Genomic DNA, 60948 nt, shown 5'->3' with positions numbered 1-60948 from the left:
TTTTGCTAATTATACCAATAAGGTCTTTTAAAGAAAAAGAGAATATCAAATTATGCACTGCATTCGGTTGTCCTATCTCTTTAATCTCCTTTAATATGGAACAGTTTCTCCATCTTTCTTTTATTACATGAGCAATTATTTTGTCATATATCTCTCAAATTGCACGTGCCCCGTGTTCCCTCCTCATAAGGGAAAAGGAGTAATTTTACAGTAGAGACACGTGGCAGACACCACTGGAGCCAAGCAATCAGCATTAATAGCACCAACCATGACAGAGGCTGACATCATTTGCCTCCTGATAGGATGCAATGAGAACACATAATTTCTGTGCTATTCCTACCCAAAATTCATAACATGAATCTAATTTTGTTCTTTTATGTCTAGTAATATGCCCAAAACATTCAAGCAAAATGTCTCTCCTTGCATTCTACCCTTGTCTATCTGTCATAATTGCAGAATGAACCATGTATCATCAGATCACAAGGACTGAGTTCTACCACCTCTATTTTTTTTTTTTTTTTTTTTTTTTTTTTTTTTGCGGTACGCGGGCCTCTCACTGCCGTGGCCTCTCCCGCTGCGGAGCACAGGCTCCGGACGCGCAGGCTCAGCGGCCATGGCTCACGGGCCCAGCCGCTCCGCGGCACGTGGGATCTTCCCGGACCGGGGCACGAACCCGTGTCCCCTGCATCGGCAGGCGGACTCTCAACCACTGCACCACCAGGGAAGCCCCTACCACCTTATTTACTTCATGATTTACTTCATGAGCAAGAAAAGGGTGAGTGCTACAAAGACAACTCCAAGAATATTTTTTTCATTTGTAATCACATCTGGGTGTCAAGGCTCCCATCATTTCCTCTACCCTTTGTATCTAACCAATTATGTTCTCACTATTTCTCTGTATATAAATATGTACACCCATAATCTGGAAAGTTGAAGTGAAAATTTAGTTCCTATCCAATGTCCCAGAATTTGGAGAAAAAAAAAAAGATTGCTTATTATGTTATTTTTTATCTGATTCCTTGAAGCTGGTGTAGACTTTTTCACTTGAATTAAAAGGCCCAAAATATTTTTAAAATATTTGTTAAAGTAAATTTTCTTTCTCTTTTCCCATGAATGCTCCAAGTATAATATTGCTATTATTTGCATAGAAATTGAAAGCTATATTTTTCCCATTGTCTAATAGCAAACTATGCCAAAGTTCAAATTTTCAGAGCCATATGAAGTTTCATTCCTTATGAAACCCAAGCTACATGCTAATGAAAAGAAATATTTTCTTTATCAGCATTTGCTATTTATCTTCCTTCACCATATTTCATTCATTTTATTTATTTCATTTCGTATCAGGGATTAATCTGAAATGTCTGATTTTAATTACAAATCCCCTTTATACAAAACTTTCAAATATGATTTTTTTTTTGGCCACGCCATGTGGTATGTGGGATCTTAATTCCCCAATCAGGAATCGAACCTGTGCTCCCTGCAGTGGAAGCGTGGAGTCTTAACCACTGGACTGCCTAAATATGATTTTTAATATAATTTATTCCTAACCTGAGATCTTGTGGATAGGGAATGTCAAAGGCTTATAACAACTTTCTTTTAAAGATTTCAAAAGTAATGATCCAGGGAATAGGCACGTGAGAACTGCAGGGAAAAAAATCAAAGAGGTAAAAGCAAACATAAATCAGTAAGTAAAAGTAGAGCCCGATTTGCTTTCCAAAAGAATGGTCTACTCCCTAATGATACAAGTCGCTGCATGGGCCCAAGGGTGTCCCTGAACCTTGCCATTCCTCCTGATTTCCTTACATAACAAAAAAGATAACCAGGCCTCTGTTGCATTAGTTCAACTAGAGGTAGCTCCCCCCCCAAAATTATAGTAAATTAGTAGACTATATTTTTTAACCAAAACCATTCTTTTTAAACATAGTTTTAATAAACCACATAATGAAATTTCACACCTAGGTTTTAGGATTTTGTTACAATGTCTCTAAAATAATTTTAAAGTAATTAAGTAGTGTTATGAAACCAAAGGTGGTATTATTGCTGCTTTTTAAAAATCAACTCATATATATAAGGTTTGAATGAGTTACACCCCTGAACAAAAATATTTGACCACATCAGTAAGCCAATTATCCACCATCCTATGCACATTTCTGGTCAACCGGGAAAATAGATATATATTTTTTTCTTTTTTCCTGCCACTGAGTGAGATCGTTAGCTGGATGAAGAAACAAACTACTGAATGCACTTTGGAGGCATGGACATGCATTTCTGCATCCAGGAAGAGCGCAGTCCCCCTGCTGGAGCCCCACCCAGCTCTGGCTGCCTCTGGCTTACACACGAAGTCTTCATTCAGGTCCCAAATTCATGAGTGTCGAGTTGAATTAGTCATCTTGAATCATTTCCTTAGCTTTAGAGCTCCACCTTCAGATATAACCATGGGAAAAGATCAATCAAGGGCACGTTCCAGTATCATTCACAGGATTTCTCAGTTGCCATTGGGAGGGGGTGTCTTTATATTTTCACAATGCCTGGTACACATTCCTCCTGCGCCTCTCTTTGTGTTTTTCCTTCTCTGCTGCTTCCCTTAAGTTGTTTTTTGTTCATGTTTGTTTGTTTGTTTGGTTTTTTGCTTCCCTTAAGTTTTAGCTGCACATCTACATTCTCCTAGAAATTCTTTATGAATACAATCATGTTCTGACTAGTACTAGCTTTCCCTCCTACCCGTTTCCCTGGGTCAGGCATTTACATATATAAGAGGGTTTCAGTCTCGTATGCATTGCTTCTCTAATTAAATACATATTCCCAAAGGACAAAGGAATCCTACTTCTATTTCTTCTCATTTCCAGATCATCCAGCGGCTAGTGCAGTACATGGGATAACACCTAGACACTTAGGGATAACACCTAGACACTTAGAGCTCTGACACAGAGAAATGCACAGTTCATTCATGTATTTGATTTTCATTGTTGAGCTCATTCTTCTGTGGTTAAGTTACACTGATACGGAAGTCAGACACATTTGAAAACTGCATTAAATGAAGAGAAACACTCAATTAGTATTTTCATCAGTTACTGTGAGTTATAAAAGCTCATGAACTACAGTCATGGCAAAACTGTAATCTGGTTCTATCAACTGCAGTACTTCATTATTCTTATATTTCTCTCCACAGAAGAAAGAGCAAATATTGTATCCATCATCACAAAGCTTTTAAGAGAGTGTGCCAATGTTAACGTGTGTGTTAGGGGACGTGCTTGTGTCTTTAGATGCTTTTAATCAGTAGACCCGTGGAATTAAAGAGAAAGATGCTTAAAAAGTCATTTGCACGTGAGAGTTAGTAATGAACTACAGAAGCAAATTAGGTGAAGGTGAAAAACTAAGAATTAGAAGGTGGAAGAACCGGGGTTTTGTCCCAGCCAGCACTTGTGATCTCAGGCGAGGCATTTCATCTTCCTGAGCCCTAACTTGCTCCTCTGTAAAATGAAGGGCCTGGCATAATGATTCCTTATGTTCCTTCCAGCTCCAATACTGGCCTCCCAAAGTCCTCACACAGAACAGTTAGAACTAACTGTTCAACCTAGGGCTGCTTCCTTAGAGCTGGCTGGATTTAGTTGAATTGAAATTTACATGGAATAATACATATTTTCAATTTATATTAAAAATATAAACTGTATCACTCTAAAACTACACTATAGAATATTTTTCTTTCAAATCCTGTAGGAAAAAAAAAAAGAGATTGACAGTACTAAGGCTTCTTTCTTTTATGTGCCCTAGACTTGTTTGAGGATTATGATTTAAAATCTCTTAGAAAATTACAAAGTTATTCCAAAATGTCCCATCTTAGTGGTTGGACCAGCAAACCCTAGACTACTGTTTCTCAACCTCAGCACTTTTGACCTTTTGATGATTCTTTGCTGTGGAAGGTGTCCTATGCATCGTTTAACGTTTAGCAGCATTCCTGGTTTCTACTCACTGGATGCCAGTATCACCCCCTACACGCCCAATCGTGACAATTAAAAAATGTTTCCAGACATTTCCAAATGTCTTTGGGGCATTAAGATCATCTCCACATTGAGGACCACTTCCTAGACAGAAAGTCAACAGCCCACCCCTGGCTCTATCTGTTTACCTCCCTTTCTGTCCATTTTCTAACTTTCTTTCCCTATTCATCTTTGTTCCCTTTCCTCCATTTGATTTCTTTTTTTCTCTTCCTTTTATTCTTCTCTGTTTCTTTTTTCTGTCTCTACTGCATCTGATTTAGCTTTTCCATTGTCCAAACCACTGGCACTAGGAGGTCAGAGAGAAGCTGACTCTGGACCTTGCTGAGCACCCATAGAATGGCTATAAGGCTAAGGGGACAGCGTTGAAGTCAAGGGTGGGCTCACATCCTTTTTCTGCAACATTTACTCATTCTGTGACAATTTGGCAAAGTTGCTTAATCTCTCTGGGCCTTGGTTTCCTCATCTGAAATGCCTTTTTCATAGACCTTGTGAAGATTAAATTAAGTGAGCTAAACTATTTAATGTCCTTAGCTTAGGGCATGAAACATGGGGAGGTCTCAATAGGCAGCAGCTATTACTTAATAACATTATGTTACTAGAAATGAGGAAGCTATACCTCAGTCACAGTGAAGAGATTTTAAGAATATAAGAGCTCACAATAGAAATTAAAGCATTATCACTATATATATATACCATATATAGTATATACTACAGTATATATGTATATACCATATATAGTATATACTACAGTGTATATATATATATATATATATATATATGTATATATATATATGTTGATGCAAAAAAAACCTTTTCAGTTAAAAGTTGAATAAGTTCCAGTGATCTAATGTATGGTGAAATTATAGTTGCATTATGATTGTATTATATTATTATATTATATTATATTATATAATAGACTTGAAAGTTGCTATGAGTAGAGCTTTAATGTTCCCACCATAACAACAACAAAATGATAATTACATTAAATGAAGGGTGTAACTAACCTTATTGTGGTAAACATTCCACAATATACATATATGTGTATCGAATTCACATTGTTTGCCTTAAAATTATACATTGTCATATGTCCATTGTATGTTGATAAAGCTGGAAAAAAATCAGTAAAGTTTTAACTTAGAAATAAAAAAAAATTAAAGCATTATTATTGTTAGTTGTCAAAACAGGTACAATCTAATTAGCCGAAGAAAATAAATGTAGAATAAAGGGCCAAGTTAGTGATGGTCATCCTTTCAGTCTTTCTGCCGAGTTACATTAAAAAATTGCTAATTCCATCCAAGTGTCTGAAATGTGACCGTTTCACGGGAACAACTGCATTTATTCTTGAATGTAAGTCAGTGGTACTAGAAAATATATTAATATAATAATCATTCCAAAAGTAATTGCTCCCTTCTTCTATTGAAGAAAGAAATGTTAGCTGGAAACAATAATTAAACTCACTAAATAATGTTTGGGGAAAATTTTTGAAACACCCTGATTTCCAAAGGCTTGAGCTGATATGCTGCTTCCCTTCAGGTTGAATGTGATTTGGAAGGCCTCTTTTTGTAGCCAAAGTCATTTTTGTTGTTGTTGGAATCACTTGGGTAATAGGTCACTTTGCAGCCAACATTATAACATGCTTTAAAGTTGTATTCCTCATTTTCTAGTACTGTCGCCATACTAGAACTGAAATGAAAAGTATTTGCAAAAATAACATCAAGCCCACTGATTTAAAAAAAAGAGCCATTGTCCCAAGAAACCAAGTTAAGAATGATCTAAGGTCAGGCTTGCATTCAAGATCTGTGAAAATCAGAAAAGCTGGTTAAAGCTGTTAAGTCCTGGAACAGATCATTTTTAGCATCTCCAATAACTGACTAGTTGCTGCGTTACTGCCGGAGCCAGCTCTCTCCTTGATCTGTCATTCAACAGGCAGGCACAGTGAGTCACAGAATCCTGATCTTGGATTCTGAGACCCAGGGAGGTCGAAAGACCAGATAGTAAGTACACTGGTGTCAAGGCCAGGAGTAGCCTCCTCTTTGGTTCACTGTCCAATGCTGTTTTCTTTCCTTGGACCAAGGGTGATAAGAGATGTGGCCCTGAAGGTAGGCTTCCACTAGTGAGTGTGTAAATCAAGATCTGGGGATGCTCAGGGTGAGACTTTATGAGACACAATCACCAGTGGCAGAATAGGGAACAGTTTCTCCTACTAAGAAATGAAAACTGGGATCGTAGAGCCTGATGAAGAACAAATAGACCCTCCCCCCTACACATACACACACACATGCATTTCATTTACTAATCACTAATCATGACTTCTATTTGAAATAAAACAAAACTCCTAGGCAAAAAAGGAAAATTTGTCTGAACTCGGGCATTTAAACTCTAGATAGAAAGTGATAAGTTACTTAAGGCTTTACATTAGAATATAAAATACCATTTAATGTAGTTTCATAGTCAAAATCACAAACTCTTCTCATCCTATAATATTTCACCTCCTTTGATAAGACAGTAAAATCTTTCCAAGCGATTTCCTTCTCTGATTTGCCTTTATATCTGCATAATGTGCTGCAAAAAAAAAAAAAAAAAAAAAAATAGGCCCTTGGTAAATATTTATTGAAATAATGGGCCCCATAAAAGCATCAGCTTCAGAAGTTGCAAATACGACCTAATGCCAATTTCCATTTCAATTCCCTGGAAGCTTACAGAGAGTTTTCATGCCAAAAACTCCAGTATTTCATCTATTGACCAAAATTGTGAAGGAAACTGGTGAGAGAGAGAGATGATTAAAAACTGACTGTCCATGCTTAGTTGGGTCTTAAAATATTTTTTCACTCTTTGTTTAGGTTGTGATGGTGGAGTTAATAAAAATATTTTACAATACAACAGGAAAAGAACACACTTCATAATTTCTTTAGAAAAAATAGTGAAAGCAATTAAGGAAAGATTTAGAAAGAATGACTTTTCTATTATTGTGTGCTCATTAAATTGTCTAAAGATTTTGTTGTTGTTGTCATTGTTTAAAATCATTTATAGGGGCTTCCCTGGTGGCGCAGTGGTTGAGAGTCCGCCTGCCGATGCAGGGGACACGGGTTCGTGCCCCGGTCCGGGAAGATCCCACATGCCGCGGAGCGGCTGGGCCCGTGAGCCATGGCCGCTGAGCCTGCGCGTCCGGAGCCTGTGCTCCACAACGGGAGAGGCCACAACAGTGAGAGGCCCGCGTACCGCAAAAAAAAAAAAAGTATTTATATATACCTTTCTGTGAGTTAAATTGACACAGTATTACTGTAGTATGGGGAACAGAAAGATTTGATTACACAAAAGAATCCAGAAATAAACGTTACTGTTTATTGTTTAAAGCAACAAAGCTCTAATAGCTTAAAGAGTTTTGAAACTGGCTCCAAACTGGTTTGGAGTGTGATCATTGGATAAATCCTCTGCAAAGGGTTTATTACTTTTCTGGAGCAAACAAACGTCCCTCAAAAATGATGACAAATGAAAGCCTAAGTGCCCTTCATCCATAACCTAAATAAATAAATTTCCTTTTTTAATTCTATAAAGTTACCTACAGAAATCCAATTAAATATAGAAAAAAAGCGATAATGACAGAAGCAAAACAATCAGAGACTGACAGACCAATAAGGCTACTGAGTATAATTACTGTGATGTTATTTCTACTAATAAAAATCAGATAACATGGGCAGTACATGGAAACATGGGCTCAGTAAATGTGTGTAATTCCCCAGTCAGATAATACTTATACAGATGCAGAAATAATGGCATCTTCCACATATTCCTCTCAATGCCAGTCCTTTACAATTAGTAACCTGCTAAAGTTGCAACAGAATGTCAAGCTAAGCTCATGGAGTAGAATCCCAATACCTTGGCCTCATTAAGGACCTCCCGCCCAGCGCTATACAGGCTGTGTTACACCACCCCTGACAGAGGTCGCCCAGGCTCTGCTTGTATTTTGCAGGGATGGTCAGTTCACAATCAAAGCTGCCTTTCCCAGCACTTTAAATTTTTAGGAAAAAATTTTTCTCACATTGAGTTTAATCGGCCTCCTGGTAACATCTCTGTACTGATCTTTATCCTGTATCTTTACAGGAAAAGAGCGTTATTTCACCTAAAATGTTTTGAGCACATCTGGGCTAGCCACTTTGCTATATGCTGGCAATGTAAAATTAAATCGACAAATGCCAACTTCTCCCCCAGTCTATACCTTCTTCCCCAAAACCAGTCCCAAATATTAGAAGACAGGGTTCACATCCCTAAGTTTTCTCTATTCTAGGATGACTATCCCAGTCTCCTCAACTCCTTCTCCCTTGACATGGTGTCCAGGATTTTCTTTAATCTGGTTGCTTTCTTTTAGGGTTATTTGTATTTATCAATGAGGTCTTAAGCAGGTCACCCCTGAAATTTACTAATGTAACCTGGGATTTCCCTCACTCTCTGGGTTTGTCAGTCTCAGTAAGTTGTTGGGTATGATGCTGATGTGATCATTGTGTTCCAGAAACCACAAGGACCTTCTGCAGGGGAAAACTGTACATATTTTCTTTTTTGCTGCTCTGCGCGGTTTGCAGGATCTTAGTTCCACCACCAGAAACTGAACTCGTGCCCTCGGCAGTGAAAGCACAGAGTCCTAACTACTGGACCGTACATATGTTCGGGAATTCCCAAACTGTACATATGTTCACCTCTATCAGTCTCTGATCTTCCCCTTCACACAATGTTTTTGCTACTTTTATCTTTGTTAAGTTATACCTTTGGGGATTTGTTCCAGAGTATTAGCCTGTTAAAACATTTTTGAATCCTCCTCCTGTAATCCAAGGAACTAACTCTTCTCCCCAATGTTTAGCACCTGAAAAATAATGGACACATATTCTAATTCTTCTTCTGAGTCACCATTTTTCTTTAATATTAGAAAGAGTAAGACTAAGAATGAGCCCCATAGCAAGGTATTGAAACAATTGCCTCAAATTGGTTTCCATTCATCAGTCAACCTCTTTGGGAGAGAATTATTCAAATAGCTGCCAATCTGTGGTTGTAACAGTAACTACAACATACTGACTGCTTTCCTTATGCTGGAGGTCATAAGCATTTCTTATGTATTATCTCATTTAATCATCATGAACAGGCCCATGCAATGATTATTGCTATGCACATGTTTCATATAATGAATGTGTCTCTTATATGGAAATATATTTCAAGTGTTTCTTTCTTTTTTTTTTTTAATTTTAATTTTTTGGCTGCATGGCATGCAGGATCTTCGTTCCCAGACCAGGGATTGAACCCACACCCCTTGCAGTGGAAACGTTGAGTCTTAACCACTGGACGGCAAGGGAAGTCCCTCAAGTGTCTCATACAGGAAAATTATGGGTCAGGGAGGTTAAGTAATTTTTTAATATCCAAGAGAGTAAGGAGTGGATCTGCAATCACTCATGTCTGTCCCACTCCAAAGCCCATGTCCTGAGTCAGAAGGCAGGCCGTCTCCACATACCATGGCATCACTCAGCTCAGACTGGGGAGCCAATGAGAAAGTTTTGAAATGCCTCCATGAGCTCCAGATACATTATGGGCCTGATACTCAGTCTAGTAAATCTATAGCAAAGGACATGAGGAAACATGGAATGATCTCTTCTTCCTGAAGCCACACTGGTGCCTTGGGATATCCCCTCTTTCCCTCCCAGACTGCATGACTAACCACTTTGACAACCTAAACTATCATTTTTCTGAGGAAACAATAGCGTAATTCCCCACCTGTAACTTCTAGAGCCCCTCTTCTTCCCTCTTTCTGAAAAATGAAGTTTTTTTCCAGCCTCAGCTATTAGACATTGCTTCCCTTTTGCATGTGTTATCAAAGGTTACTGATCATAATTTCAAGATCAAAACATCAAACTCTTGACTATATTAAGATGTCACTCATCTAGACTTGACGCTTCATCTCTTTCAAAGCGTTAGTTAGGTACTAACTATTAAAATGATAGCCTCTTCCCTCAAGCTGTATTCTTTTTTTTTTTTACATCCTTATTGGAGTATAACTGCTTTACAATGGTGTGTTAGTTTCTGCTGTATAACAAAGTGAATCAGCTGTACATATACATATATCCCCATATCCCCTCCCTCTTGCATCTCCCTCCCACCCTTCCTATCCCACCCCTCTAGGTCAAAAAGCACCGAGCTGATCTCCCTGTGCTATGCAGCTGCTTCCCACTAGCTATCTATTTTACATTTGGTAGTGTATATATGTCCATGCCACTCTCTCACTTCCTCCCAGCTTACCCTTCCCCCACAGCCCATGTCCTCAAGTCCATTCACTACATCTGCGTCTTTATTCCTGTCCTGCCCCTAGGTTCATTAGAACCTTTTTTTTTTTCTTTTTTAGATTCCATCTATGTGTGTTAGCATACAGTATTTGTTTTTCTCTTTCTGACTTACTTCACTCTGTATGAAGTAATGTCCATCCACCTCACCACGAATAACTCAATTTTGTTTCTTTTTATGGCCGAGTTATATTCCATTGTATATATGTGCCACATCTTCTTTATCCATTCATCTGTCTATGGACACTTGGGTTGCTTCCATGTTCTGGTTATTGTAAATAGTGCCGCAATGAACATTTTGGTACATGACTCTTTTTGAATTATAGTTTTCTCAGGGTATATGCCCAGTAGTGGGATTGCTGGGTTGTATGGTAGTTCTATTTTTAGTTTTTTAATATATTCTCCATACTGTTCTCCATAATGGCTGTATCAATTTACATTCCCACCAACAGTGCAAGAGAGTTCCCTTTTCTCCACACCCTCTCCAGCATTTATTGTTTCTAGATTTTTTGATGATGGCCATTCTGACTGGTGTGAGATGATATCTCATCGTAGTTTTGATTTGCATTTCTCTAATGATTAGTGATGTTGAGCATCCTTTCATGTGTTTGTTTGCAGTCTGTATATCTTCTTCGGAGAAATGTCTATTTAGGTCTTCTGCCCATTTTTGGATTGGGTTGTTTGGTTTTTTGACATTGGGCTGCATGAGCTGCTCAAGCTGTATTCTTATCCTTCCTTTGTTTTCTTCTAAGATGATATTCCTAAAAATGTGTGTGTGTGTGTGTGTGTGTGCGCGTGTGATTAGTATTTATCAAAAGATCAGGGTCAGTTCTCTTAAACTCTATCCTAGAGGGTCCCAGAGAGCTGAGATTTTGCTGCAACATGTTCAGACAGAAATACTTCCATTTTAAACTTTTCATTCATTACTATTTGCTGCTTTTAAAGCTCATTAAGTCTATTTCTAAGAAAAAAAAGCTTATATATCATCCAGTAAATTCGCCTCATTTTATAGATGAGAAAACTGAGACATGGAAAGGTCAAAGGACTTGCCCAAGATAACATAGCTGGTAAGTGAAAGAATCTTCTTATGTTAAAGAAATAAAGAGAGTCATAGAATACACATCATTCTCTATTTTTCTCAAAATGCATGAATGTGAGTTTTAGGAAGTAGTTCCAAAGTCATGCTAATTTCTCCTAAATGTTCCTTGTGCTTAAGAGACATTTCAGCTCTGATGTTATGCATCGTTATGTGTTTATTCATGCTTTAAAGGTTAGATTTCTGCCCTACATCTTTCCATGTCTTTATTTGCAAATTTTTCCTCTCCGATGTGTATTGGTCTATTGGTTGCATTTTGAAACCAAATTGTTTAGTGTTCTCACCCTTTGAGATTGCCCCTTCTTAAGTCAATAATATGGAAAATATCCAGAATGTTGGAAATACCTGTCCTCCTGCATCGGTCACCCCAGGGAAAATGAGCACCTCTCACATTGTGTATGTGAAGTATCCATTGGTATTGGAAACAATTGTTCTCTGGCTGTTTGCACCATTTACTCCAAGCCCACCCCCCGCCCCCCACCCCCATCTTCCATTCCTTAACCTCTTTATCTCCAGGAGATAGAAATTTGAAAACTGTCCCTTTGGCAACTTCACAGCCCCACAAGTAAACAGAAAAGCCTGAGGACTTCAGAACATCTAAAATATGCAATAAAATTACTTCTCTTCCTCAAAGTTCAAGACCAAGTAGAAGTTTCCATAGTCACACTGCTTTTCATTCTCACAAGGGATTTCACTTTAAAAATTCACAACTGTGCCCTTGATTAAATATTGTGGTTAAAGTAAGAAATGCTATTTCCTTTTCAATGTTTGCCTCAATCTGTAAGATCACGAAGAGTCGTTCTGGAGATCATTCTACCCCCGTTTAATTTTTTTAAAACCCCCTTATGCAAACATTAGTCCCTCTTATTTTGTTGTCTCATACCCAGATCGCTGACACCTATGTGGTAGCAAAGCCCTATAAATCTAAGGGCAGGGGTTCGAATTGTAGTTTCACACATTCAACAGTAATTTTTCCAAATTGATGTTAAAAATACATAATCAAGATTCCCCCAAAATATGATCATGAGGAAGCTTCCAGATAGAAACACGGTAGAAAACTAGAGTTAGACTACCACAATGAAACGTGCTCCTGTCACAACTTAATCGACTTGGTGGACGATCGTGCTTCGTGAGGAGTAAGAGGTGGAGGTAGTATCTTGGTATGTCACAAGTCACTGCTCTCTCGTCTCTCTTCCTTTGCCTGTTTATGAATCCAGGACAAAAATAACTCTGGAAAAAAGTAATTGTCCAAAAATACTGTCTTCTTCATTTCGGAAGGAGGAAGGAAATAAGGAAGGGAGGGGTAGAGGGAGGAAGGAAAGAAGAAAGAAAGACAGTATCACAGCGCCGTGGGCAAACTGCTGAGCCTGTACAGAGTCGGGAGATCTAGGCTGGGGTTCCCACAGACACTTTCTAAACAGGAAATTATGCACGTCCCTAGCTGATGGAAGCCTTCACTTTCTTGACACGCAGCTCGTGTCTTGAGTTGATGAGGGGAAATTAAATTGTTTTACAAAGTGACAGTATGGAATAGATTCCTTTCATACTGTGTTGTTGTAACAAATTCTCACCTACATTCCCATCGTATAGCTCAGTACCCTGGCTATTAAATAGCTTACACGACCGCCCATAATGAGAGGGGTCGGGGTCCCGACTGTGACAATAATCCTAAGTCTTGGTGTTTACCATTTTATTATTTGTGTGTCTTAGGAAGACGGAAAAGGGAAATCCAGGCGGACCGTGTATTGTGTAAGAGAAAAGGCAGTCCATCAGGCAGCCGCAGAGGGAGAGAGCTCATGAAGCCTTAACTCACAGGTGCCAAGGTAAGGAATAGGGGGAGGAAGGAAGGAAGTCTGAGAACTTTAGACAATTCTTAATTAGATTTTTTAGAAGAAAGAAGAAGTGGGACAAGAGAGTGCTAACAGCTGACCTTGATTTAATATAATGATATTTCTCGGTGAAATTAAAAAAAAAAAAAAAGTTAGAAACTTACTCGGAAAACCGCCAGCAGAGGGCTCCAAGCTAGGTGCATTCACCTCCATTAGTGGCTCCTACATTTATCGGAAAATAGTCCCTCTATCCGAGGCTGAGAAAAGGGGGGTATTACTAACGCGCCTGTCTACTATTATAAATATAAGTGAAATAAATATAAGTGAGAGGGGAAAATACGAATATAACTACTTGGGATGTCTCCAGTACGCTTCTATTTAGGCAAGCCTGTGTCACCCCTGAAAAAACAAAAACAAAACAAAAAAATGGGCATAGGACAAGACGAAGTGGAAAATGAAATGATGATGAAAATACATATTTTGCTCGTTTATCTTCCCTTCAAAATCAGAGGGGTTTTTGCCTTTGCTTTTATTTTGTTTTGCATTTATTGAGTCCTTGCGGAAATCTTTCCTTACCTCACGTTGTTTGGAAGGTTAAAGCGAAATGCAACAGAAAGTTAAGAGCGAGAGAAGCTGGCTCAAGTTAGGAAATTTTTCTTAGTAAAGAATGAGATTTTATTTGTACATTTTTTGAGGCACTTGAACTTTATAGATGCTTAAACACTTATTTCTAAAATTAGTAGATATGATAAAAATTGAGCTTTTAAAATGCTCTTAAGCAATAAAAGGTTTTCAAGAACTGGAAGAAATCGCTGGAGAAGAAAAAAAAAATCGAGCGGCCGTGCAGGATTTGCTTACACAAAATCCCGACAGAGGGCGCTGTTGCCCGTTCAATGACTTACGGAAGGTTCCCTAAGAAAAATTTCCCTTGCCATTTCTAGGATTTTTTGAACAAGGCCCACGTTGAAAAATTGACTCGGACTTTAATTGTACTTATGTATTTCTTTGAGTAGCTCTTTATATGTGTGTATATTTTTAAATGTATGCTTCATTCTTAATAAACCAGATTTCAGTTTTTCTGAAGAGTTTACATAAATGTTAACCAAATATTTCCAGACGTTTCTAATTTTAAAAATATCTATTTCACCATAAAATAAAATTACATATGAAAATTTGAAATTATATCTATGTGTATATGGCTATATAAATAGTTACACTAAAAACATATATTTTTAAGTAGTTTTTTTAATATAAAAGTATCCCTCTGAGGTTTTCTTTTAGTTTCAAGTTTTAGAGTTTATTTATTATAGACTAAGCAATGATATACCAAAAAGAGATGAAAAAGGTGTTAAAAGCATTCAGAGGAAAAAAAATTAAGATTTTTTCCAAGCGCTTTTTATTTGGGTTGGAATGATCTTTAGGTAAAAAAGATAAAGGAGTTATTGGCTTGAAAAGGAAAAGACAGTTATTCCCATTAATAAATTTCTGTCTAGAGAATCTGAGTTTCCAAGTCTATAATATTTATCTTGCAAAATATTGATCTGGGACTGATTTTAGTTCTGGAAAGGGAGGGTAAAAGCCGTTTCAAATCCCACCACACAACAAAATTAGGAAGAATGCCTCCCCATGTCCAGACTAGCTCTGGGAGCAAAGAAGGAAATCTTCGCTCAAGCTCCTAGTGGAAAATCTGTACAGATTTTGTATACTTGAAGCTGTTAATGTTTAACGTAGAGGAAAGGAGAAACGAAGGAAAAAGGAAGGAAGGAAGGGAGTCAGGGAGGGAGGGAGGGAGGAAGGAAAACGGGATGGAGGAAAAAGGAAGGAGGGAAAGGGAGGGAGGGAAAGGCAAAACATAAAAATTAAACAGGAAATGAAGAAAGGGTTTATTTCTGAAGTTCCTTCTGAAGCATCTTCTTCGAGTTCCTTTCATTTGGCTTATCTTTGAAAAAATTAAATTAAAAATCTGCAGAATTTTTCATTCTGCACGATATGAAACATCTCCCTGGTTTTTATCGAATCGATATCCACCGTGGTTGGCCGGAGCCCTCTCTTCTGAGCGCACAGCAGCGCTCAGCAGTCCTGAGATTTACAGACAATCGCCCTTTGCAGATTCACTCTTATCAGGTTTAATAACTTCCACCCCAAATTGCCCTGGTCCCTCCTCATTCCCTCCTGTCATTTATTTTCTGCCCCAGGGGCAGAGAGCCTTCACTGGACTTCCCTTCTGGCTGTGGGAATCCTTCCGCACCCTGGAAGGAAGTAGAAAAAAGGGGGGGTGGGAAAAGGGGCCAGTGAGGCAAGTATTCACTTTATGATGAAATTCGGAAACGCTGTGCCTTAAAGGGTGCCCATTTTCGAAGTTTGGTTAACTTTGTTCTTGTTGATGTTTATGTTTTCCTTTTCTTGGGGGGATAAAAAAGCTATACAAATCACCTTACCAAGAAAAAATACACTCAAAACAAACAAAACCCCACACACCCTATAGTATTTTTCAATATCTCCTTGAAAAACATTCTGCTTAAACCTTCCAGAGGTTCAGGTGACCATTTCTTGACTCTCCATGATTAAAATCACTTAAAAGTTATAGACAGCAGATGCAGATATAAAATGTCCCATGTCTCTGCAAAGAAGGCTTGAAATTAATATTGTGTTATTGTGCACGTATGTTGCTCCCTACATCTGAAAAAAGAAAGAAAAGAAAAAAACCTTCATAAAATGGAGACTTCAGCCAAGAAAAGAATGGCACATGAAATCCACTGAAAATACAGACAAACAACCCTTAAACGATAAGCAGTACAGACTGAGGTGCTTCATACAGTATTTAAGGTTTCAAATTTGTTGGGCAGAATGACCGGAAAATATGAGAAATGGTCACTGTGGTGAGCCGGGTTTTTTGTTCTACAGTGACTAAGGTACAGTGAAAAAAAAGAAAAAGTTGTGTAGCCATCAACACAGAGAGATCACCCTTAAAATCCCCAAATCCAGCTTTCAAAACCCTCCTGCTGAACAAACAAGAAGAGGAGCTTTTGTGTTTAAAAATCTCAGTAATGGTCCCCTTTAAAAATCTACATAGAAAATGGGGGACTGTTGGCACCCTGGTTTCTCCTTATGAACTGTAAAGACTTTAGTCAGTGGCTACAATGATTCATCATTTTCAATATAGAGGTTTTTAAATGTCTATATTTGTATTAATCACACTGACCGACTCTCTCTCCTTTAAATGCATGTTCAGAGTCTGTAGGCTCTGTGTGACCCAGGGGTGCTTATATAACTAAATGTGGGTGTCTGGGTATAAATACGTCTTTATGATTTTTATAATATATATGTCTGTGGGTTGCATCTAACTCCTGTGTGTGTAATAATGTTTTTCTCTCAGCTGAGGCTTACTTCTCCAGCCTATTGTTTGAGACAACAGATATAAGTTGCGATGGGAGAGGAGCGTCGGATTTGGTGTGTATCCCCCATTTCCAATTATAGATGGATCATTACAGACAGCGGAGTCCTGAGAAGCCAGACATCTGCTCCTCACATGAATGCACTCACCTCCTAGAGACCCGGCTGCCATCATGCTCTGGAAGCTCGTGGAGAATGTCAAGTACGAAGATATCTATGAGGTGAGCCGACACCCCCGGTTGCATCTTAGAGCTTTGCAGATAGAGAATTTGAGCTTCTTGACACCCCCAACTCATCTATATTTTTAAGCTATTTGCTCGTAGGTTTCCGGTCGGTTTTCTCAGCTTTCTCCAACTTTTGGAAAAGCTGGCTTGGGGAAACTTCGCTATTCTGAAAAAGGACTTTAAAGATGGAAATCTGACTACTTTAACTTAGCGGATTTCTCTTTTTTTTGTTATTTTATTTTTCTTTCTTCGTCGCCCCCCCCCCTTTAGGATCTGATGGGGAACAGTGGTGCTAGTGAATGTGGGCAGAGAAAATAGAGACTGATAAAGGCAGAGGCTCTCCACGTTTTGAGTGTGGGAGAGAATTAGGTTTTCAAGACTACTTCGTAACAGATTCGAGCTTTTAATTTTTATTTTCAATAACATTTTTGAAATCGATAACCAACGGATCCCAGTAGAGGACGAAAATATAGAAGGAGGGAGGTCGACGGATAGACGGACAGATGGATAGATGGATGCAGAGACAGCACAAGCCAAGGAGCCGTAGCCGACAATTTTTTAATTTTCTTTTTTTCTCGTGTTTTGCTTCTTTGAGAGTCGGGGCGTCCAAACCACCCCATGTCTTGGCATTTTTAACGAAAATTTCTGCCCGGGTTGAGTGCGCACCATTCTTTACCGCTGAGGCCAGGGAGACTCGGGTGGAGATGCTGCCCGAAGCCAGGCGGGAGCCTGCCTCCCCGCGGGCGGGGCGCCCCGGCCGTGCGCTCGGGTCTCGGGCGCCGACGGAGCGGCGGGGCGGCGGGGCTGCGCGTGGGCCGGGCTGCCGGGCGGAGAGGGGACGGCGGCCCAGGACCGCGGAACTTCGCTCCGAGCTCACCAGCCTGGGAGTCCCCGAATTAGGCGTGAGGGGAAGCGGGGAAGCGAAGATTCCGAGGAGACGTCGAGGGAGGGAAGCGGGAAAGAAAAACTTGGCGGAAGGCGAAGAGAAAGGGGCAGAGGAGTAAGGGACGGGGAAGGTAGAAGCTGGCGAGCGGGCAGTAGTCGGAGGTCGGAAGGAGGGGAAGTCGGAGAGGGGAGGGAGGACGAGAAGCCAAGTCTCGGGCGATCGGCGCGGGAAGCGCTCGGTCGGACGAGGCGGTCGCGATGGGACGCAAAGAGGATGCCCAGCCCGCGGGGGGCACGCCATCCCGCCGGCTCCGGGAGGACTCCTGAAAGCCGGGCGGGGAGTCGCCTTGCGGACGCTAGAAACGGGCTCCTCCCGACGCCGCCGGCCCAGCCCCGCGACCCAGACTGCGGCTCCGCGGAGCCCGCGCGCGCCCCGCCGCTGCCCGGTTGCGTTTCGCAAGCAGCGCCCGGCGCCCGCGCCTGGAGCCTCCCAGCTCTGCCCAGCCCCGAATCCTGATTTTGGGGGGTGTGTGCGTGTGCGTGTGCGTGTGTGTGTGTGTGGGAGAGAGAGAGACACACAGAGAGAGAGAGAGAGAGAGAGAGAGAGAGAGAGAGAGGAGATTCGTCTTTCTGCGGAATGATGATTGGGGCTTTCCTTTCCTCTTTGTGGTTGTGTATTGACTGTAACGAAGAGCCGCGCCTCCGCCTGGTGGGGTTTGTTTCTGTTCAGCCTCCTCTTCCTTCTTTAACAGGCGGGATAATGCTCTAGTCGAAGGAGCTCGAACTGTCCTAAAGAATGTGAGCGCCCGAAGTGGGCTTGGCACGGGCGGGGAAGGGGCCACGGTGTAAATAGCTCAGGGTATACAGAGAGGGACTTCACTGGGTTCCGAAAAGTAAGCAGGATAAAACTCGTTCTAAGAGTCTGGAAGGTAGACTGGCTAAATGGGAAAGGAGGGAGGGAGAGAAGAAAGCAGGGAGGGAGGGAGGGAGGAAGAGGGAGGGGTGGAGTGGAAGAGGGAAAGAGGGCAGAATAAAGGGGGAGGGAGAGAGAAGAGTCACACACACACACACACACACACAGAGAGAGAGAGAGAGAGAGAGAGAGAGAGAGAGAGAGAGAGAAAATACTGCAGGTATTCCTATCTGCCTAATTTTTCTGCTCAAAAAATATAGGAGAACCCGCAGCCCGGTGGAAGGAGCCTATTTAAGTCGGGAGAAAGGTTGAACTTTAACAGAAATGGCAGTTAGGCCAGTTGAACGGGTTCCTGAAACATCCAAAAAGGTTTTCTGTTGCCCCTGGCTTTGCCTGGAAAGGATAAGTTTAGTGTACTTGAAGATTGATTGCATATATTTTAAATTGAAGTAAAAAAAAATCACAGACTGCAGGAGCACTAAAGAGGGAAAGGCTGCACGAGGGATGGAAAGCCCCCATCTCGCCCCTATCCTTTAATAAATAAGCATAATCTCCAGTATGCGTGAAAGTCTGCAAACGTCACTGTAAACAACCGGGCCCACCGGTTTACTTTGCTCTCCCCTCCAAAGGAGGAGGCAACGCCTTTTTATTTTGTTTTTTAATCTGCACAGGAAGCACCTAGGGCGATCCATTCTTCCCAGTAGGAAAGTCCCTCTCCAGGAACCAGGACACCTACGTTCTGCACAAGCCCCCAGCGATGCTCTCTCCCTCACCGCCTGGTCCAGGGGAGCAGGGGCTGCTTTACGCGCGTCCCCGGCTCAGTTAATTGAAGTTCTGCCTCTTTCCTGCTAAACTTTTTCCCCGGTCTGCCTTCGCCAGCCCCCTCGTCTGATTACATCTAGTAATTCTCCACTGAATGAACGTCATTTACAATAGTAGGGAGCTCTGCGCCCGCTGCTGCTTCACGCTCCATTTGTCCTCCATTCTCCCTTTAAAGTACTCGTGTAATATTAATAGTCATGAATATCAATTATTATGAGGAGGTGTAGGCAAGCGGAGGGAGGAAGGGGCGGCCGAGCAGTCTGAGCCCAGCTTCGGGCGGAAGAGGACTGCTTCTGGAGCCCCGCAGAACCGCAGAAGAAAAAAGCCAAAAAAACAGCAAGAGACCGATGAACAGCTCTGTGTGTGTGTGACAGGCGACGCCAATCTCGTTTGGTGGGGGGGGTAAATTTTTTTTTTTTTTTTTGATGGCTTGTCCTGGAAACACCTCAAGCTCGGCTCCTGTGTCCAGCTCGTTTCTCTGCTGGACTCCTTGATTTTTTTTTAAATCATTGTTTGATTTTGAGCAGTAACCAGGCTTTTTTTTCCAGATGTTAGTGCACACCTATTCGTCCATGGTGAGTCCGGATTCACGTTGTACCAGAATTGCATGCTCCCTCCTCTTACTGTCTCTCTGTCTCTGTCTCTTGTGTGTGCGTCTCACTCTCTCGTCTCTGTCTTCCTTCGAGCGCCTTTGGCTTGGTAATTTAGCACCATAATTGGACGAGGCTGCAGCTGCTTCTCTGCATTGTGTGTTCGTCTGAGCTCCATGAGTCAACTGGGGAGAGGGGGGAGGCCGAACAGAAAAACTTTTTGCCATTGCAGTTTGGAAATTTAGGTTATTATTTCTCCAAAAAGAACCATGGGGACTTTACCATGGCATTTCCACAGAGGAGAGGGAGAAACTCTCTCTCTCACACACACACACACACACACACACACACACACACACCTCCCCCCTCCCTTTTCACTGAGTTTAACACTCCACTTAAGACCAGCGCTAAGTTGTCTGGGCCTTTATTTGTTCTTTCCCCCCCCCTCCCAATCCCAGGTCCTTCATCTTCACTCCCTGGAGTAGGACAGCAATAGATATATTTAGAAAAGCAACCTTAGAAAAACTCCTGTGAACCACAGTTCAACTTTAACAGGGACTCAGGATATGATTTTGAATGAGATCCATTTCAATCAAACACTACATAAATTATTTAATTCCTCTTGGGGAGGGAGGGGGGACTGGAAACTCAGATCAGGCAGATTCCTGGGTCTCCTGGAACGATCAAGTCGTGTGGGGAGCTCCTGGTCAGCCGGCTGGGTTAGGAAGAGTAACAGCAAAGCCAATAGTATGAAGTTTTATTTGTCATGCTTTGGGCCTCTGGAAGAGTTAGGAAAAAATAGTTTAAAACACCCAGAAAAGCAAATACCCTATGTCAGACTCCTGTATTTTTCATTAGGGAATTGAGACTCTCCCCCCATACACACTGTTACTTTACCCTCACCCCTTTTGCCGGCTTTGCACCCCAACAGAGGGCTTAGATGTTGGTTAAGTGGGTGATTCTCCCCCTTTTCCCCCAAAGCCTCGCATTTGGAATTGCTGAAATCATGTACCCTCTGAGTCAGCTTGGGAGTCTGTTTCAGACTCTTGCGTCCCCTGTCTCGGGAAGAAGAAGATGCCGTAGGTGGGCTTCTCCATTTGTCGATTGTATTTTTTCCTCCCCTTCTCTCTCTCTCTCTTTCTCCTCTCCGCTCCCAGGACCGGCACGATGGCGTCCCGAGTCACAGCTCACGGCTCTCCCAGCTGGGCTCGGTGTCCCAAGGACCTTACTCCAGCGCTCCGCCGCTGTCCCACACGCCGTCGTCAGATTTCCAGCCACCCTACTTCCCGCCCCCCTACCAGCCGCTCCCCTACCACCAGAGCCAGGACCCCTACTCCCACGTCAACGACCCCTACTCCCTGAACCCCCTGCACCAGCCCCAGCAGCACCCCTGGGGGCAACGACAGCGGCAAGAAGTGGGTTCAGAAGCCGGCTCTCTCCTGCCCCAGCCTCGGGCCGCCCTGCCCCAGCTCTCGGGCCTCGACCCCCGGAGGGACTACCACTCGGTCCGCCGGCCGGACGTGCTCCTGCACTCAGCACACCACGGCCTGGACGCGGGCATGGGTGACAGCCTCTCGCTGCATGGTCTCGGCCACCCTGGGATGGAAGATGTCCAGGTAACGGCACACAAACAAACACACAGTAAACAAATAACAAATGCCCCGGGTGGGGGGGGACAGGCGGGGAGGGACAGCTGTGTCTCCTTTGGGGGAGGTAGTTTTCATCTTTAGAACAGCACCAGCTGGACACCACGTACATAACTGTGTGTATACGTGTATGGCTCTCTAGTGGCGATTTCTGGAGGTCTGATGATGAAAGCCAGAAGCACTAGAAATGAAAGAATGAAGAAGAAAAATATATGTGTGTTTGGCTAGTTTAGGATCATCAGAATCAAGGCTAGATGTTTTTGTCTTGCCTTAGCTGTGTGACTCCTTCTTGTTCTCTTGCGCTTCGTGCGAGCAAGCTGGGTGCCCTCCCCAACCCACCCGCTCTGCATGCCCAGTAGTGGGCCTGGGCCCCTGACAGGGCAGGTGGAGTCCTGACTGCCTGAAGCTACAGCATGGAGGTGCAGGGACCTCTATAGAGGTTCTTGCTGGATTTGCAAAGACTTTGTTAAGTGTGACAATGCACAGTGGAAGAAAAACGTGTGCTATTTTGTCCAAGCCAGGTCTTACTTTGAATGTCCCATAAGCTGTTGAACCCTTTTCCAAGATAACTGAGTTCCAGGGTCGTTATCTGAGAAATTGAAGATCTGTGAGGAGAGACCCAGAAAGTCATAATTCTGTTTGGGAATTCATGAGGACACATATGATTTTGGAGATTCTTTTCCCCCTATGGACCATTAAACGACTGTGGAGCAATGTTCTCCACATCCCTCTCCAGTCCTCCTTTCCACTAATACCCTCTCCCCAGTGTCACCACCCCAGTTGAAGAGACATCATATGTTTGTTTCTTAAAAGGCTCCAAACACTCCCCCACCCACTCACTATCCCATCTTCAATCTACACAATGGAGCCTGATTTGGTGGAGAATACTTGGTTAAACTAAACAAAGAAACATCAAAGAAATGATTTCTAAGATCTCTCTGGGTGATTCTGAGCAGGTCTCCTTTTCCTCCCTAATTTAAATAGTCTCCAGAAAAGATAAATATGGTAGAAAGGTATTCAATGGATCCTTCGGTCTCATTGGCATGGTTGTATATATTATGCATCATTATGGACATACCTCTGAAGAAAAGGAAAACAATATGGGAAAGGGAAAGGGTGCATGAGTCCTTCCTCTTTACCTTGCTGAAGAAAATGTATTTTGAACAGTTAAAATGTGGGGACAGAATTAAATGCTGTCTGTGTGTAGTCTATGATGGCTTACTGCTTTAAAGGAAATTCAGTTATTTAATATTTCCAAAAATGACAGAATCACCTGAGTTGTGGCTGGATTTACCCATAGTCATAAGAATGGTAGTTTTGTTGATTTAGCCGAGCTTAACTGTCCCTGTCTGGAGATAATGCTCATTTCAGAATATCATATGAGAAAGGAAATATTTAATCGTGTTTTTTTTTAATGCATTGGGGTAATATATGTCTGGGGGGAAAAGTTTTTAAATTAACCTTTCTGGGTACGGTTCAAAGTGCTAGATAATGAAAGTGGATCAACTCATCAGCATTGCTGTTGGCAATGCTGCACTGGCCGTGTCACCACACTCGGCAGGCCTAGTGGTTTAGGCGACGGAACCCAAGGATTGCGCCCAAAGAGGGAACAGATTTCTTTGGTTTTAGTTTTTTGTTTTTTGAAAGAGAGAATTGTGAGAGGTTTGGAGTGTTCGGTCAAATGCAAGGGACCAGAGAAAAACAGGGCCAGGTCGGTGTGCATTTGGGAGAGCACCCTTGTCCGAGTTGTGGCCGGAGCTTAGATCCGGGAGGTGGACAGAGCCCAGAGCAGAGACGGCGCAGGCCCAGGGCCCTCGCTGCTCCCCGCCCACCCCACCTCTCCCCGTTCCTCCCCAGATGCATCCCAGCAGGTCGCCTGGCGAGGTGGGGAGGCCCGCGGGACTTTCTCGGGTCGACCCTCACTGCAAGGGGTCGCGGGGGATACACTCTGCGCCCGTCCCAGGAGGGGAACTACAGGGGCTGGGGCGATCTCTGTCTCCGCCGTGATGACAGGCGTCCTGAGGCCGGGGTGTGGTTGACGTGACACGGGGCAGGTGACAAAGAAAGACAGGGGAAGAGATGGACCTAGGACCAGACCCTCGAATCCAGAGGCTCTGCCTCCTCCGTCCAGTCCCGGAGGATCCACTTCTGACTTAGGAATCTGGAACGCGGTGGGGGACGGCGGCTGAAGTTGCAGGAGCTGATGGCGGTTTCGGCGTTTCGCGTTTCCTGCAGCTACGGGACGCGTGGGCTGCGCCCCACCTGTCTGTAAAAGGGACCAGGGGTGCCTCAGCCTGGACCCCAGTCACTCGTTCCATCTCAAGGGCCTGTTGTGTGTGCTGGATCCTCCTCCCCCATCCAGCCGCGGATCAGGCAGATCCCAGGGCGCCGCCAGGCCGGGGGCCCTCACACCCAGCGGTGCTCACCTGGCCTACGGCTGGGGGGAGATGTTGTGTGACCCAGACACACGCGCGGGGCCACCGCCCCGACCGTGAGAGAAGCAAATGAGGAGAGCTAATTAACCAAATGCTTCTAATAATTTTTTAAATGAAACTATAAAACCCTGTCAATTTCTATTTCAATTTACTCACAGGGGCTATTAAGCCAGCAAATCGCTGCTTGGGTTCTGGGTATGCTACATTCTACCCATTGTGTGTGTGTGTGTGTGTGTGTGTGTGTGTGAGCGCGCACGTGGGGAGGGGCGGCTGTGCTTAAAAGTCAGAAAAACAGCATCAGAAAGAAAGAGAGCGTGAGGTGACAGCTAGTTTGGAGCTTGTTTAGTTGCTGTGAACACCTCTTTCCTTCTTCCGATCTTTGCTCTCTAACCTCTCATCACCTTTACTACCTAAGTGTAAACATATAAGGATGTTAAGTCAAAGCCCTTACACACACACACACACACACACACACACTCAAACACACCCTAGTGTCTTAAAGCAACCCCTGGTATCACTTTTAACTAAAGAAGTCTAGTAATTACGAGTCGGAGTCGTTTTTCTGAGCTTCCGCACGCAGTCCTAATTAAATCTTTACGATCCTCCCTGTGACGATTAAGCGCCAGCATGCTGCGTGAATATCCTGTACAAAAACCCAGCAGGCGTCCGTAATTAGATAGAAAATCAGACAAGAGCCTTCTCATTAACTACCACAACTACCCCACGTCGCTGATGAGGCGTATATACATATTTACGTACCGACGTGAGGGTGAGGTGTGGGCGCTCACGGTCCGGGGCCTGTGAGATCGCGGGTCTGCCCACCCACAGACACAGGCGAATATTTCTGTTCTGCGTGGACACGTCGCCACTGTAGACACGTGAGCACAAAAGGCGTGAATCGTGTGTGTGCGCGCCCGTGTGCTTGGTGGGGTCTGCTGGGAGTTCCGAACAAGTTACATGAAGCATTTTTCTTTTTTTTAAAGCTTTGTACTATTTCTTAAGTTGGAGATGGCATGTTGCAATATGGAAAATGGTCCTTACGGAGAATAACAATTTCCCCCATCTTTCTGAGAACAGAAGAGTGGCTACGAAAAACGAAAAGAAACAAATGAACATGACCCCTCCATGATTAGATCGTCTCGTTTCTAATGTGCTGCTTGTTTGGGGTACACAGTCTCTTCCTTGTGATGAACACACGCCCTGTCTGGGGACGCAGCTTGAGTGGGTGGGAAGTGCTGTCTAAACACAACCCCCCTTACAAGCCCTTTGCTTTTTACTCCTCTGTAGAGTGGGTGACAGATTAGTCCAAACGTAGATGCCTAAGGATCAAGGAAAGCAGCTGTACGTGGCAGAAAGGCCTAGCATTGATTTTCTCTTGGGAGTAGGGGGAGGGAATCTACTGCCTTTGGATGCCCTGGGATGCACGGCTAGAACCCTGTTCTGGTGCATCCTGACAGTAAGAATATCATTCTAACAGTTATTTCCCCTCTGAAATGCAGCCAACAACTAGGGTCGAAACTTTCCTTCTCTGGGATGAAAATGGCAAGGAAGGTGAATGTTCTTTGCCATTACCCAGGTGCTGACTGGGAGATCCTCCGTGTGTGTGTGTGTGTGTGTGTGTGTGTGTGTGTGTGTGTGTGTGTTGGTGTGTCTGTAGTTACTGCCTTTCTAACAGGTGTGCTTCTTGCTGGGTAGCAGAGGTGGCAGGGTTGGGAGGGGAGCAGATTGTGCAGGTCCCCCCAAGCGATTGTCCTGCGGCAGGAAGCTCACCCAGCACAGGGATGTGTGTGAACTGCAGTGGGTGTGCGGTCCTGACAGCCTGCAGACGTGTTCCTATGTGTTGCTGTTCGCATTCCATTCCAAATTGCTCAGACTTTAATTAAAATCCTATAACGTAAACTATTATGTATTTGTAAAATGACTCTGGGGTTAAATGCACTGGGATAGCATAGAAAACAGAAACTGCTCTGACTAATATTGGTGAAAATCTTTCAGTGCTGCTAGATTTTCACAACTCATAAGAGCAAATAATATAAAAGTTTATGTGTCTATGTAATATCTATGTTTAACGTAATAACTAAACCAATCCTGCATCCCAGATGTCTCTCACAGTTTCCTTTTTCCTCTTCTTCCATTGGAAGAATTTATAATTTGGGTGTATTTCATTTCTGTGTCCATTTGGAGGTAATAATGATAATAATAAAACCTCCCTTTGTGAATTAATATAAATGGAAATAACAGCAACTCCAGTTTGGAATGACATGATTTATGAGTGTGATTCTTTAATATCCAGTCGATTTGAATAGTGATGTTTTTATATTCACAGTCAGTTGAAGATGCCAATAACAGCGGCATGAATCTATTGGACCAGTCTGTCATAAAAAAAGGTATGGATTCTTCCCCCCGCAAAGTAAGAAAAGTTTCCTCTGCGTTCATGTCTTTATGATGAGTTTTCACTTTGAAGGATTTCATTATTTTATAAGACACAAATGTTTGTTCACAATTATAGCACAGCGACTATCTGGATGAAAATGCCTGTTGGGAAGAAGGAATGGGGGTGGGGGACCGCAGGGAGAAACCCGGATGAGAGAGACAGAGGAACAGAAACTATTGCCATTTTTCTCACAGTACCTTCGCTAGCAATTCTGGATACATTGTAAATAATTGAACTACCATCACGTATGGAACTGGCTGGGAGACACTGCTTTCAAAAATATGCTATAATTATTTCATTGATAACTGGAGTTTGTTGAGCTAAAAACCCTATGCCATTAGGGGTAGCTCCTTCTCTCTTGGCCTTTGTATTTGATTTTTGGGGTGGTAATTTTGTTCCTAGTTCTCTGTGTTTTATGAGTTGTTTCTTCAGATTTTTTTAAATTGTGCCAAATGTGTTGCTAAATATGCTCTTCCCGAGAAGCTGCGCCGGGCTCTGCACAGTTCTCAATCTTCCTACACATGCATTCATGATTTAGTGTGACTGTGGAATCACCCCATACTGTTAAAGGGCATGTGATATTAACAAATGTTTGCAGTCTCTTGTACAGCTGTAAGCAAAATAATTAACTAATTAAACTAATTAAATGTAATTACAATAACTCATTTCGGGCGTATTGCAGCTGCTTAATTTTTCCCCCCTCTTCTCTGACAGTCACTGAGAGAATGCCTGGCGATTAGGATGGCTGCCTGCCGAAAGGCCCCAATGTCACTCACATGCCACAAATTTAGGTGTTTGAATGTGTAAACAGTGCAATCTTTAATGATCACAAGAACTGGTATTTGGAGCTACAATTTTAACTACTGTAACTCTTTCTTATCGATGCTGGACAAGGCCTGTCCTTCTGTTTGGTGTCAACAATCCCTAGCTGCAGTCACTTCTGATTCCTTTGAGCCAGAGGACATTCACAAAAACAATTAAAAGAGAAAAAGATGCTTCAGAAAGTAATGCGGAATCAAGCCGGTAGAATAGGAGGGTTGTGAAGGAAGGATTCCAAACAGGGTGAGGTGTCCTCAATTTTCTTCTCTCACAAAAGCAGAAAAAGTCGCTTTGAGAGGTGGGAGGTGGGAGGCGGAAGCTGTCCCTGAAATGATGCCATTTGGCTTTGGAACGTAATATCCCCAAGAAGACTACTAGGGCTTGGGGCAAAACTATTTTAAGTGTTGCTCCAAACATCTCTCCTGCTCTTCTTCAGATAGTATCGTTTGGGTTTTTAATGCCGGGGTTTGGGTTTGCTGGGACACTCGGGCTCGTGCTTTGATTTGCAACTGCGCTGACAGCTCACTTTCACCATTTCCTCCTGGGTCTTCTCTTCTGGTTAATTGCTGGTTGATGGGAGGTGGGTATGGGGAGGAGGAGAGGCGCTTCTTCATTGGCTTTCTTGGTTTCTTTTCTGTTTTAGTTTCCCCGTCCCTTTTCATGGAAAGCTAGAACCCCTTAGCTCAGGGTTCTGTATCCTAGAAACAGCGTTGGGGCTGGCTGTAGGGCATGCCCAACTGATGACCAATCAGAAATGTTCTTAACAGCCAGGCCAATAAAAATATTTGGAACTTAGCTTACCTAACAAAATGGAGCTGAAAATATTCTTAGATGTGGGATGCTTTGGTTTCAGGGCTTGTATATGTTTGTCAGTGAAATGTGAATACGTATGTATATGGGTATCTCCAGGAATAAGAAGAGGAGAATGCTGACTGTCACTGGTTCTGTTCTGGAAACTCAGAGTACTTTTTATGGCCTCCAGAATCTTTTTTAAAAATGTGCAGCTTAAAGTGTCTAAGTGGCACCCCAGTCATTTTATTGATTTAGGGAGTGTGGTATGAATATAAAGTGTGAGGTCAATTCTATTATTTAATATTTCAAGTATTTGCTTTATTACATGATGAAAATATACTAATATATTTTTATCTTTAGAGAGCCATGGGCAAAAGAGGAATAAGTGGTTGATTTACTTTTCTAGATCACTGTGAATCACTTAAAATAAGGTTATGGGTTCATTAGCTCCTTCCCTGCCCTCTGGTCTCCTGTCTTTGCCCCTCCACCACATTTATAAGGGATGACTCCCAGAGATTAATTTCATAAAAGAGGAGGTGAGAACGTTTCCTGAACTAAATATTCTAAATTTCAACAACTGGCAAGGGACTAGGTTGCTTTATTTGTTTTCTAATGGGCTTTTAGAGAGATTTAAAAAATTCTGCCTTATGACTAAAAAAGGCAGCAACTGGCCCAGGTTTAGGTGTCTCTGCTTCTGTGTGATGTATTGAGGCGGAAGACTTAGACATACAGGATATATGTCTCTGTGTGTGTGTCTCTCTCTCTAATTATGGAAGGTCTCCCTCCTAAAATTTAACCAGTCCCATTTTCACCCGTGTTGATATCACCCCATAGATTGTAGGTGAGCTCTCTTGTTATGTTTGCTATCTGGGCTTAGCTGACATTTCTGAAGTAATTTAGTTAAGAGGAAATGAGTTGTTCCCAGTAGAGAGAGCAAACGAGTGGAGTGAAGGTAGCCAGCGTGATAAATGGCTCTTTCATTTGAAGATCTCCAGAGCTCGTTTACGGCTAATTTTCTGTATTGGCCCCCTTTGAGCTATTAATGCAGTCGGCAGGGACGGGGGCCCCTCTCCTCTTAGCTGCCCCATTAGAGCTCCCATTAAGCCAGCGAGTCTCAACTCCATGGCAGGAGTGGGGGGAGTAATGAAAGGTGCTTTTTAAACTCTCCTAATCTAAACCGGCAGAGGGTGGTTAATACGATTTGAAGGGGGCTGGTCCACGAGCAATCAATAAAGTAATAATGAGAAGGATTCGGTGCATTAACAGTCTAAAAATCAAACGAGACATTAAAAAATCATTCTTAACTCTCAGTTCCATTAAGATTAGGAATCTGGGCTGGGAGGGGACAGGGTGGTGCCCAGCTCACGTAAATGATCACTGCCACCATCCGACAGCCTAACCTAAAGGAGGCTCACCTAGGCTTTCAGAAAAAGTTTTGGGTGCAATTAGAGGCCAAGATGCAATCGGCTTGACACCTTAGGTAGCAGAAAAGATGCTGGGATTTCTTGGAAAGGCCAGAGTGGCTGGAGTCCAAGGTCCAAATGTTGTGACTGTGGGGCATTTTCATTGGTCTTGGGGATATCCTGTTTGGTTCGTTTCAGTCCAACCTCCTGTTCTCTCCCACTTTTTTCCCCGTTAGTCTGGCCCCTTCCCCACATAAGCACTTTGATTGGTGTGGATTTTCTCTGGGTGGGGGGAGATATGGAAATTGCCAATTTCAATTACAAGGGGTTCTGTTGGGATTCCTCCTTCTGGCCTAGGAGGTGAAAGCTCCCAGAATCTGTTGGAGCCTTTGAGAAGGGTATGAGTTTCCTCTCAAATGGAGAGGTTCACATTTCCAGAGCTGACTTGGATCCCAATTGGTATTTATTCAACTAGAGACTCTCAGTTTCCAGCCACCCAGGGAGTAATCAGAGTTCATAGAATTTCAAAGCTGGAAAGGTTAGACACTCTTCTCCAACTCTCATCCCCACCCCCCAGTGTGGAAACTGAGACAGAGAGAAGACAAATTATTTTCTCAAGGTCCCACACACCGAGTAAGTGATGGGACCTAACTCAGCCTCTTGAAGGCTTTGCCCCCAAAGGATGCCAACACTGGACGTTTTTTTTTTTTTAAGTTCCAGCTTTCTCTGTGGGAATCCTTTTATTTTTCTTTCCAGCATTTCAGTGCTCACATTTCTACCCATGCTCTTATATACACGTGGAATAACATTTAGCCAACAGGTAGATGAGAAACAATGCAAGTATGAGGAAAGCGGTGATCTGCTGGTAAGAAGTAATTATTTCAAGCAATGCTCTACCTCTTGTGGCTTCCTGGTGTAGTTTCCACATCTAAGTCCAGGTACATTACAGAGGGACTTATGCTTCAATCTATTAGATGGGTTCATTTCTTCCTTCTCTCCCACCAGCAGGTCAGACCCACAGAGGACCTGCCTCCAGTCAAACACAAAGATCTCAAAGCTGTGATTTCATACTTAAGTTTAAAGAGTAAGGATGAAGAGCTAACTTATTAACACTTGGGCTCTGTAGAGTCCACTAATGAATAAGATTTTCTCCAGTTTTCCTTCCTCTCTCTTAAATAAAACTCCAGTCCTTGTAATGAAATACTGATCATTTTTTAAACCTTTTTGTCTTTTCCTCCCATATAATGCAAGTTTAAAGAGAGGGGAGCAAATTTGGGAGGTGTTACGTCCAGAAGTTGGCCATGCTATCCAACTGAGAACTGAAGAAGAAAAAAAAACCTCTCAGTTTTAATGTATGCACAGAAAATTGTAAACATGTAAAGAACTGAAAGCTTCACGCTGAGTTTTGCTATGCTCCATTTCCTTACCATTTCCTGCTGTCGCTTTAAACCTATCTTAGTCATCTCTGGGTTCCGTGAGCAGGGCAGTGCACTCATAATTACTAACAAATCAACCGGGCCCTGTTGCTCCCTGGGTTTATTGATAAGCTGGAGGAAAGCAGAAGGGAAAAGACAAAGAGGATAAAATATGGGGTTAATCAGCTGAGGAAAGCATGTGTGACAGTGGTGGGGAAGGTAGATGCTAACAGTAGGATGGACTTAGAAAAGCACAGGGACAAGAAATATGTAAAGTCTAGTTTAGGGGACCAGTGCAAAGGCCCAGGTGGGAGAGAGGTTTAGAACCTGAGGACGGGAGAGTAGAGGGTGCAAACAAGATTGATACTTAAATTAGAAAATAGAAATATAACCTGAAGCACCTCTGCTCTAATAGTCTTGGTCTTTGAGGGGAAAAAACAACGCCACCCTCCTCTTCCCTCTCCCCCTAGACAGCAGAGTGCTGAGGGGAGCTGACTGCGTGGGTGATGTTTAGGTGATAATGTATATGCAAAAACGTACAGCCCTTGGGAGGGAGCGATATACATTCCCCAAAGGAAATTGCTCTTGTCTGGTAAATCAGGCAATTAACAATAGTGAAATTAGAGGGCAGGTTATAGAATGTCTCTATAGACCTAGGTTTTCAAGAGATTTGGCGCCTGGGACTGTGAAAAGCAGGTAGAATTCCAGTTCTCAGGAGATACTCAGTTATCCAGTCCGGGAAATAGGAACTGAACTTACTATTTTCAGCTTGGTGCTAAGGTGTAGGGCAAGCCATTAAAATATTCTTTCTAAATAGTGTTTACATTTTAAAATGTTGCTGAATATCCAAGATGAGATTTTTTTATACATTTTATTTCTGTAGTTCATACCATGTTAAAACTACAAAGGGCTGTCTATATTTTGGGCAAAAGTTTTTCCAGGGTTACCATGATTATATATTATTTGCTTATAGTGCTTGAATATGAATCCGAAATATAGAAATCAGGACTGCAGTGAAAAAGAAGACATATTAAAATAGATGTGGATATTGTGCAAGATAATTAAATGACAGGGTGTTCCCACCCCAATCACTGTTTTTTTAAGTAAGTCACTTAAATCCGTATTTTACCCAAATTTAATTAATGCACTTCAAGTTTGCATTGGTTCACTCTCAAATGAGAAGCACTTCACTGATGAGACTATGATCAGGAGAATCAGAAATAAGAAAGCCCCCTCTGTAACTCCCCACCACCACCGTGACAGGGCAGAAGATTCACTCTGGTACCTCACATCATTCATCTGCCCTGAGACAGACTCTGTAGACAGATCCAGAAATCCCAAAATGTCTACTAAGAAGTAGAAAAAGGGAATGCTTCAGTCTTCCCATCCACTCTCCTCAGAAGGCCCTTTCTGCAGGTGTTTGTAAAGGGCCAAATGCAATTCATAGTGAATAAAAGATCTGGGACCTACCTGGCTTTTAGGAGTCTCTAAATAATCATGGAGGTCTGAGTGCTAGGATCTGTGGTAGAGAGAATAAGCTGTTTCAAGAACCCTCAGGGTGGTTAGTCTGTTCTAGACAAGGGAGGTTATATAACTTATTTGGTGTGTGGGGTTCTAGGCTCCAGATGGTAGAAAGAGCATATCTTTCTCTTCCTAGAGTTATAGAATGAGACAGAGTCTTTATTAAAGAGGGGGAATGGAAGCATCCTTTTTCACGCCAGAAACATTACATAAATCCCCTGGACTGGTGATCATCAAATAGTGCTTGAGGGGCTTCAGATCCCAATGGAAGTAGCTAAGGTGTAGGGCAAGCCAGGAGGGGATGTTGCCTGCCCAGTGGCTTCTAGAGCCTGCAGAAGAAAAATGGGCATCAGCAGTGTAGAAGTCCAAGGGAAGGAGACTGTCAGGGAACTGGGAGGCTGACCTTTCACTGTTCCTCATTCCCAGCTCATTGCCAGCCTCTGGTTCTATCAAGCCCCGCCTCTTCCTGAGGTGCAGATGACACTGAAACACAATTAAACAGAAATACAGGCTGAAGAGACTGAATGCGGCTGGGTAGCAGTGGCAACCAGCTGTCAGCTCTTATTAACTTCCGCATAAAACATACCTTGAGTGCGGTTTGTTATCAATTACTTGCCGAAATGAAACAACTGGGGCAAGGCAAGACCGCTGCTCACATGAATTAGAGTGATTGGTTGATTGATCAGGGCACCTGTTGTAAATCATAACTGCTCCAAACAATCACCAGCCGGTGCTTTACATTAATTTGTAAACAAAATTCATGTCACCGCAGAATTGCTTTCACTGGAGAGGAGCATTTGGGTTCATTTCTAAACGAATCTGTTGTTAGGATGTTGGAAAGAATGGGATCCACTGTAGAGAAATGAGCAGCTCTTTGGGGCCCAACTTCCCTGTTTAATGGTATTATTACTTGGCTGTTCTTGGGCAGGGTGACAGATGATGCCCACCCTCCTGATCCTTGCCAGTGATGACCATAGATTTGTGTCCAATAGGAGAGGAGGGAAGGGTTCCCATAAAGACCATTGGTATTACTATTTTATATCATTGATGGGGGTGATCACCTTCAGGCTTCAGCACCAAATGTGATTATCAGGAGACAGATCAGGACACTAAGATTCAGAGAAGTTTAGTGAGATGTTTAAGGTCACACAGCCAGCACGTGATGGAATCGAATTTGCCAGGTTTCACAGCACAATCCAAACTCTCGGTTGCTTGTTTTTCTTGATTTGTGTAGTGAGCGGGACAGTGGCAAGCGACTCTCACATGTCCACACGCATGGGGTAAGTTTCCAGAGGAGTGATGGCTTTTGCATTTGTTTGTACACAGTGCTCTGAACGCACCGCAGTACCACGGGAACAAACACTTCCTCCTGCAGCTTTCCGCTTGGCTCCTGCCCTGTGGCCTCGCCCCTGCGCACTCAGCGACACATTCTATCGGCCGGTCACCAGCATCGAAACCCGGTCACCTTTATGGCATTTTTTTTTTTTTTTCTCCCTCTCTAGTTCCGGTTCCTCCCAAATCTGTGACTTCTCTGATGATGAATAAGGATGGCTTCCTGGGAGGCATGTCTGTCAACACCGGTGAGGTGTTTTGCTCGGTCCCCGGCCGTTTGTCTCTGCTCAGTTCAACTTCAAAATACAAAGTAACTGTGGGGGAAGTTCAGAGACGGCTGTCGCCCCCCGAATGCCTCAATGCGTCTCTCCTCGGCGGCGTCCTCAGAAGGTAACCCCCCGTATCGACCACTTTTGATACTGCGCGGTTGCCTAGCAACCGGATCCCTAAGTGCGTGCAGCTGCCGCCAAGGGCTCCGCGCACCCCCGTACGCTCCGCCTCGCCCTTCCGCTCACCTTGAGGGCTGGGAACCTTCCACTTTCACTGCCCGGCACCTGGCGCCCCTCTTCCCATCCCCAGGACCCTTCGGGGCATTCTCTACCTTGAATGGGACCCACAACCTAAACTTACCTAAAACAGGAGTTTCATGGAGCAACCCCTTTCGTACCTGCAATGTACTCTGATCTCTACTTTGTTTGAAAGTGCACTTGGCAGCCGACTAAGTTGGTCCAGTCCCACTAATGCATTGTGCCTCGCAGTTTGTAAAGCTCTGTTCTAGACTTGTGTGACTTCCTTTCTTCAGTACTACCACCAGTAATAACAATGACACCACTTTAGAAGTATTGACAATTATTCCTTGGGGCCATTCATATGCTCTCCGGTATTGGAGAAAGACAATCTTATAGACTCCTTGTGGAAACTGGGGAAGGAGGTGGCTTTTATCTTAAGATTCAACGCCTCCCCCAAAGTCCCTGCTAACGCCTGAACCCTTTGGTTAGTGTCCCTGATATGCAAGTGACATTGCATGAGATGAATTTTTCAAGTTAGCCTATCTTGGGGGTTGAAAGTCCCTTTCTTTCCTAAAAGTGGCTGGGTGAACAGTACAGCAAGAGAGGTCAGAGTAACTGTTTATTTCTTGTAGTTTTGCTCAGACCTTAGCACATAAAGGAGGGTCGTTGGGAAGCAGTAAGGGTGTGACCCACAGACTTTTCTCACTTTGAGTCCTTTTGCTCTGGTCTACTTTGTAGTTCAGTTTTCAACTGAGTCCTTTGAGCCCCACAATGTGGAAGTTTCTTTCAGTCACCCCTGGGCATTGATGGTGGGTGTATGAAACTTACTATGCGATTAAGTGAGGTAATCAATATAAAGTGCTTATCCCATAACTAAACTCTCTCTGATGCTAGTTTTAGTGTTATTATGATTACCATCGTCATTAGTGTCCTTCCCCCTTTAACCCAATTCCATTTTATAGCAACTCTTGACCTCTTCCTCTCAAAGCCCATCTGTTTCAGGCCAAGCCTTCTCCTTTCTGGACCACACAGTTCTTTCCCTTTTTCTGGCAAGGTTGTACTTGCCCGGTTTCTGCTCACCTCACTGGCTCCATGACAAGGAAAGAGCTGGGCTTGTGAATGTGCAACTTCTACCTTCTCTGGACCGACAACCTACACCCTAATTATTCCCATCTGGTATCTTTTTTTTTTTCTCACCAGATAAAAAAAGTAAACGACTCAATTTTTTTTTATGCTCTGTATTGCAGAAATTAAGCAAACCTCAGCAAACTATCAGCAAATAACCAAAAGGAAGAAAAAAAAAGTGCTAACCTCAAGTTAAAACCTCTTCAAGCTCCACTGGGCTTTAGATTGCTAAGTCTAAACTTTGTTTCAGGAACACTCTGAGGTTAATCAGAATGTTAATTCTTGCAATTTCAGAGCCAAATCGAAAAATGGGGGGAGATCTTTGCGAGAAAGGCTAGAAAAAATCGGTTTGAATTTACCCGCGGGCAGGCGCAAGGCAGCAAATGTCACGTTACTCACCTCCCTGGTGGAAGGTAAGCAAGACGTTTGGCCATTTCACGAAGTGGTGGAGCTTAACTGTCGGCTGAAGGCTGACATTTTACATGTTTTATGATTAACTGGAAATCATTGCAATTGTTGTGCCCTTTTGAGTTGGATGTCAAGCGATTGCTTGAGAGAAGTTCAAAGGTCCTTTTACTTAGAGGGAGCTGCAATTGTCCAGAGGCCAAGGGACAATGCAAGGGTCCCTGAGCTCTGGAGAGTGCTCAGGTCTAGTCTCCAAGCCAGTGTAGGGGTCGTCTCTGCCGCCAGGTGCAGGACATGGTGCCTGAAACACCCTCTGTATGAACTCCTGCAACAGTAACTCTGTAAGAAGCAATGCACTCTACACCCCTTCTCCTTCCCAGATTTTACCTCTGAGTCGTCAGTAGTAGAAAACACAGTCGATTTATGAAACTATTATTGCATTCATGACCTCTAATGGTTATTTTAAAACTCGTGTCACTCTCAGGGCCCCTATCTCCTGCTGATTACCTGGGACTTATTGTTATTGAAATACAGCTTTATAAGATCAGTGACCTAGGAAAAATATGGGGTGGGGAGTGAGGAAACATGGAGCGGAGTCGTGTATGATCTTCAGCTGTGAATTTAAAGGCCCATACTTATAACAAACACACTCTAATTTGCTCATCATTTTGGGATTGCGGATGATATTTATGGTATGTAATAAACAGGATCTTCTCCACAGTCTAGAACAAGAGGATCTGCATTGAATCTGTGGGATGTGGAAGGGATAGGAAATAGAGCCAGATGGACCTAATGGAGGAAGTTGTAGAATTTTCTCTAGAGTCTAACATGTAGGTCTTGCTTTTTTCTTCTATTTTTATGGATGTGATATTATGACACTCCTGTGGGGAATTAGTTTTTAGAGGAGGGGATCTTAGAATATTTAGGCAGCAACCATAAAGTCATCACATTTACAGGCAATGCACTTTGCTATCTTTAAGGCAAAGTTGCCTGGCCCACACTTACCCCCAGGGACAGCGGTCACTAAATTTCTAGACCACGTTTATTAGTGGTTGACTTTTAGCCTGGGGGTTTTACTTTTTGCCCTTTAAGGCATTGCTAATATCACAATCTTCATTTTGAAAAGCAGTCAAAGTAATTTCAGCCCAAGACGGATTTAGGTGGAAAAGGAAGGAAACTGGAAAACGCACTGAAATGCCAATATTCATTTGGCAGTTTTTCAGTGTTGTGAGTTGTTGTAAGCACTGTACCTGAAGTCTTTGGTTACTATGCTAATGATGATTAAAAGTAAGTCATGCTCCTTAAAATAACGTAGCTATGGGATAATTCAACATATCTCTTTTTCATGTCGGGATCTTCCCTTGAACCCTGAAGTGTGTGCTTTAAAGGGCAATAATGCTTTATTCGAAAGGGGCTTCCACATAAGTTAAGGAATCTTTCAGCTGTCCAGGTTTTCTATAGCTGCTGTGTCACCTTTGTGCAGTAGAAAGTCCTTAAGTAAGAGAATGATGGCAGGAACCTCTGAAGAGGAGAAACCTGAAACCTAACTGGCAGGAAACTGACAAGGAGATTAAATATTTCATTGCCGGATAGAAACGGATCCATATACGATTTACATGTTCTTTAATATATGTGGACATAGACACACAGGGATCTATATTTGTATATATTAGTTATTATAGGAAGATACAAAAGATAGGAAGACTTTTAAATTTTATTTAAAGCAGGTATAACAGATGCTTTAAAAAAGAAAGGGGGAATCTGGCTTGACAATCCAGCTCACTGTCTATCTAGGTGCAATTGTAAGGTGGTTCCTGAATGCCTGCCCATCTTTCCCTTAAGACAAAGCATGGGGTGTGGGAGACCTGAAGCTGTTCAGGGGATGTCTAGCTAGGACTTGGCTGGAAGGATGATCAGGGAGAGGCTGGAAAGAGCGGCAGGAACAAAGTTTGTTCCATCAACGTCAGTTACAGTCTGAGAACCATGTTTAGTTTGGGCATCTGTCTCATCTTTGCTATTAACCCTTAACAGTTGGCCTCCTTTGTAAATAATAACAGAATTGACCAGGGAACGCCTCCTGCCCTTGGGATGGTCACGGACTGGGTGCTGATTATTTCCTCTGCGGTTGTCTTTTCAGGAGAGGCTGTTCACTTAGCTCGGGATTTTGGGTACATTTGTGAAACGGAGTTTCCCGCCAAAGCTGTTTCTGAGTATTTGAACCGGCAGCACACGGACCCCAGTGACCTGCACTCCCGGAAGAATATGCTGCTGGCCACCAAGTGAGTGTCCTGGACTCGTGGTCCTCATCCCAGACTCCCAACCTGCGGAGCCGCCTCGCTTGGGAGGAGGCGGTGGGAGCGGCAGCGCAGACTTCCTCGGTGGGGCAGGGAAGCAGCTCAGTGGTGGAAAGCCCGTGGATGGCTGGCTAGGGAACCCTCCCATCTCCGCCCCCCTCCGCACCCACCCCTCAGCGTTGATTATGGGCTTCGTATTTGTGTGTTTTCTCTATTTCCTAGTTTCTGAGAGGGATGGCATTATTAATCCGAATCCAGGCTTTTTACAATTCACATCCCCAACCCTGGGGATGGCAGGCAGACCTTTTCCGGTTGGGTCCCTGTTCCAGTTCTTTCCGGCATCCCTGGATGCATATCTCTCCGTGGGGTCCGCATCTCCCTGTCTTATCCACACAGCCACGCGTGCTCGCTCAGGGTGTCTATATGTCACCCACGTTCACCCATCTCTACCCGCAGCTCTAATTACTCTCTTTCCAACGTTGCTGTTTGGCATCTTCCACAGACGTAAAATTTACTACAACTCCAGAGGGGAAAATAGTAAATCTTTGGCTAAATTTAGGTCTAGCGCTCATTTGAACTTTTACAGTGGGTTTTCTATTTATTTGATTTACTCCTGTCTTTGGCTTCGATGTCATATGGCTGGTGTTTTATGGCCGGCTCAGGCCTGCAGTGGGTGGCGCTGCGTGCGCCAACACGTTTCTCTCGCAGGCGCGGCCCAAACAGCGGCGCTCATTTATTTAGTGCTGGAGGACGCGGTTTGTTCCGTTGACAGCGTAATTTAAAGAAATATATGGAGGGCTGAAAAATCATTTGCTCAAATTTGTCCAGATGTTTTTGAGACGTGATTGGAATTTGATTGCCCCTTTCCGCAGGGTCAAAAAATATTAATGTCCCAGAACTTTAATTGCTTACAGACCCTGGTTTGGGCTTTGAAGATTTAAAATGTTTGACTCTAAGCATTTGTTCTCCTCAGTTCAGCATTTCCTTTTTGGCACTTTGGTAATGAGTACAAACTTCAGGAAAGCCTTTAACCATCTCTTCCAACGATCAAAACCTGGCACCCACCGTCTTTGTAGAAGGCTTTCCTCTGATGTACCAACTAGCAATATAATAGATCTTTATCAGTAAATCGCCCTCTTACCCCTTGCCCTGGTGGCTAGTGGCAGGGGAACTGTTGGTGCTTTATAAAAGAGTAAAGGTACTTTGGGGAAAAAATAAAACTAAAGTGGCTAAATTAGATGACAGGATTCCACAAACAACTCTGTGGTTTCCCTAAGGAGTGCTTGTGGCTTCTCTTAAGACCAGCACTTCTTAACCTGGGGGGAGTATCAGAATCAGCTGGGGAGCATTTTCAAGATAATTATTTGTGGACCTAGCCCCAGGCTCCCTGAGTGGGAATCAGTGAGGGTGGAGGCCTGGATGTGTGTATCTGAACCCCACAGATGATCCTGAGGTATGTCTGACTTAAGAACTGCCCTATTTAGGTCAGAACTGTTACCCGTTTCTTCCTGGTTGGGAGGATGTATGTATGCATTTCGAACAGAGAAACGAGTAGTGAGAGAATTCCTGGTAGTGTCCTCTACCCATCAGCCTTAAAACCAAACACCTTTTCTGGCTGCTGCAGGTTGGGGAGGAGGTATTCCCCATCTAATTTGGCCATTTCTCCTCCCGGGAGTAATCCCCTGGGAAAAGGTGCCCCAGGGTCACTGACGTGGGCCTCCAGGTATCTGCCCTATTCACCTGTTGGCCAGGCCAGGTGTCACCAAGTGTCAGACTGTCCCAGGGAGGCCTGTGATTGGCGTTCTGTAGTTTTTCTTTTCTCACCACCCTGGAGACCAGGTGGAGGCAGGCTGGCAGAAGTCTGCCAGCCTGTGAAAGGCTATGACCTTTGGGATGCCATACCTCTGACCACAAGGTGAACCGAGCCACTGGACCTTCAGGGCTAAAATCCTTTTGTCCACCTCCTATATTAAAATTTTCTCAAATAAGTTTAGTCCATAGTTAGGCACGCAGGATTTCTAAGGCTGGGAGATTCCTCTAAATTGTCAGTGCCTTGAAATAAAAACCTTCAACGATAAAAATCTACCCTCCCTGGAGTCTTAACCATCTACCTTTAGGTTTTATTTAAACAATGTGGGAATCCTTTTATATGGACAACAATATTGTTGTACAAAGATCTTCAGTAGCCTGTACTTTAAAAGAAAGGGAAAAAGGGGTGGTGGTGGTGGGAATACTTCCCTTCTCACATGCTGCAGGTAAACAGCTTTCTGCTTTGAATGGAATCGGCATTCTCTCCTGGAATAAACAGTTGCTTGCCCTGGGCCACGCAAGGCTCCAGCAATCTGCTTCTGTGCCAGGGACAGGCTTGTGGCCCAGGGCCCTAACTCCTTCCCGGCTTTTTGAGTCTGATCACCAAGAGGTTGGAGAGGCAGGGGAGAGGAGGGGGAAAGGGCTTTTAGAGGAACTGTCAGGTAAGAGCTAAAAGTTACTGAAGATTGCAAATCAAACGCTAAAGCCTATAGCACATTTCCCAAAGCAGGGTTTATGCAGTCCTGGAATGAAGGGGGAAAGACGGGCAGGGGGCGGGGGGAGAGGCCAGGCTTTGGGATGGAAGGGGTGCCTAAAATCCCCACCCCCGCTTTCCTTCCAGTCCCAGCTGCTCTAGAAGGGAGAACGCTGGGAAAGGAAACAGAGCGGAATCGCCCACATTAGCCTCGCTCTCCGGCTCTCCCGTGACTGGGCGCCCCTGGGCTCTTGTGAGCGTCTCCTTTAGAATGTCAATGACAACGACACTGAGGGTGGTTTTTTGTTGTTGTTGTTTTGCTTTCTTATTGTTGTTGTTCCTCTCCCGCCCCTTTGCAGGCAACTTTGTAAAGAATTTACAGATCTGCTCGCTCAGGACCGGACGCCGATCGGAAACAGCCGGCCCAGCCCCATCCTGGAGCCGGGGATCCAGAGCTGCCTCACGCACTTCAGCCTCATCACGCACGGCTTCGGCGCCCCCGCCATTTGCGCCGCGCTCACGGCCCTGCAGAACTATCTCACCGAGGCGCTCAAAGGCATGGACAAGATGTTCTTGAACAACACCACCACTAACAGGCACACGTCTGGGGAAGGCCCAGGTAGTAAAACTGGCGACAAGGAGGAGAAACACAGGAAATGAAAAATTAAAAAAAAAAAAAAGGAAAAATGTTTTAAATACAAAAGGAAAACAGAAAAAAATTTTAATTTTAGCTCTAAAAATATTGGATTGGCTTTGGAAGAATTATATTAGGTAGAATACACATACAATCAAAGTTAAAAAAAAAAACAAAGCTAAATAACTTAAAAAAAAAAAAAACTTGAGGCGTACCACGGAGCAACAGTATCGGTTCTCAGTGTCTATTTCAAGATACACTTGGAGACAACCGTCCGGATTTTCCACTTCGGTTCTTTCGAGCTTAGTAATACTGATAATAAAAAGAAAACCATGATTTTTTTTTCCCTTTGGAAAATAAACATAAGACTAAACGTGAGAAAACTCTAACTTATTGGAAGAAAATCGGAGAAACCGTGTCGGTGTCAGTGCTTTGAGAGCTGGTTGACTGAGACGCACGAACTTTTTAAATTTTTAATATATTTTTAGGAAACTCTCTGGCAGTCCCCGCCCTTCCACCTCACCTCGCCCCTCTCCCAGCCACCCTTTTTCTACGTTGCCCTCCCTCCCTCCGGCTGTCACGGGAATCTTCCGGGATGAAAAGGCGTGTGGTTAGCCCTCTGGTGCGCTGTTGTGGTCCCCTTGGTGACCCCGCCCCCGCCCCGCCCTGTGTCCTTAACTCAAGGGGGCCCAACTCCGGCCCGTTTGCTTAATTAGGGAGGGCGAGGGCGGGCGGGGCGGGAGGCCCGCGGGGACGCAGGCGGTGGCTGCAGCTCTCGGGCCGGCTGGCCGAGGAGAGGCTCCCGCGGCCCGGCCGAGGAAAATCCGGACCAATAAGTTGATTCAGACTCCTCATCAGTTCTTTTCCGAAACGTTACTAGTTCCCAGCCTTGCCAGCATCTGCCTACAGAGCATCTTGCATTTGTTATCATATGTGTCATCTACCGATTTTAAGAACAATAGTAAAACCCAAACACAATATGAATACGTTGATTAGTATGTAATTCCTTCGGAGGGGTATGTACCATTTCATTCTCTTCTGTTTTCCAAAGCTTTGCCCGCATGGTTTATGAGCTTCTTCAAAGAGGACTTGGGCTTCCTACACAATCTATAAGGTACAGAGAAAAAAAAAATTCCGATCCCTTTTTAATCACAGCCTGTGTGTCAGAATTCTGCAGGTGCACTTCTTTAAAGAAGCTCAAAGGGAATAATTTAGAAAGTGGCCAATAAGAGATTGAAGCAGCTTTGAGTCTAGTTGCTAACAGATACCTCAACACAGAATTCCGGGGAAGTGGGGAGCTGCTAAATGAATTTTAGGGGAGAGGAGTAAGTGTTCTTGGAGCCCAATATTTTAACATTATTGCCTTGCCTTTAAAGCGGATTCCATTTCCTTGGGCTCTTTGGTGATTGTGGGGAAAGCAGCAGCTTTGCTAGTGGTCGAGTGGTCGCGGGGAGGGGGGTGGTGCAAGCTCCCGTGTTTCAGCAACAACTGCTTTCTTACAAGATGCTTTATGAATGAGGCGTTTTTTCCCCTCCCAGACGTGCACTTGTTTTTGGCAATAATGGTAAAATAATGCAAAGTGAAAGGAGATGTATTTCAGCTTTGAATGGTACTGTCTGGATACACTGGGACTATTCCCAGTGGATAAAGTTTCATACATTTAATATCTCTCACTTCTGGCAGCCCTGCTCCTTTCTTGGGCTTCACCTGAGCATTATCTTGAAATAAGATCTGAAACCCATTGTTCCCACCATCCCCAAAGCAGTGGGAAATCCCCAGGGGCGAAGGAGTGGATGACCTAGGTCTCTAAATAGAGTGTGCATGGACGCATCTCTTTAAACAAAGTAGGCATTAGGACCTTTGCAGCATCCCTTGAATATAAAGATCCAGAGGTTTGTTCTGCAGGATTTACAGTTAGGACCCACGGGGACTCTCAGGTCTGCTGCCCCATGGGCCTTGGCCTGGGGAGGAGGGAGGTTAGAGGGTCGGATTTAGGAACCTGCTGAGTTTTGCACTGACATTTTAATGGGGGGGGGCTGAGTTAGGGAGCTGGTTTCGGACCACCAGGAGGGCCCAAGCAATGGCTGATGTCAGACCCCAGCCCATCCACGTCAGCTTCTTTGGGGGCTTCTGGGTGTTCAGGGCTCAGCCATAGATGAGTTGACAGGAGTGCAAAGGCCGGGAACTAGACCTCAGGGAGCGTGTAGACACTCCATCTCTTCCCAGCTCAGAAGCCTGCGCCTTTGTCCGAGGGCCTGGCCGCTTGCATTAGACGTATTCTGATTGCCAAAGGCCGGGAGAAACCGCACTGAAAACCATCGTCTCCTTTCCTTGCAGGGCAACGCGCCCCACGCGTGTGACGTGCGAGAGACGCGATGGACGCGCCTTGCTCTTACTGTGCAGGTCCCGAGAGCGTGGGGGCCACTCGCGCCCAGTCGTGTTGAGGACATAGAATCAGCCGCTGGAGGGGCCACGGGCCGCGCGGGCCCTTCCCGCTCTCGGTCTCACCCTAAGGGCTAAGGCGACCGAGAAAGCCCGGTGCTCCAGTAGGTAATGGGGCGGCGCCCCGCGGGCTGCAGGCGGGAGGGGTCTCAGCGCTGCCCGAGCCCCTTGCTGCCAGCGGCCGCCCCGGGCGCGTGCTTCCCGAGGGCGAGTGGCCTAGAAATGTCCAGGGGATCGGAAGCTTCCCCCGCCTTTGCCGGTACGAAATCTCTCCACCCTCAGGCTCCCAAAGGCGGGTGATGGGGTAGGAATTGTCTTACTGGGCTACGTAGGCTCCTTCGTCGCCCTTCGCCCTCCTCCGGGCGTTCCTTTGGCGCCCGGGCTGAGCAGAGCGCTTAGCATCTCTCCCCCGCACCCCGCCTCCACGCAACGTGGAGAGAACCCACTGCCCCCTCTCCCTCCCCCACTTCTCCTTTCCTGTACGACCCCCGCCCCCTTGCTTTCGTTAGCCAGGCCTGCTACGTTTATCTGATAATTGAGTTATTAAAAGATTTGGTTTCCTTGGGCCCATAAATCAATAAACAGTGGGATTAACTCAAGAGTTTGCCTTTTAAGTCAAGGGAAACGTTTTAAAGCAAGCCCCTTTGAGTCTTGTTTCCAAACTAAACAGGTGAGTTGCAGCTCTCCCCCCACCCCACCCCTGCACTCTTAAGACACTGTATCCAAGCCGCGTGCCCACTCCTAAGTGCCCGGTCCCAAACCAAAAGAGCTAAAGGTAGAAAGCAAGAGTCAGGACGTGGCAGCGCTGCCCTCACACTTTCCACTCTGCAAGTTCCTTTGGAGGTTCTAAAGGTCTCCTGACCATTCTCTGTCCAGTCCTGCCTCCTCTTGAACGTATTGTGGCTCTCCTGGAAGCAAAGAGAGAAGAAAAGGGCTGTTCTGGGCGAGGATTCTCCCCTAGTTAGCTCGCTTTCTTTTTTCCTTCTCCCTGGCACCACATCCTTAGCTTTCTCCAGCCCTACATAAAGAACTGAAGAACCTTTCAAAGACCTGGCTGTTTTATTTTCTTTGGCCAAGGAAACCACTTTTTCTCAAGCAACTATTTTATATCCTATGAAAACTTCGGTCGAATGGAAAACCTGAAATACCCCAAACTTATCTACACACTGTTCCTCCGGTACAAAGCCTTACTTAAAAGGGCAACTCGTCCCTACTTAGAGTGTTTATAGGGAGTTTGTCCTCACATTTGATATCCTGTATGCGTAATACATTCTGTGGAAAGGAATTAACCTTAAACCATCTGATGTTGCCTCAAGAGCCCAAACAGTGTTTCCCCTCCTGTGCTGATGTATGTTAAATGATCAGGTTAAAAAAAAATAACAAAATTCGTTTTGTTTTCTTTTAAAAAGTAGAATGAACACTATTCTTCTTGAAATGCCAAAATCGACTCCTCTGTTGAGTTGGTCTCTAATTCACTAACATTGTTTTTGACAACAATCGAGAAATATCAATCTATTGACTCTTCACGAGAAGAGCTCTGGAGGGTATCCATGTTAAGTTTGTATATATTTATTTATGCTTAATTTAATGGGAATGTGTAAATATGGTGAGCAGGTAGTTTGGGATTATTTATCTGTGAATCTATACCTCTGTGAATGGGTGGTTAAAAAAAAAAAACAAACCGCTTGACCCTAGGTAGAATCCTATCTGAATTTTTCTGTTCTTTATAGACAAGCTGTTATGGTAATGGGTAGAAATTGGTTTATTGTCCAGTGTTGACCTGATTTACATAAATAAAAAGATTGTTGTGTTTTTGTTGTGTTTTCATCTTCAGTTTCTTGAGTATAGATATTGTTTAATTCTACAGACAGAAACAATTTATGGCCAAGAATTTTTTTCTTTTTGTCCCCCCCAATCATTGAAACACAGGCAGTGTTTTCCTTACAATAAATACAATAAATTTTGCCTCCCAGAAAAAATGGACACTTTTGTTTTCACTAGAAGGTGTTTTTGATTCATTAAAATTCCAAATTGACACTCTTCTCTCCTATTTCTAGCTGGATTTGCAATAAAAGCCCACGTTAACTGCATCTCTTGGTTTATATTGCCCTTTAAAAAAATGAGGTTGTCAAATTACTTACTTCCCAGGTTATTAAGAGTCCGTGTCCCAGGAACGAAGGGCCTCTGGGTCCAAGTCAAAGATGATGCTCCCTTCATGTTGCTGGTGGGATGGCATTCTGCCATGATGTCTTTGACGGAGATGGTGCAGGACAGAAGCCCACAGGGCCAGGTATGGGCTCCTGCACCCCACACCTTGGGATCTGGGGGAGTTAACTGGCTCATTTCAGGACTGAACCCAACCCTGACCTCACCAGCAGTGCAAGGCCTTCCGTAAACAAATGAGGAAAACTCCCTTGACCAGAGGAGGAAAGAGGCTGTCTTAGGAGGTTTCCTACCTTAGGCTCAGAGGATGCCCAGGGAAGCCAGAGCTTTTCTCATTTGGGTTAATGGGCTGCAGCCCAGCCCTAATGGGCTGCAGTGATCAAACATCTTCTCAATCTGTATTTCATCCCAAGGCTTGGGTGTCTTCCCTGAGGCTAGGAAAGTAAATCCGTCCAAGCTGTTAAACGGTATGCACGAGTCACTGTTTCTCTTTGGACCTCAGTCTTTATCTGTAAAATGTGGGCCTCCTAAGGTCCTTTCCAACATTGTCTAGTTTAATTGTAAAAAGCAGGAACAGCAACGTGTATATATTTAAGGATAACTGGCAAAGTTAAATCTCGAAAACCCTGGATTAGGAGAGTGCTTAGCATATAGTTGGCACTCAGGTGATTAATAATATGCCTCCCATATCAATTTTCTGTTTTTCAGATGACTCATTCCCAGTTGGACTTCCCTTATAGGGAAAGACAGAAAGGACAATGGAATCTGCTTTATGTGAGATTTTCCACTTCTTGGCTTCCCTATTAACTAAAAAAGGGGGGGTATCATGGCTAGAATTATAAATGAGTGAATCAAAAAGGGAAGGGAAGTAGAAGGAAGAAAAAAATACACAAGGGAAGTGTGATTAAGAGGGCGTGCAATCCATTTATCTAGAAAGAAAATAGGTGTATGCCTTTGTCTCTGGCTCAAATGTTTTACATTGAGTTTCCTTTTCATTTGCCTTTTGGAGAGTGAGGGGTTGGTTACCACTAGGATTATACAAAGGCGGTGATGAGTAATTTCCATACCCTATGGCAAGTTTTCCTACTGAAGGGTTAACACCAGCTCTGGAGAAACAGACCTTCCATCTATTATTCCATAGGTAAATTCCAGACCACCTCCTCTTTCCACCACCATTTGACAAGGATCTGAGACAGTCACCCCAAACTCAAGATCCTGAGGGGCCTGAATGTGGGGAAAGAACTTGAGGAGAGGGAAGGAAAGATAGGAAGCCAGAGAGAGCCTTGCCTAACAAAATGGCCCTGGGCTGCTAGTTACAGCTCCTCGCCGGCCCTTTTGTTACTGTCTTAACCAGGCTGCAGAAGGAGTAAGGAAAGAACGGCAGCTGGAGCCGCTAGGCCGTGGACCCTGACCACAGGCCCAGCGCGGGGACGCTGGGTGACCTTGGAGGAGGTGACCTGGAGGCAGCCAGCCCAGGTGCGCGGCTTCCAGTGGCCAAGAAGCCCGCCTGCTCGCCCGCCCGCATTAGCGGCTTACGGGCCCTGATTAAAAATAATGCTAGGAGGAAGAAGAGCCGATTGTTTTTTTATGAGGCCACATTGTTTCTCTTCATTTGCAAAAACAGCCCCATGGGGTCCTTTCCCTGGGACCCCGGGCAGCCAGAGCTTAGAGCCACCAGAGATATACTGGCCCGATGGGACGTGTGTCTTCTTGGGGGCGCTCATGACTCCCGACGCAGGCTGCCTTCTGTGCGTGGACTTCGAAGGCGGTTGTGTCATGTCGAAGCCTCAGAAATTAAATGTGCAGCCCACAAGTCCATTAATTTTAGCTTCCCATTAATCTATTTAAAAAGTGAACCAGCAATGGCTCTATAAATACAGTCCTATAAAGTTGAACACCTTCCCATAAATCTTCTGAGTTGTTTATTTACATGTATTCCCTCGCCCTCTAACAAGCTTCGTTTCAACTTGGGGAAGACCCGAACCGACCCGACCCGCCACGGGGTGGGCTCACCCCTCCCCAACTTCCCCGCAGGAATCGTGGGCGCCTTGGAAAGGAGGAACTGCGCGGGGGCAGAACACGGAGGGCGAAAACTCAATTTTCCTTCTTGACTTTGTTTCCTTGTGTCTATCCCAAACTCATGCTCTCCGTTATTTCCCATCACAAGCTCCACACTGATTTATACCGTCATAAACAGCATTCTTACGACTATAACTTCTCTCATAGCTTGGGGTGAGCTCCTTTTTCACATCCCTGGCAGCCACTACTTTTAAATCAGGCCTCATAAATAATCCCAGCGCTTCCTGAGGGCGAGTTCAGTCAAACGTCTCCCCGGGTCCACTTTCTTGGCACGGGTCCCTCCCTCAGGTCACAGGTTGGAGCACTCCCACCGCCTTTTCTCACGTTTCCAGGACGCAACCGCGGACAGCAACGCGGAGACTAGGCACCAGCGCTGAGCCATTCACACCCCTGGCCCAGTCTGCGTGCGTACGTATCGCGCGTAAGCCGTCCCTGCCCGCGCGGAGCGCACGCACGCGGCGCCCCTGCCCGCGACTAGGCACGCTCTCCGGGTGGCTGGGCCGAGTGTCAACGAGCGCGCACGCGCGGACGCCTACGCACGCGCACGCACGCACGCGCCGCGGCGCCCCGGGGCGTAACTCCGGGCCTAGCGACTACCCAGGGCGCGGTCGGCGCGTCAGGCTTTTTGCTCCGCGTCCTGGAGGTTAAGTTTGCAAACGGCTGCGGCGTGGGCAACGTTTTTCTTTTTTTTTCAAACTGTTTATGCTGAGATTGAGGGAGCCTTTTTGTCACACAAGTTCAACACGTTCTACGCTGCCGCTGGTCTCAAACTAGCAAGGTCAAGCGGCGATTTTTGGCCCATTTGTTCGGAACCTATTTGTTCTTTCCCACTCTGCTGCTTTTCGCTTTTCCCCTTCTCTCGGACGGGCTGCAGCCTTCTGGAGCTGACTCAGGCGAGAGGCGTCCAGACTCAAATAGGGGTCACACATGCTGCCGGGAGAGGCCTCTGCATAAAAATGCTCTTTAAAAATTTTAAAAAGCAGCATAATAGCCAATGGACTTAGCAAAGCGTGACCTGCCCAGGCCGCTCGGAGGGCAGGCCTGGCAGTCATCTGTGTCTGGACCACCAGTCAACGTCCGGGACGTACCTGTTCGCTGACGTATTAGCAAACGTTTCAAGGATGTGGCTGTCAGCTGTCATTAGCCCACGCGTTTTACCGGGAGGAGGGCACGTCCAGGGCGTGTTTGCGTAGAATATTCTGGGGAGGTCAGAATCTGACCTCTGGAACAGTCAAATGTTCCTTCTTGTACAGACATTTATCAAATGACTGGAGAAAAGCTGGCACGTGAGCACTGGGGTACAGAGGCGTGGAAGGGACGCTTGCAAGTCTTTGGGGAAACTCGGACCCAAATCGGACACAAGTCACCCCAATGAGTTCTAGCGCTCCCTGCGTGAACCATCAGGTCCTGAACGCTAGAACCTGGCGTCCGGATGCGCAAGTAGAGGCCGGGCAGCTCGGAAACACCTGATGACCTGGAAGCGCCGGTGGCTGTTCAAGTGGGCAAAGTGAGTGCGACCATCATCTGAGTTTCTAAGGAAACAGGATATTAGATAGCTTCTACACAGCAGTGGATTTTACTGGGAAACGGTCCACCCTTGTAGGTTTGGGAAGGGGTGGGGAGGGGTTGTACAAAATGGCTGGGAAAATGCCAATCAATGCAGAGAAAACAAGTGTAAAATCAAACCAAATCTTAGTGCTCCATTAACCAACTACCCCCGCCGCTGCCGCCCCCAAAAAAGGTGCTAGTGCTAACTTTGAGATCAAAGTATCAATCTTGGACTAGGTTGAATTTTGTGTATATGTTAAACTCATTGATAAATGATTCTACCAGAAACAAGGTATGAGACCTTTTTTGGGGGTTGTAGTTAGGGCTTTCTCTCTCTCTCTCTCTCTCTCTCTCTCTCTCACACACACACACACACACAATATGGGAATTCCCTAATAGCAGGACTACAAAAACATCCACAAAAAAACATATACCAGTGTGAATTTTCTTTTCCAAGGGAGTCCTATGTGTTAAGGAACCCAGGAAAGGTTTTTTTGTTGTTTGTTTGTTTTTTAGGTATTAGGGCTCTTGCATTCAAGAGAATTCTTTTGGCCAGAGATTCCTAAAGATAGGAAACTACCAAGATTTGAGGCAGAAGCACAGTTGACTCGTTTTATGGGTTGTTTCACGCACTTTCCCTTTTGCTGTTTTTAAGAAGGGGTTAGGGTTAGGGTTAGGGAAGGGGTGGGTACGGCACAGGCCTGAGCCCTGCCAACAAAATGGGCCCACTGAATGATTTCATTCCCTTTTATGTGCAATATAAATATTCTTTTCTTCTTCAAAGATAAGGGCCATTCTAGACAATGGGGTCAAATAGTCCAAAGAAGGATCAAGCTGATCTGAGTCCCTGTGACCTTTACCCTTCCTTTAATTCTCAATAGTGAACATCTGTGTTTGGTGGTTAGTGCCTGAAAGTAATAAAGACAATTAGAGCATTTTATTTTTTCTTGGGGGAGGGGTTTGGATGCTGGTGTGGAGAGGTGAAAACTTTATGATACTAGTCTGCAGGATGAAACTAGGGGAGTAGCAGCCGTTAGGCCTTGTTGCTTTGTAGGCCCTGAGGAGTGGAGTGTGGTAATCGTGTACACTGAAGCTGTAGGTGATTCATATTGCTCCTTTCTCAGTGAGGCTGTGGGCAGTTTTTTCTTACAGTCCTATCATCTGTCACCTCTGCACCAGAAGAAGATAATGTCCACCTCTCCCCGGCACTGTTCTGAGTTTACTTCCAGCTGTGAGAACAGTTAATGAGGTTCCTGAATACATCCTCACTTTCCTCCTACTTTGGTGAAAGCCCTTCTCTCTCTTGCACCTAAGAACAAACTAAAGCCAAACCAAACCCAAACAACTTGACAAAACACAAACACCCACCACATGTTAATTTATTGAGAAGTATTTCAGCTTCCACTGTGTAAAACTTCAAAGTCCACCCATCTTGAGGCCATTTGAAAGGGGCTCAAGTTCTGAAAGAATAAGATATTCCAGAGATAACCAATTAGAGAAATTTATTTCTAAAACAAATATCGAGTGAAATAACACGTTTTTCTCAGTATGTGGTGTCCCTGTGGCACTCTGCTGTGGGTTTTTGATGATTCAAAGCTTGTTTCTTGTAAAGGACATGTATCTGATCTTGAATGAGCAAACCTATTACTAATACATGCATAAACTTACATAACAATTTAAGACTCTTGCGTGAAGTTAAAGTTGAAAAGTGACAAACTACACACACATGCACATACACAGATATAGAATCTCAGTTGCAGTGAAACATTTTTCCTAATGGAGGTTTTTGGAAAAGTCCTATTTTTAATATTCTAAAATTCGTACAAGGGGTATGTCTAAGAATCAGAGGATGAAGCCTTCAAATGAGGGTATTGTTTTCCTGTCAACTAGACACTGGATGGCTTCTCTGCATGTCCTCACTCGAACGCGTACCCAGGAACATGTGTCTGCAGGGCAGTCGTTCTGCGTTTAGTCTCATATGTGCACAGGCACACGCAGAAGACTGTTTTCATTCATCATTCCTCCTTGATGTTAAACATGTGTTGGGAATTTTAGAACTCAGACTTCTCCAGATCATATTTGTGACTTTGTTATCACACATGCAGTTTAGAAACCTACAAGGTGATAACTAGGTTATTCTTCCTCTCTCTCTCTCTCTCTCTCTCTCATTTTTTTTTTTTTTTTTTTGCTGTTAATAACTCTGTCCTTCTTCCTTTCCTCTCCCCCACTGGCTCCCCCCTCCCCAGCATTCTGTCAAGCAATAGGCTGTAAAATAGTTATCCAGACCAGCAGCCAGGCAAGTGCCTTTTGAGAGTAATTTCTGCCCCAAGCGTTTAGCCCAGGGCAAAGCAAGCGTGCTCTCTAACTGATCAACCTGGATATTTCATTATTCATTAATTTACTGTTTAACCAAATCCCACTCATTATCAGAGGCAACGCTTGGCAGAGCCCAGCGAACAGTAGCAGTTGGTGTCAGGCGTGGAGAATTGGCCCATTTGATCCTGGGCTGTTTTATTATTCAACACCACTGACTGGGAAAAAGGTCCATGAATAATAAAGAGCCAAAGCGTGTTTGAACTGAGAAGCATGACACAGCCTTACAAAACAGCAGTTAGAAAATTAAAGGCAAGGTGGCCCAGACTTTGCATTTTTTATCTTGGCTGTGGGCACAGACATTTATATCCCTACATTGTTTTCAATGATTTTTTTTTAAGTCCTGAAGACAGAGGCATTTGTTTCAGTCAGTCTCACCCTTTCAGAACAGACCATTGAAGAACTCAGGAGCAAACTCACACGGTAAGAAACAAACATGCCTCCAGATGGGAGCTTGAAAACATAATTTCTAACCTCATAATCAGTTAGGTCCTTTGTGGCCCTTCTCAGCTTTGGGGAAGATGTGGGTGATTTTAATTCTCCTTTGGACCTGCCGTCATTCATACCCTGGGTTGGTTTAATAAGATAATTCATGATGCTGATCAAATGCACATTAAATTCCCTTTCTGTCCAATTGGTTCCTTGACAAGTCTTTGGCTTTATAAGTACCTGGCCACAAAAATACATATAGCAAGGGTTTTAGAGATCCTATAGGTAATATCTAAAATCTCATTAATATGAGAGAAGGGCCTATGAACTATATAGATGTGAAGGGAAAGTTTATGTTCCCCCAGAAGCACCTTTTTTTTTTGTTTGTTTACACAGGCAATGGAGGTCATAAATTCTTTCCAGCTCTGTTAGATCTGTAAATGCAGTTGTATTGAATACACCTGTTGGATCCACTGGTGGTGGGCTTGAAAGTATGACTGTCGTTAGAACTGACCCGCCCTGTCATTCTACTCACGTATCCTTTTTATTCATTGCTTTATAGTCCCTGAATAAGTATGATGAGACAGAAAACAGTAATTGTAACAGTACCTTTTGTATGTTGCCTTCTACTGCCTCGCAGCCCCTTCCTTTTATTCACATACAGCCTACCTTACACAGAGAAATAAAGCACATGAGCTGTAGCTCTTTCATTTAAATGAGCATAATTGTGTAGGAAGAAGTTTCTAGGGACCAATAAAGTCCATATGGGCTGCCTATACTCATAAAAGTTATATAGATGTAATCTTCCAGGATTTTTCAGAACTTGGTCAGGGTAGAACTGCCTTGGTGCTAATATACTTAGACAAAAAAAGGCCCTGTCCAAAGGTGGTGGTGGTGAGATCAAACCTCAAAAGATTTTTAATGTGGAAATCGCTAAACAAATGTTGAAAGCACTAGGGGGAGGCTTGGCTTTTTCTTACCTCAGGATAGTCTCTTGCTTGCCTTGGATGCATTTGGAAACTATTGTCAATGTGTTGAATGTAAAGTAGGACAAAATGTTAACATGGAAAAGTTCCTTTTAACGACATCAGCCTGACCACTTCATCTTACAGATGCTTAGAGAATGGCTTGTCCAGTTTCATGTGTGTGGCTCCTGGCAGATTGCCATTAGAACTTCAGTTTCAAAGTGCTCTTTCCTCTACAAAAGATCTTAGGACTTTGGTTTTTATTCTAAATAAGTGTCAAATTGTTTTTCTAACATATCTTTCAGTAGCGTTGAAGAAGAGGCCTTAAAAAATTCTGACCCCATGGGACTGAAGTACAGTATTTTAAAGACAGATCCCTTACGACAGATACTCTCTTGGCATTACAATTTTTTGTATTAGTTACAAAAGGAAGGTGAAAAGTGTTCCTCCAACTTAGTTGGGATTGGAGGGTCAGGTTCATAAGATAAAGAACTCCCTTGTTTTTCCCTCCTGATGTGGTGGACCAGGTTCTTCACTTATTTTAAATAAAAGTGAGTGTAAGTTAACAGAACTCAGTGTGAACATGATTGAAACTTGTGGCAGGTAAAAATGATGCTTTGACTTCTCAGATCATGCCAGTCACGACTAAATCTGAAACCACACACCTTTAATATGATCACATGTGAAGAACTCCCGAAGTGAAGAAAAGTGGACACTATTAGCCAATTCATCCATTTGAGAATCACAAGGTCTCTGTTCTGCCTTTTATTCCAGTCTTGCTCCAGACTGAGGTATTGAATCTTACCCTCCAGGGAGGTGTGACTTTAGGACTCTGAAGCCTCATTGATGCCCCTTTCAGTCCTTGAGATTTATAACTTGGAAGAGTCTATAGAAGCAGTGTGGGAGAAGCAGGTCTCCATACTCCCTAGAGAAGAGACGCTGTGTTGGAAATTGGGAAGGGGAAGAAATCTTAGCATTTCTCTGGGCTTGATGGATCATAGGGACAAACAGACCCAACTCAAATATCACCTCATCTGAGAAACACTTCTTTCCTAACTCCTTTACCTGCTGTTATAATTACTTGTTTTAACTTCTTGTCCCAAGATTCTCAACCTTGGCTGCACATTAAAATCACCCAGAGAGAGTTTAAAAAAATACTGATGTCCAAGCCCCATCCTCTGATTTGAGGATTTGATCTGAGACACTGGTATTGCTTCAAAAGATCCTCAGGTGATTCTAAGGTACAACTGAGATAACAAATCAATGCATTGTGTTCTCAGAGCACTAACTTCATAACAGGACGTTTCCCCATTGTCCTATTATGAAAGTCTCTCCCTGGCCACCTCATATGATAAACTCCAAGTGTAAAGACCACGTCTTAGTCAACTTACATGAAACATGTAGTTCTTATTCATTCAGCAAACTCTTGCTGAGCAATTACTAAATTGCAGAATTTGGGGACACATCAGTAACAAGACAGACATGGGCCTTTACCTGTGAAATGTACAATCTTTAGTCCTGGAAGGCAAGTATGTTGACCCTGCCTTTGTGGATCTATCTAGGGTTATCTGATAGTTGGCCAAGAGGCATCTTAGTATGACAGGTAATTGTTGAGTGCCTTCTCTGTGCCAGCCACTGTGCTAGTTCCTGGCTAGGTTAGGGCAGATGCACAAGGCTGTAAGGGCTCTCGGTTTGGACATGGTTTTATCTGTGCTTTGCATTGACTCACCCTGTGTTTCCTAAACCCTGTACATTTGTGAAATTTTTGTTTAACCCTTACCTACACAACGTAGCTCAGATTTTTAAAATCTAAAAGTTTTCGACAGATTGCTAAAATTCCTGGTGGTTTCAACTCCTAATGATGCACTTTAGATGGTAAATAGAATGAGTATGTATTGATATTTATAGATTGTTTCCATTTCTTTTACTCTAGTTCCACCCCAAGCTAGGACACAGTATATTTTTCAGGTAATAATGAATTTGAAGTTTATATCTGCATATCTTAATATGGTATGCCTCATCAACATTTCCTTCTAAATCAAAGTATCCATTATATAGATAAAATAGTTGTAACATCTGCATTCCACTTTATGAAGTATTTTCATTGACTTAAGTAACATCATGTAATTTGGTCCTCGCAACAAGTTGGAGACGTAAAGTGGGTGCAAAAGCACCCCTCTTGATTTTATCGGATGAGAAACCTAGGCTCAGGTTGAGACTCAAGGTCAACTTGCAGGTAGTCGGAGAGCTGATAAGGTCCATGCTCTTTCTATCATTCCATACTGCCATACTTAACAGGAGGCTGTATCTACAGGAACCACAGAAATTCACAAATACTGTACTAAGTTTTGTTACAGAACTTGATACGCAAAAACGACAATGGTAGTGTTTTATTGTATAATAGCATGATACATATTTTAACACATACTAATTTATATCAACTGGACAAAAAGGTGTATACATTTGTGAGAAGTTGGAACTATAGAATATTTTAAAAGGATGCAGCTTTACCTCTTTCAAGTATACAGAAGAAGCATACTTGAAATAATTAAAGAATCCTTTCAGAAATTCTTAAGAGTACTCTGGTTAATAATAAGATTGCTCTGTAAGCATACTCTCAGTTATTTGTATGTAAATAAGTGCTCCTCAAGTGCTCAAGAATACTAAAGACAGTGTATTCTCTTAAGCAGTTTATGTACTCTCCCTGTAATCTGTATTTACACTGGCCAATTGTTCAGCAAGTCTTTTCTCCATTGATATGGTAAAGAAAACTTCTGCTCAGCCAGACCTTTGTCAGGTCAGAAGTTCTGATTTAAGTGAGTCTGAATTAATGAGGTTTTACTTTATTTGCAACTTAACAGGTTTTGAACCATATATATGCTTTTATATACACTTATAACTTTACTAATATATGCATTTTTATACATGTAAAAATATTCTGCAGAGCTACCGACTTGATTTACCAATGAACCTGAGACGTTTCAAATTATTTTATAGCTTCTTAGCATAGATTTGCCTTAGTCCATCTGTAGCAGTGGAGGAAAAATTCTGTTTCCTTAAGTCCTTTTATGAGGGTGCCAAAAGGTATAAAAATATGAAGCCATTTAATAGCCAGGCTCTTTGAAAATACCCAGCATACACAGTGTGCATGCTAAGTTTAATCACACTGATGGATTTACATGTAATGTCTCAATTCCAGACTCCCTCATTAGTGCAGTCAATCTTGAAGTTCTCCCCGGTGAGTGAAGGGTGAAGGTGACTTCGACACGCGTGAAAGAACGGCTGGATATCGCCAACACCCAGAAAAAGACAGTGGGAAAAAATCTCTACCATATGAGGCTATAATCCTAGCTGTGGTCAGTGTGTTGAAAGCTTTATATTTCCTGACCACAGGATCTTTCTATAAAATGGACAGGGAGAAGGGATATTCCCAGGATTAGCCAGCTGGCTATTTCTATATGCTTATTAAAATTTCTGGAAGAAATGGTGGGGCCTTTAAACCCTTTTAAAATATATCCACTTGAGAAATCCTAAATTTCCCTCTCACCTGAATTTAGTGCAAGAGGGCTGGATAAAATATTTTCAAACTTAACTTTTGACAGTTGCAGCAAAGAAATGGGAATACAGAAAATGGTGGTAAAAACAGCGGTAGTAGCAGAAGCAAGGAGAGAATCCAGATGTCACCTTCATAGGAAATCTTTTTCTGTTCTAAGGACCCGCAGGTCAGGCTTTATTAATTTTGGACAAGACACAGTTTCATTCCATCCCATGCAGGGTACAGGGACAATCTTGTCTTTTGGAGGCTGCATTTGGAAACTACTGTCTCTTTGTATTCAATATCCACATGCTATTCCCCTAGCTTGCTGAGTGAATCCCTGCACAATAGTGGCATTAAGGAAACCACAGCACGGGCAATGCATTTGACTCTTTGTTTAGGGAAGAAAAAGCAACTTAACGATTAATGTTCATCAGTAGACACTGGTCATCAGGTATCCTGTAGAAGTAGCACTAGAATCAGGTCCACTAATGAGACATCCTCAGTATTTAGTCAGGCCTGCCAGGCCCGGGGACATTCTGTTTCATGGTGTTCCTCCTCTTTTTTATTTTAGAGAGAGATTTAATAAGTGAAGCCGAGATGTGCACTCTTTCTCTCTTTTAATCTCCCCCTTTCTCTTTTCCTCTCTTGCACTTTATCTCTTCGTCTCTCACAGATAGATAGATAGACAAATAGACGTAAAAGATAGATGTAGAAAATGATCTTCATCCTTTCCTTCTTCCTCTTCTCCTTTGAATAGATCACTGAGCCCACCAGATCTTCATTTTTAGGTGTAGGACTCCCAGGATATACCTAGGGGAAATCTAATGTACTTTTCTGTCTTGGAGTTTTATCATTCCAGTTGAGAGACTATGTCTCTTTCTTCTAATTGGTATCTTCAGAACCAGTGCCTAAGCACGCGTATCAGACTGGTGCCTTGAGCAAATTCAAAGAATAATCTTTTGTCTAAAAGAGTAATGAAAGCGGTAATTTATATTTGTTCAGCTTTATTACAGTTGATAGCGTGCCTTCACCTATTTTGTTTCATTTAACCCCCGCCACAAGTTGTCTGGAATATTATGAACTGCACAGAGTTGGCTGAGTAAAGGGAAGTCAGGGAAAGTTAATAGGCTTCGTCCCGTGACAAGCAACGAAGAGACTTTCAGCTCATTCCCTGGAAGCCTTCTAATTGGCAGTGGACATCCTGTCACACCAGAATCTTCTAAATTACAACAGAAAACCACACTTATCAATCCAACTATGATAATTTAAGTAAATAATGAAAGAACGAATTAGATGAATTTTAAGTGTGTGTTTCCAATCATCTAGCACCTAAGGAGAGGTGTATGTCCAGGTCAAGGGCAGTGGGACAGGAGAAAGAGAGGACACTGAATTTTGAGAAATATCTGTCTTTCTGGCGTCCAGCCATCAGTACTTAGGGCACAGGAAGACAAAAAGTAGCTTATATGATTATCCACAGAAGGAAGGAATGAAGGGAATATAAGGACAGAAAGGAAAGCGAGATAGAAAGACAGAAATAAGAAATAAAGAATGAAGTAAGGAATGGGCAAGTGAGATCATAGTAATACCGCCATTCTTTATCACAGAAAACCTGACATTTAGGACCCTAAAATATTATGTTTAGCGTCGGCCAGACATTTAATAAGACTTTGAGACAAAAAAAGCCTTCCTCCCCTCTAAGGTCTCTTCTACTTGATTTTTGAAGCCAGAAATTTCCCTGACACGAGGCAAAGTTTTTCAATTTTCTACTACCAATTTAAAAAACTTAAGTACAACTATACAGGTAGAAGAGTATGTGGCATGGATGACTTTCAATCAAAGTAAAAATGACGATTTCAGCTTATTTCCTGTTTGGATATAGGGGAAGTATTTATAACTAAATATTCTTTGTGCCTTTGACAATGTGATGGAGTTGCTGTTGAACTGAAAACGAGTGGAGGAAGTCAGCGGGGCCTCTTAACATATCAGTGGAGAAACCTGGCCTCCACTGCCTTAATCAGGGCCAGGTGCCTCCTGTTGTGATACAGTGAGAAGAAGACAATGTCACTTACATTGTCACGATGGACTTTGATATCTTGCAAAAAATGCATAATCTGAATTTGATCACAGGGAAACATTAGGCAAACCCAAATCTGAGGATAATACACATGACAAGTGGTCTGTCTGTTTCAAACTGCCCTGGTTCAAGTCTGGCCACTTGCTTTTTCTGTTATCACCTGGTATCACGTTGATCCGTGGCCCATGCTGATGCATTCCATCTTACAGTGGCCCGTGTAGGCTTGGTCACTTATTTGGGTCAGGACTGATACATGAATTATGGAGAATTCTTAGTCCCTCTACTACAAAGTTTAGCATTTGAAGTGTCAACTCCTTATCTACTGATTTTCATGGCTTTAGCTATTTGCTTCCTATTTCCTACTATATGGATTCATGCTAACGCTGGACATATGATTAGCCTCTCATTTGGTGCTTGTTTAGTTATTCTGTAGCTGCCTGGAAATAAATGCCTTTTCTTTGCAGTGGTAATGGAAAGGTTTTGAAGATTCTCTCAGATTTAAGGGTGGGAAATAGAACAAACTTCAAGCTGAGCACTAGTTAAAAAAAAGTCTCCCCCACTACTCAGAAGTCATTTACTTTATTGTTACTTCCTGTGTTTTGCTATCAAGGACCCCCCATGACATCAGCAGCCCTTGGTTAAAAGCTGTTCACTGGCTGCCTCGACAGGCTTTTACTGTTTAACTGTTTCATGCCCAGTTGAATATGTCATATACCCATGCTTCCAAGTGTTCTCAGTGAGTTTTACCATGACACATGTTCTAGGTCCAAATCATAATCTTTAAAGACATGTCTGTTTTTTTAAAACTAGCAGGTTTAGAGTTGAGCTATAGGAAATAAAGGGTGGCACATGCACAGAATCCGTGGGGCTTTCCTGAAAACTTTTACTGTCAAATTTCCGTCATAACTCAGGGCACATCTGGATAGTACAATGACAGTAGGAATTTGGGGGTTGGAAAGGGGGAATGTGGGATGTTTCTGCCTCTGTATAAACATTCTGAGCCCTGCCTTGCTCCCGGAGAACTAAAGGCTGTACAGCTATCCAAGCCTCCGCCTGAGTGATTTCTGCTGTATCTGAGTTCTTTCTGTGCCAGCATCAGTCAGAACACAGCCGTTAGCAGGAACTCTCACGAATGTGGGGAGCAGCAACACAGTAGGAGTGATTCTCCCTTCAGCAGCAGTGGGTCCTTGGGGTCTCTGTAAACATAGCCTCCTATCAGGCTGGCTTACAGATTGTCATAGTGTTTACAGATTGTCCTGAAAATGAGATGTCATGTGAGGGGTTCCCGGGGTGCAGCTCTTGAAATGAATTCCATATGAAAAATTAAAGTGATTTGGGATCTTAGTACAAGTCAAAAACCTATGCAGAATTGTAGACGAAAGGAGTTAGTACTGTAAATTATGTTATCATGGATGGGGAACATTTATATCAATCATTAGGGCTGGAGGATGAATTTATATACGGGTAATTGATGAGTCACATTAAAAAAAGGCTAATGTAGATAATAGGTGACTAGAAAATAATACCCCTGATGTTTGGGCCTGAAGCTGTCCTCTGAGTCAGAGTAGCTAACAGTCAGGAAATTATTTTTAACTGTGTGTGTAAGAAAATGCTGAGTACCTTTTCCTTTAGACATCCCTGAACATCCTAAGTCATTACAGGTGCTAAAGCCATGTAAGGATTTTAAAGCACTGCTTACAGATTCCAGAAGAGAAGGCCTGTGTGGTCTGTTTTACTGCAAGCACAGTAAAAATTAGTGGGCTCTATTTATTCATTACTAATCTGGTGGCAGAGATGTATCTTAATTCCTCATGTGCTTTAAGTGCTGCTGCTATTATTTGTTGAGAAAATTTCCCTTTTTCCCCCCTATTAAATCTTCGTTCCAGGAGTTGTGTTTATTTGGCATTAAGTTAAAAGGACAGGATGTTGTTAAAAGAAGGGACCACTTTACTGTTCCTATTAACACAGTATCTTGGTACCTACTGCTGCTAAAACCCAATTGA

General features: G+C 43.5%; 1 protein-coding gene across 3 annotated transcripts; it reads left to right on the top strand.

Moving 5' to 3' along the window:
- Positions 1–16773: 16773 nt before the first annotated feature.
- Positions 16774–43694, top strand: TFAP2B (transcription factor AP-2 beta; the record flags this gene model as incomplete). 3 transcript variants are annotated; one of them, XM_079934136.1, is made up of 8 exons in its annotated part: positions 16774–16854; positions 21225–21683; positions 26475–26535; positions 34035–34254; positions 35793–35911; positions 38041–38182; positions 41060–41319; positions 43672–43694. In XM_079934136.1, 8 exons carry the CDS (start codon positions 16774–16776, stop codon positions 43692–43694), a joined length of 1365 nt encoding a protein of 454 aa, XP_079790262.1. The 3 variants fall into 3 exon arrangements, with proteins under 3 accessions (XP_079790262.1, XP_079790260.1, XP_079790261.1); XM_079934134.1 differs by lacking the exon at positions 43672–43694 and adding an exon at positions 20026–20052 and having other exon boundaries at positions 41060–41846; XM_079934135.1 differs by lacking the exon at positions 43672–43694 and having other exon boundaries at positions 41060–41846.
- Positions 43695–60948: the final 17254 nt, after the last annotated feature.

The sequence above is a fragment of the Stenella coeruleoalba genome (assembly GCF_951394435.1).
Source record: "Stenella coeruleoalba genome assembly, chromosome: 10".
NCBI classification, from domain to species: domain Eukaryota; kingdom Metazoa; phylum Chordata; class Mammalia; order Artiodactyla; family Delphinidae; genus Stenella; species Stenella coeruleoalba.
The sequence above is the reverse complement of the archived record's forward strand: the minus strand, read 5'-3'. Positions and strand labels throughout refer to the sequence as shown.